Below are 72,089 nucleotides of genomic sequence, written 5' to 3' on the forward strand. Positions count from 1 at the left end.
CAAAGTGCATTGGAAGAATTCGAATAAGACATGGCGTGTAAAACATTTTGCACAGTACCAAAGTGTGTTTAAAAAGTAGCTATTCCCTGAGCACTTACAACATCCTTTCTCTTTGTGGAAAACACCACTCAGACATGTCATCAATGCTTATAGTGTTTAGCTCTCTTTCATTCAAAATACAGAGAACAGGAGATAAGGTATGAGAGAATTCCTTTAAAATGGATGTTTATCTTCCTTTTTATTTTGAAAATACTCAAGTACACAAAACCTCTAGATATGGTAAAACTTAGTGGAAAGCCAAACTATCAAATTAGGTTTGCCCATCAAACCTACTTGGTAAAAAGGAAAAATTTATTAGAAATGAGGTTGTGAAGGAAAGATGATAGTGAGAAACTGATGCTTGTTGAAGCATAACTAAGAGGGGTTTTGATCATCGCTGCAGAAAGGGATGTTTGGAGGCAGCAGGTTCTCTCTGAGTGTACCATACTATCCATGAGATTGAAACTGGTAGGAAAGGGGAACAAGATATTGGGGAGAGCTATAGTTGCAGGTTACTGAATGGGTGATAATGGACTGACTAACTGATGGATTAAATAATGGTTAAGTGCCCCAAGTATTCAAGATACCGACCAGACACATTGCCACATCATAATAAGCCTTGGGTTATCCCCACCAAAACCTGCTGAGTCTGATAATACCCTGACTCGCCTAAAAACAAAAATAACAATGAAGCTCGGAAAGGGCTTATATGTTTCCTATAGCATAAAATTAGAAAGAAGTAAAACCGATATTTAACATTCTTCAAGCATGCAAGGCAAGAGGGAAAAGTTCGTACATGACAAGCTTCTAGTTTTAAATAGGTTGTTTTTGGTGTGTGCAAGATTAAAAACAAAAATTAATAAAAAGTATAAAAAGTGAATGAATTAGTTAGATTAGATTAACTAAAAAGAAAAATTAGAGAGAAAGCACAAATATGAGTCTTCCATGATAAAATATTTCTTTTTCTTTTTTTTTCTCTTGCTTAATGGTATTTTACCTTTATAAAATAGAAGCATCAATTATAACTTAATCAGTATTTACAGAATTGCTTTAATGAGGCTATATTTTTTCCTAGAAAAGAGCGTACTTGGTTTAACAGGGTTCTCTAATTTCTATCCTACTCTTTGATCCGTACTTGAGAGCACTCACCTAATTGCTCTAAATAAAATATTTCCACATGACCAGATTCTCTGGGGGAAAAACAAAAATACCCAAAAAAAAAATTCATGGTTGGATAGATTTGGAGATCACTGTTTATCCTCTTTTTCCCTTTCTTGTAGATTCACAATGCACAGTAGCTTAGCAGGAACTACAAAAACCTGTACTAGGGTTACATGTGTTTAAATCAATATTATTCAAATATATTTGATCGTAGGATCCTTCACTCTTTTCCTCTCTTACCTGTAATGTTTATAACATCGCAGCTCTTATTCCATGAGGGAAAAAAAGTCAGAAGGGTGGGGTTAATTTACTAATCATATATTTATTATTCTAAAAATTACCACTAAGTAAATACCATGATCTCACCTGTAAGTGGAACCTAATCAACTAAACAAAGAAGCAAGCAAAATATAATCAGAGACATTGAAATTAAGAATAATCTGACAGTAACAAGAGGGGAGGTGAGAGGGGATAAGAAGGAGAAAGGGGACCTGGCTGGTGTAGCTCAGTGGATTGAGCACAGGCCTGCGAACCACACGATCGTGGTTCGATTCCCAGTCAGGGCACATATCTGGGTTGCAGGCCAGTTCCCTGCAGGCCAACTCCCAGCAGGGGATGCACAAAAGGCAACCATACATTGATATTTCTCTCCTTCTCTCCTTCCCTTCCCCTCTAAAGATAAATAAATAAAATATTAAAAAAAAAAAAAAAGAAGGGGAAAGGGGGAAGGGTTTTCAGGAACAACTATAAAGGACACATGGGCAAAACCAAGGTGGGTAGAAATTGGAGGGGGGGAGTGGGGGGAAAAGGCAGACAACTGTACTTGAACAGCAATAAAATAAAATTTTAACAAATGTTAGGAACCAAATTAACAAATTACCATTAAGCAAAGGGGTGCATAACAGCTCTGTTTTAGGGACTACCGTACCATTTCAACAGGAAAGAAGGGTCTGAGAGGTAGATTGCAAATGCACGTGGGACTCAAGGGCCTTGTTGCAGCAGTCACCATAAATGCGAGGGGGGTTCCTCCCACCAGCCCCAGCAAGCACTGATCATGCTGTCTGCAGTGCTCTGGGAAGAAATAAAGGGTACCGCCTTTGCAAATTCAGCAGTGTCATCATCACATGCCTGTCCCTCCCCACTTCCCTTTTCCTAAGAATCTATCACTTTCATGTTCTCTCACTTGGTAAGCATTCATGGAGCTTTGATTAATTGGGCAGCATTGTGCTAACCACTGGAGACACCTACACAATGGCATTCATTCCCTACCTTGTGAAAGCAATGATCTACTAGAGCAGAGAGACAAGGCCGCCAAGCCTTTCAATACAACGTGATAAATGCTGTGTAGGGTTAAGTACAGGCCCGAAAGGATTACTGGTGAAGGACATCTAATTCATCCTGCTTCAGTCAGGACAACTTTCCAAGCAGTGCATGTTGAGTGGCGAATGACAAGTCACATTTACCAAACAGATGAGAGAAAGTAGACTTTTCCAGCCATAGAAAAGCACATGAAAAAATAGTAGAGAGATAATGAAAAGGCAAAGCACACTCTGCAAAAACCTTGGTGTGACTGACCAGGACACAGGTTGGGTGTTTGTGTCCATGTGGGTTGGGAGGGATTGAGCTACATGCATGTGTGCAAGGGTATGTGCCCACATGTGTGTTTACATGACAGCTAATTGAAAACAGAATAAAGTTTGTTACATGCTCAGATTAAAAGTTATATGTCTGAAGTTATTTTGAAAGGTAGAGTCTTTGTTAATTTCATAGCACTATTTTTATTGTTATCATTTATTGATATCTTCTTATGTACCCTCACTGTTCCAGATCATGCTTGCATGTTTCAGTAGCTGCTACTAAATATAAAAGAGTGATTTTTGTGGGGGTAGAAATAATCCAGCCCTGTTTATTAAGGGAATACTTAGACCAAAATTCTTGGGCCTAAAAATAAATCTCTGATTCCCTATCTTTCTTTCATTCAATTGATAGAATGAACATTTAATTGTCTTGAAACATTTGCACATTTTTTTCTTTTGTGAAACAGTCTGATCCTTCATTTCTTCCTATTTGATATATATAATTAATGTATTTTTAGGATCCATCTTATCCCTTAATGCTGAATATTGATTAAATACCCATGAAGATCTAAGTAAAATCCTCAGTGTAAAGAAGGTAGTGGTACCTAAATTTTGGGGGGTTTTTGAGAGCGATGAACTGATGCTATACACCACAAGGGACAGACCTTATAAAAGATAAAATCAAAATAGGATGTTCATAGACAAATATCTTCAAACTGTGAGGAAAGGTTCTGTTTAGACTCATTTTCCTACTTCTGGTAAGGTTGTCACTGCTCCTTATAGGCTTCAATTGTTACGCTGGCATAAAGAAAGGTTGACTGTGGAAAACATTGTGGTAGAGGGAAAGACCTTAAGCATGTATCTTTCTACAAACTTACTTGGTTAAGCTGATATTGAAACTATCAATTATTCCTATTTCAAAGTTTTATATTGATAACTACACCAACACCAGGGACTTTTACTATTAAAAGAGAAATGAGTCTCAGTCACAACCTAAAATACAAGGTTTGACCTTAGAACTCTCTTTTTTCTTGTTAATTATACCAATATATAAATAAACTGTAGATGATCATTTCTAGAGGAAATTCTGGTAAAAAGTGTCCTGGAGTAGGACTCTTTAGAAGAGTTTGCTCATCACCATTAATGTTTAAAGAGAATTCAGGACATTTCATAACACTAGGATACTTCAGAGTTGGGAGGAAGCACTGCCTTTGCTTTCCAAGAGCCTATAATCTATTATTTAGGAATGTTTCTGAAATTTTTGTGAAGAGAAAGCCACAGGGAAGGGGGAGATATACTAAAAAGTCCGTGCACACAACTACAGACGTATTACTGTTATTCTTCCCTTTGAGTGTATTCAGCTGATGCTTTTCAGCCTACTCAAAGGATTGAGTGGGTCAGATGATGATCTAAACTTTGATTGCTCATTTTAAAGACATATGTACATAATTTTGCAAAGGAAATATAATAGTGACTTCCTATGCCTGATGTTGAATACTTCAGCCCATCAATTTTACTTATTTTACAAGTCAATTTTAGATATAGAGTAGAATACTATTACACCTTGTTAAAGAATATTGTGTCTATAAAGTCATCTGGGGGTTGGTAAATAATATAGATTTCCAGCTTCATCCATAGAGATTCTGATGCACCGGGAATGGGCTGAATGGTAGAAACATACATTCTGAACAAGTGGATCACATCCTTATGAAGCAAGTGATCCTCACTTACTCTTTCTGAATCCATCTTCTCAGCCAAGTTGACCAATGTTGACATTAATGTGACACTGGAAAGTTAGGGCTGGTAACAGGAAATTTGTCCACATGAAATTTTACATGATTATACCAATCAAAGGGGCAAGGGGCAAAAAGAAGTCAAAATCAGAATGACCCAACCATAAAGGTGATGTCAAGACAAAATGACAAACAAGGGGGAAAGCAATTCCAAGCATGTTGAATGGTTTGGGAGACAAACCAAAGCAGATGGAACTGGGAAAAGCAGGAAATCAAGGAACACCTACCATGCATGTGGAAGAGTGTTTATTTCTGTGCCGTCAGGGTGGGAATGGTTTCTTAAAGGCCTTCAGAGGGCATTCACAAGAAACACAGCTTTCACAAGAGAAAAGTTTGCTGTAGCTCAGTTGTTCTGTACCAGTGGTGCCAGCTGGCAGCTTCTGCCTGGTGGTGAATGGTAGCGGTAGTGAGGATCATGCTCCCTTTGTGTGGTAATAGAACATTAATGAACTTGCATGACAGGCAGCACTGAGCAAATGCTACTGCAGACTGAGCAATTAGGTACTCAGCACTTTCACAATATTTTAAATAGGTAGATATTTAAAATGGCATCAAATACGTTTTTAGAAAAAACATTCTAGTTAAAGTCATAACAATAACCGAGGGAAGACATATTTTCATCTATAGTCCACATTCAAGAGTTTAATGGGGCTTTGAGGAATGGACAGCAAGTATATTGTTCTCATTTGACTTAGCTTGAACTTATATTTTGTAACATTTATTAATTTATTCTCCTGAATTTGGTAAACCACTCCACGTTGTATTAGAAAAGATGTCTTTCTGGATATACATTTTTTGCAATGTATTTCTAATGCATAAATGGGCAGATGTCATATTTGTCATATTTGCCACACCCCTGCCCCACCCCTCCCTGCTTCCCACACTTGAACCTACCCTCTTTGGCTTTGTCCATGTGTCCCTTAGACATGTTCCTTTAAAATTAAATTTATTGAGGTGACATTGGCTAATAAGATTACGTAAGTTTGAAGTGTACAATTCTATAATACATCATCTATAAATGGCACTGTGTGCTCACTACCCAAAGTCTAATCTTTCTGTCTCTCTACATTTGATTCCCTTTACTTTCTTTATGCTCCCCAGCCCCCATTTTCTATAGTAAGCACCATGCTATTGTCTGAACACACCACTTTGTAAATATATTTTCATCCTCTCAGCTTTTTTATAAAAACATGCAGTTATTCTCTCTATATACTATTTTTTATTTAAGCATATTTACAAAGTGCTTATTATGTTCCAGACATTTTTCTAAGAGATTTAAAAATGCTAACACATTTCATTCTTACTACCTCCATCTGAGTTAGGCACTTTTATGAGCCCTTGTTTTATAGATGAGGAAACTCAGCACGGTGAGGTTACTTAACTTATTGAAGCTCTCAACTGTAGCTCTGAGGTTCAGTCTAAGTACTTTTGCTCCGGCATCCATACTCTCAACTAAAATAGTATCCTGTCTCTCCATCCTTGACAATGCAATATTTTTTGGAAGCTGCAAAAGTTCATTGGAAAAGGTAGAGATTGACAGATAATATTTATGCTTATAGAAGACAGTATGTGCATTAATCTTGGAGGGAGATCTTACTCCTCACACTCCTGAATGTTGGGATGGCCACATGAATAGTTTTGATTAATAATATGTAAATGGTATTAGAATATCTTACTTCTGGGCTTAAACACTGAAGAGCTTGTGCTGAATTCTACATTCTTCCTTTACTGTCCATGATGATCTAGAAAACATGTATTAATTGGAAGCACCACAGAGTTACAGAAGCTCAGAATACTGAGCCACCCTTAGAATTCTAAGGCAACTTAGAGTTCAGTTATTTTAGAAAGCTTCCCAATAGAATTTATATGATCAAAAGCTGAACACTTTTTTATTATTTTTACATCCTTACCTGAAATGTACTTATTGATTTTAGAGAGAGAGGCAGGGAGAGAGAGAAAGAGAGAAAAATATTGATCAGTTGTCTCCTATATACACCCTGACTGGGGATGGAACCAGTAATGTACTGTGCGCCCTAACCAGGAATTGAACCCACAGCCTTTTGGTTAATAGGGCCATGCACTAACAACTGAGCCACGTGGCCAGGGCAAGAATGAAGCATTTTGAATATTAAGCCAGTAAATTTGTAGTGTTATTTCTTCTTGTGGTGTAATATAGTCCAGTAATTCTATACCATGAGTGATTTTGTCCCTTAGGGGGCTATTTGGCAATGTCTAGAGATAATTTTCTTCTTCTTTTTCTTAAATAAGTACCTGTAACACTTCATGTAATAATGGTTTGGTGATGATGAACTCTTTTAGTTTTCTCTGCTCTGGGAATCTCTTTATCTGTCCTCTGATTGTAGATAATATATTTCCTGGGTACAGCAATCTTGGCTACAGGTCCCTGTTATTCATGACTTTGAATATTTCTTGCAAATACTTTCTAGTCTGAAAAGTTTTTTTGAGAAATCGTCTGGCAGTCTTGTGGGAACTCCCCTGTAGGTAACTAACTTCTTTTCTCTCACTTCTTTGAAGATTCTCTCTTTATCTTTAAGCTTTGGCATTTTAATTATGATGTGTCTTGGAGGGGCCTCTTTGCATCCATCTTGACTGGGACTCTCTGTGCTTCCTGGATGTGCACATCTATTTCCTTCACCAAATCAGGGAAGTTTTCTTTCATTATTCCTCAAATAGATTTTCAATTTCTTGCTCTTTCTCTTCTTCTGGCACCCCTATGATGCAAATGTTGGGAAGCTTGAAGTTGTCCCAGGGGCTGCTTACATTATCTTCATTGTTTTAATCCTTTTTTCTTCTTCTTGTTCTAACTGGTTAGTTTTTGCTTCCTTGTATTCCAAATCGTCGCTGATTTGATTCTCTGCTTCATTCACTGTGCAGTTGTTTCCCTGTGAACTGTTCTTTATTTTAACTAGTGAATCTTTTGTTTTTGACTGGATTTTTTCATGCTGTTGAGGTCTTCACTAAGTTCCTTGAACATTCTGATAACCAGTGTTTTGAACGCCTCATCTAATAGATTGCTTATCTCCATTTTTTAGTTCTTTTTTTCTTTTGGAGTTTTGATCTGTTTTTTTTTCCACTTGGGCCATGTTTCTTTGTCTCTTCATTTTGGCAGCCTCTCTGTGTTTGTTTCTATGTATTAGTTACAGCTGCTAAGACTCTCTGTCTTGATAGTATAGACTAATATAGCAGGTGTCCTGTGTCAGTGGCACAGCCTCCCCTATCACCCAAGTTGGGTATTCGAGTTGCACCCTTTGTGTGAGCTGAATACACCCTCTTTTTGTAGTTGAGCCTTGATCACTGTTAGCAGGTCAGTTGGAGGGATTTACTGAGGCCAGTCAACTCAAGGATTAGCTGTGATCACTGGGTCACCAACCTCCACTGTTTGTGGAAGATCAGCTGTGCAGGGGCAGGATAGTGGTAGTCTGATGTGGTCTGTTGCTCTTCACTGAGTACACAGGCTCTGGATTTTCCCTGGTGGTGCAGGCCAAGGTCAGGCCCCACCACTGTTTTGCCCAGGGCCACCCTGCCTGGGTTATAAAGCAATTTGAGATGGTTGCTACTTGTTGCTACTTGTGGTTTGGAGGTCCTCAGGCAAGGCCAAGCTGTGAAACTAGGCTGGTGGCTGCTTGTGCCAGGCCTAGATCCACTTAGCAAGAGGTTCAGGGGATGGGGGCTCACTGCAACTGGCTGCAGCTTGTTTGAGAGGATTTAGGAAGTTGTGAAGCATGAGTCAAGATCAGCCATTCATATGGAAAAGTCTCTGTTAACAGCTTGGTGGGCTGGTAAGTTGGATGGGAAGGAGTCTCAGGGGATCTCCAGGGTGAGGCAGACATGTTCACATGGTTGATGGTATTTCATTTACAGCACCCGCCTGCTGGCGCTGAAGCTCTGTTTGGACGAATGTGGTTTCTTTAATTCCGTAGTTTCAGACTTCCATTCAATTCAGTTTCTGATGGTTCTGAGTGATGTTTGTTCTATAATTTAGTTGTAATTCTGATGTGGTGGTATGAGGAGGTAAGTCATGTTTACCTATGCTGCCATCCTGACCAGAAGTTCCAGCCTAGAGATAGTTTTGATTGACATACTGGGGAGAGGATTAATTCTGGCATGTAAAGGCGAAAGATGCTACCAAGCACCCTACAATGCACAGTACAGACCCCAAACGAAGATTTATCTGGCCCCAACACTGTTTGGGTTGAGAAACAGTAATCTAGCCTATGCTAATGCACATTACGACCTCAAACTAAGCACGAGAGTGTGTGAAGCAGTTATCATAAAAACCACCTGTAATGATCAGTCACACTAGAATAATATTGTACATTAAGCTACACATTCATGTTCCATTTACCAGCTGCAACTGAGTGCAACTTACTCATATAATTTCCATAAAAAAAAATCCTTTCCTATGTGTTTCTTACTCAAAATTCTCTTGAGTTTGTTTTTTAAAAACAGTGTGGCTCCTGTAAAACCTTGCACAAATGCAAATTAGCAGTCATCAGCACAAACATACTAAGTTAAGTCAAATTGGCAGCCATGGGAGGTATATTTATCGCCTGCGACTGATTCTTATCAATTATAATTAGGCATGTAAATTGTCTGTACTTGGAAACAGATTTTTTAAAAAGAAAACCTATCCAAAGTTCTCTGGCACCTGGGGTTTGTTCTTATTTCCACTGTTTCTAAAGAGATTGCATTGTGCCCGGGTCATGGAAGCCAAGAGCTCATTTGAAACGTGGAGAGAACCTAGCCATTCTCTTTGGTATCAACCCAAGGAAAGGATCCTGAATTATCATTTATTCACTTGTACCCAGATGATGCTACAAAACTCCACTTCTGTAGTTTAGATGAGCTGAAGGTGCAGGGTTTTCCTGTACCCAGGACAGGGCCTGGCGCACTTTGTCTGTCGAGGGCCAGGCAGTGTTTTAAATCTGGGGGCTGCACAGTCTGAGCTGGAACTTCTCAGCTCTGCTGTTTTAGTGCAAAAGCATGCAGACAAGATTGGTAAAGTAATGGCTGTGCGTATGCTTCAATAAAATTTTATTTATAAAATTAGGTGGTAGGCCAGGTTTGGCCCGGGAGTGGAAGTTTGCTGACTCCTGTTCTAGGTAATACCGTCATCCCAGAGGTGACTGTCACTCTAACCGTCTCAACCACTACCGAGTCAGAGAAGAAGAATGTGGTGAAAGAAAGAGATAAGTGTTTATCTGGTGTCTGTTGCATGTTAGGAAGTGAGCCAGGGATGCTGCTCATCATCCTACACTCCATAGGAGAACCCCCATCAGGACCAAAATGTCAAGGATGCTGAGGATAAGAGACCTTGCCCCTTGCTACAGAGTTCAGCTCCAAATGCATCAACTGGAATTATGTTGAACACAGAGAATCTCAAACTCTACCCAAGGGCCCCTGAATCAGAGTCTGCATTTTCACATGACTCCCCAGGTGATGTGCTTGCATACTGAGGTTTGCAACACGTGGGCCCAGCCTGGCATGAGTAATACAAGCCCCGTGAAGACAGTAACGTTATCAGGAAAATGGGCGGGTGAAAGGTTAAAAACTTGGTGAAGTTTGCCTAATTGGTAAACGTTTTGAGAAAAAAATCTGAGGCTGATTCTTGGCTTCAGGGCATAGAGTCTATATGCCAGGCCACATTACCTCCCTGATCAAAGTCTTAAAAAATGCTATCTTTAAATTATTGAAATTTCCACTAGAGTTTAGGTAGTGTATACCTGAGATGTCAGGCATTGTTTTACATATGTATTTAGTAATTTTACACATATTAATAAATACGTGTAAAATATTTACCCCTATTACCATGTGCCTTTACCTATTCCAATAAAGAAAAAGGATAAATCTTGCTCTCATGGGTAAAATACTCTTGACCCTTCACGGAAACCATTTATTATCATTTGCTTAATGACTATATCTATAAAGCCCCAAGTGCTGTCTATTAGCAAGAAGTGGAAAGATCAGAGTCGGAGTCAGATAAATTCAAATTCAAATCCTAATTTTGTGGCGTTGAGCAATAACCCTAACTCCTCTGAGCTGGAGCTGCCCATCACGCAGTGTTATTATGAAGATATAATTACATAGCAGTGATTAGATATTACTTTCTGAATGTCCTCATTTGGACTGAATTGCCCTCTCAGGAGAAAAATAATGATTTGAAAGACTCACTCAGAGAATGGTTGCAACTTTCCCCAGAAGGAGTTTCATTTTAAAAGATAACTCTACCTTTTCCCTCTTCCTTACTATCCCATCCAGTGGAAAATACAATGGCAACACTTATATCTAAGGAATAACTTTGTCAGGCAAGGAGGATCTGTTGAAATCACCATCTATCTTGTAACAGGACTTGGGGCATTGGAGCATAGTTTACAGTGTCACAAGGTCCGGTGTAGAGAACGGGGTTTATTAGGGAACTTTTCAAAACCAGCACTGAGAAAAAGAGAAGCAGGTGATTTCCCTCTGTATGGATGGAGAAAGAAGTTTGAGGGCCACATTATTCCATGGGTTATGCTCTGAGTAAATCTTCCAGGAAAGGTAAGGAGCTCTGCTTCTCTGTTGCTCTGTCTTCTGATGGAATAAGAATAAAGGCAATTTGGTCACCAAAGAAAAAAAGACTGGCTACTTGCTCATCATTGCTGGCTGGACTAAGTAAGTCCAGAGCAAGGGGTTGGTGATGGTTGAATGAATCTGTGTGGTCATTCACAAGTTTTGCCTCTTTCCCACATCCTCCGCTTTTCCTGCTATAGGTTCTCAATATTACGTGAAGAGTCAGTGAACTTCTCTAGATATCCAGTTTTTAAAAACCTGACTTAACTTGAATCCCAGTGAAACTAGAAAAGGCATGGAAAATTGCAAAGGCTTCTCTTGCGCAACACTGGGTTTGCAGCATGGGACCGAATACAGATATGACAAATGGTTGACAGTTACAGCACCGAACACCCAGGGCATCAGCAACAAGAAAGAGCTTCAGTCATGTAAGCAAGGAATGGATTTTAAAATAAGACAGTTGTGGGGAGGAATGTTTTACTTAACATGCACATATTGACCTGAAGAAGTATTTTGTAATTTATTTCAGGCTAGATACTTAAACTGCGGTGCTGGATTTGAATGTCTCTAAGAATAAGCAAGCGCTTAGTTTATTCTTAACTTCTTAGCCTATGGACTTAAAAGGGGGACAAGCCACCTAGTTTATTCTTAACTTCTTAGCCTATGGACTTAAAAGGGGGACAAGCCACCGATATGGAGAGTCAGGTCATTCTTGTTCAAATATTTTATCAGATGTTGTTCCTTTATGCATTTTATTGAGATAATTAAATATTCAGTGGAGACACTTAGTATACTTATCTCAGATTCTGACCATCTAAAATGACAATGAAGAGATTATGCAGCTGAGATTATCTATTTATCTCTTCTAATTCTGAAGCCTTTAAAGGCTCGAGTACATGCAATATTGGAGTTCATCTCTTTGCGTCAGTTTACAGTATTCCACTCAGTGTCCTTCGAAAGTCAACTGTCCTTTTCATATGGATTTAAATGTGCATTTGGAATAGAAAATTGCATTTGTGTTCTGTGGAAACAAATAGCGTTCTGCAGTTAAATACATTTCTTTGTTACTATGCTTCTCACATAAGTACAAACATTCATTTTGTTTTAAAAATGTTTCTCCATAAATGGCTTTTTTTAAAAAACCTGTGGTATAGACACAGACAAGAATCAAAGTAAAAAGATTTCTCCACAAAATGGTCTTTATTCACAGGCACTAAGGTATATATGTAGTTATTTTGCCAAACTGTTTTATGAGAGTTATCTTTTTATTCCAACTCCATGAAACCTCATGGAAATACTTGGCTCGGTGCAAAGAAAATTCTGATTTCATGCTTGGAAGAATTTTATCAAATATTTATAAACACAAAATAGTTATGCCTGCTATACATACACGTATCACTAATACACATACACACTTCCACTCCCCACACATCTCGATCTGGATAAGCAGATGAAAGCCACTGCACATGAATTATCCAAGAGGACATTTTTGTTCAATAAATGTAACCTCTGCACTCCCCTCCTTTCAATCAAAGATGAATACCAAGTTTATAGCTACAGGCATCCCACCAAAAATTAAATAAAACGAGCGCAGTGTATCTGTCAAATATTTTCTAATTAACCACCTGGATTCAGTCACTTGGTTCATAGCTATTAATGAGAAGGCAAAGACTTTCCAGATTCATACACGTCTACAACTCACACACATGCAATTGTTGATGAAATAAATGATTGAAAGCAGGAGAAAACAGTGATCTCAAAAGTATCTGGATAGATGTGCACGTGGCCAGTGCTCCTGTGCTCTGCGCATGTCTCCTTGGTCATCGGTTCTTACATTGCCGTATTGAACCTCACTCCCTGCCCCTACTGAGCCTCAGCATCAGATAAGAATTTATGAAAACGCAAGTCCTTGGATGCCATCCCAGACCTCCTGAAGGAGAGGCTCTGGGTGATGGGGACAGCCATCTGTGCTGGATGAAGACGCTCTTCGGGTGATTCTGAAGGACCCTAAAGTCTGAAAGGCACTGCTTTCATCCTGCCCAAGAGATCAGCAGGGGTAGATTCTGCACAGGTCTGTCCTTCAGAGGAGTTCTTGCAGTCATTAGCTGAAAAACTGACCTGAACCCAAATTCCTGCATAGTGCCTGCTTTGGGATCAGCCCAAATGAAGCCAGGGCATTTACATCATGCACTCCCCAGACACACACACGTTGTGGTCCTGATAACGTGCTCTCACAGCACACTTGTGGCTTTGGGTTAAACTGTATTTTCACGTGTTTGTTTTCCTTGTTTAAAGGTGAATCCTTTAAGGTCAGAAGATTTATCTTTGTATCTCCTGGGTCTAGGGTAGTGTTTGGCAAATATTAGTTGTTCAAGCAATGTTTGTGAAATGAATGTGTAAGTATATACATTTGACGGTTTTAAAAGTATTTTTTAAAAATATTTATGATAAGTATATACTAAATGTTACAGCAAAATCAACAAAGGCTTCCTGTGGGTAGTAAGCAGCTATAGAAACCCCAGGCTAGTCAGATACAACCTAATAGTAAATATATACAATCACAGTGCCACTAAGGAACATGTAACCTGTTTCTGAGGACTGACCGTGAACTGTGTGTCTAGAGGCACTCTTATATTCTGGGTCTAAGTTATGTGTTGTTGTGTTTGACAGGTAAGGCTGTTTCGTATTCATACTGGAACATCTGTTGCTACAAATTTAAATGTTTGAGTTATTAATAAAGTCATTTTTCTTTTTAAAAATATTTTATTTATTTATTTTTAGAGAGAGGGGAAGGGAAGGAGAAATAGAGGGAGAGAAACATCAATGTGTAGTTGCCTCTCATGTGTCCCCTACCAGGGACCTGGCCTGCAACCCAGGCATGTGCCCTGAATGGGCATCGAACTGGCTACCCTTTGCTTCACAGGCTCGTGCTCAATCCACTGAGCTACGCCAGCCCGGGCAATAAAGTCATTTTTCATATAGGAACTGAGAGTTCAAAGTTAGGGTAATTTATCCCCATGGAAAAAAATATTTCTAAACTCCCAAAGTGAATGAAGTTCATGACAATGTTGCTGTATCAAATAAAGACAAAAATAATAACTTGAAATTATTTTGTCTAAATGAGAATGTCCCAATTATGAGGAGTTATTTGTTTCCGCTTGTGTGGCATATGTCTCTCTATTCATCGCATCTTAGTTTTTATTTTTATAATGTTTTAAGTGGGTATAGTAATTTATAGCTTGTTCCCAGAATATATCTCTTAGAGAGATATATCTTAAGAAGAAAAGTATTATTATCTATATTTCTTCTCTTCATTAATTTTTCTTTGGTTATTGCAAACATTAAAAGGGAATATATGAGCAGTGTAATTATCATACATGATACTTTCTAGAAATACTGTATATTGGATTTGAAATAGGCTAGGGAACTTATTAAGCAATTGCTAAAACTTGCGGAGCTCCACTAAATCTATTTTTTAAGTACATAAAATAAATTGAAACAGATTTTTTTTCCTAGTGAAACTTGGGAGGCTGTCTCATTTATTCCAAAGATAATATCTTCGGCTCTGATCTAGGACTGTTTCATGGAGAGGAGGCCAACAGGAATCACTGTCTGGGGTGGATGAAACTGAATTCCTTGCCCTTTCCCCTCCGTCTCTGCTCCTTTGCATCATCCCTCATCTCTTGTTACTCACCTTCCTTCCAGCCCAGTTAGCATTCGTGTTTCTCTACTTCTTTGAGTGCCCTTTCCCATTATTGCACCTGCAGAAAGGTTTTCCTCTTAGCCTAGATCCTGGGATATGGCCTTGACCTTGTATTTTACCCTTTGGTTTGAAAACCTGTGGAAAATTTGGTGTAAGACCTTTAACATTTTCACTCTAACAATGAGATAGTAATTAAATGAGGTAAAGAAAGCGTTAGCTAACCTCATTGTGGTACACACTATTTATTATGTATGTATTAAATCATCACATTATGTACCTTCAACTTACACTATTATATGTGAATTATTCCAACACCTGGGGGGTAAAGTCAGACTTTCAAAGATAGACAAGAAAAAAAAAAGCTATAGGGTTTCATGCCCTACTTCCTTGTTGGGGATTCTTCTAGCCCAAACCAGGATATCCTATTTGTATTTATTCTATTAGCCATAGCATATTTCTCATACTTCATAAATATTAACTACAAAGATTATTTTCATAACTCCATGGTAGGAAAGCTGAATCATGAAGGAATCTACATCAGCCCTTCCCTTTTAACAGAATAGGTCTACAGAGAGATTTTTGCAAAAAGAAAAAAGGTATGGTTTCCTTAACTTCTCACTTGCTGGGCCAGTTTCTTTGTCATCGGGGAGTATCAGGAATTCTTTACTTCGTTGATTGGAGAGTTAACGTTTTCCAACTTAGCACTTGTTGTAAAGGTTATATTTGGAGCCTAAAACCAAACTGTAGGGTCTGAAGTGCTACATGCTCTGAATTGTTTTTCTTCCCTGGCACAGAACCACTGGGGAAACTTACACCAGAGAATTGCAGTTGAATAAAACAAAGTTGTCCTTTTGATACAGGGTGCAGCCAAGGCGGGGCCCAGAAAAGATTTGGAATGGTGTCTGTTATATGCAAATTGCGAGTGAAAGGAGTCCACAGAAACTGAGAGCAACTTGATGGTATATTTATTGGCCAAGTTTTAACCTGCGCAGGGGCGAACTTCCCAAATGAGACCGCAGTCCCGCGGCTACGCAGAGCCGCCAAAATGGAAGTCGCGCCTGGCTTACAGACTGTTGGGTTTTTATAAGAGCAGGCAAGCAAGCTGGGGATACAGAAGCAGATGTAGCGGTTAGCTATTGGCTCGATTGAACAAAGGCAGAGGTTTTGATTGGTGGGGGCTCTTGTTGGCGGGCAAACCTGAGTGGTGAGCAACTGTCATTAACGCCTTAAGATTAAGCAGGCTCTTTATCTCCATTCCCCAGTTCCTCTAACCTTCCTTGGCGCCTTAGGTTATTAGGGCAGTCTGGCAGCTCTTACAGTGTCCAGAACCCAAGTGTATAGGGATATTGGAAAGAAATATTATTAAGATGTCCTCATCACCCCCCCCCCCAAAGGTGTCAGTTGGGGGAAGGGACAAATGGAGCAGGGCCATTAAGAGCTGTTTTGCATAGCAACAGTTTTGCAGCTAACCTCTGGAATGGTCATTTAACATATCTATAACCTTTAACTGGTTTCATAGTTATGTTAAATAGCTGTGGCCAAGTTTTGGGCCAGGGAGAAGTGAGTGGCTGCTACCCAGGCTGGAACTGGGGCTGCTTCTCTGAGAGAGTGCCTTCGAGAGAGGCATGTGGCTTTAGCAGAGTGAGGGACCCCCTCTTGGCCAGGTGAGGGGGAGAGCCACTGTTTTGGAAAGATGTAGACCCCTGTAGCCATTAGGAGGGAGAGCCACGTGGTTTCAGCAGAGTGCAGACCCCTTCTTGGCCAGGTGAAAGGGAAAACCACGCAGCTTTGCCAGAATGGAGATCCCTGCGGCCAGGTGAAGAAGAAAGACGAGCACCTTTGGTAGAAGAGGCCCACGCAGCTTTGGCGTGCTCCCTTTGGCTGAGTGGCCTGGAAACCAGGAGAGACTTTGACTGGAACTTGGTACAAAGAACTCTTGCCAGTGAAAGTGTTGCATTCACCAACTGCGAGAACGAGAACAAATGTCGGAGACTTTCAGGGTTCCAAAGATGTTACTTTATTGGCCAAGTTTAACCTGCGCAGGGGCAAACTCTCCAAAGTGTCCGGAGACACGGTGCCCGCAAGGGCTGCAAATGAGAGTTGCGCCAAACGCTGACAGGCTTAGGGTTTTATGGAGACGCGCAAGCAAGCTGGATACAGAAGCAGATGTGGTGGTTAGCGGTTGGCTCAGGGGCACAATAGGGTTACTGGTTATTGGTGAGTTAACTCGTGCACTGGCTCGTGCTCCTTTACCTGATTGGTCAGTTGAGCTCGTGCACAGGGGCAAAATTTCCCTCCCTAGTGACTGTCCAGATGGCTATCTGCCTGACTAACCTTGTTGCTCTTACACCACATCCTGGAACACACCCTGCTCTTCGGGTGTGTCCCGGAGCCTCTTTGCGTTAGTTAGTAAAACACCTTTTGCTGCCTTACAGCTATGTTCTGGCTAGTTCCCCTTTGCCCTCAACAAAAGGTGTCACATGACTTTGGATTAATTGGAGATCCTGCCTGGACAGGCAGGCGACACAGCTCACAGTGCTCTTTTCCTGATTTACGGTACCCGGAGTTGGGACAGTGGGAGAAGGGAGCGCTGTGTGTGGGTGTGTGTAGGTGTATACCCTTAAAGACTTTACTATTTTAAGGAAGGCATTAGGACTGAATAGCATTAAATAAACATTTTGTTTCCTTTTCACAAATCTCTGGCATTGAGAGATGTCTTTCCAATTGGTGGCGGACAGAAGAGCCCAATAGATATTAGTGTATTGTCCTTGGGAGGGGCCCCTGTTTTCTTTAGCAGTTTTTAGCATCCCTGGGTGGGCCAAGTATTGCCCCCGCCTCGGACCCTTGTTCGGTAACACTTTCTTGGAACAGAAGTAAAGTGGAAAAAACACACCTCCCCTTTGGTGGAGTAATTGCAAATTAAAGAGAAAGCTGTGGTCCATTTACACAATGAAATTCTACCTGGCCATAAAAAAAAATAAGAAAATCTTATCCTTTGTGGCAGCATGGATGAACCTGGATGGCATTATACTAAGGGAAATGTCAGCCAGAGAAAGACAAATGCCATATGATCTCACTTATGTGTGGAATCTAATAAACAAAACAAATGAACACACAAAACAGAAACAGGCTCATGGATACAGAGAACAGACTGGCAGCTGTCAAAAGGGAGGGGAGTTGGAGGGCTGAGTGACAAAGGTGAAGGGATTAAGAAAAGAAACAAAACAAAACATAGACACAGGCAACCCTGGGATGATTGCCAGAGGGAAACGGGGGAGGGGGAGAGGGAAGATGGTCGAGGGGAAATAAATGGTGATGGAAGGACAGGTGCCTTGAGGTGGTGAACATGCAGTACAATATACAGATAATGTATTATAGAAACATACACCCGAAACATATATAATTTTATTAACCAATGCAAACCCTAAAAATTCAGTAAAAACTGCAATGTGCAGTTGGTGATGTTTTGCTGCAAACAAACAAACGAAAAACCCCACAGAACGTTATCAGGCCTCTTGGCTCAGGAAAAGAACAAACAGAACAAGAAAGCGTGTGGAAGTTTACAAAGCACATTTGGAAGCTGGAGACCAGGCATTTTACGTGGTAGAAAATAGCCCTGGCTGGTGTAGCTCAGTGGATTGAGCACGGGCCTGCGAACCACACAAAAAGTGGTAGAGAATAAACCTCAGTGGACCGAATGGTGAGCTTCATGAAGTGACAACAGAGTATGAATCAGTATGAATAACTGATAAATGTATCAATTTATTAGTTAATGAACATTATGATTAAGAGACCAGAGGAAGTAACATGTCAGACAGACATGTCAAGCTTAGAGCAGTGGAAATAGCAAGATCAGAAGAAAAGTTCTCCATCAACTGCAAAGCAACCATCAGGAACAGGCCACTTTGTGACGGGCTTTGGACACTCTCACACTATTTATGTAGGGACTAGTGGTCCCTAGTATAATATAATTGTTTCATTTTATTTTCAACCCTTTCTCTGGCAAAGACATTGACATGGTGCAAATTGTTAATTTCAGCTTTTTTTGTGCATGGGGGCAGTGGGTTTTTTTTTGTCCTTCTCGTCTTTTGGGGGTGAGTGTGTCCAATTTCTGGAGAAAGTAAAAAGGGCAACTAGAATTGTATTCAGGTTCCATCTAAAAGAAAATCAAGAGAACTTCTAAATGACTTGTGACCAGGTATGACTGTGCTCAGAAACTGAGTTTGTTCATGCCTTTTTTTAAAATATAATTTTTATTTAATTCTTGTTCAAGTACAAGTTTCTGTCTTATATTCCCAACCCTGCCCGCCGCCCACCCCATGCTCCCCACCTGCCTCCCCTTTCTGCCCCCCACCCTTAGTTATTGTCCATGTGTCCTTTATACTTGTTCATGTGAGTCCTTCCCCTTTTCCCCTGTGATTCTCTCCCCTCTCCCCTCTGGACCCTGCCAGCACGTTCTGTATTTCAGTGTCTTTGGTTACATTTTGCTTGCTTGTTTGTTTTGTTGTTTAGATTCCTGTTAAAGGTGATATCATATGGTATTTGTCTTTCACCGCCTGGCTTATTTCGCTCAGCATAATGCTTAGAAGCTTTATAGTACTACTAGCAGGCACAAGCTATATAAAGTGTTGAACGACTTAAATGAGTCAATCAAAACAGTCCAAATAATTTAGAACTGAAAGTCCACTTATACAATAACAGAGTAATTGTCTTGATAATATTTGCTTCATCAAAATTATTCACTATGTAATCACTGTTTACTGAAGTTTCACTTGTGTATGCAGTACAAGACGAGGTCTCCATAACATGGAAGTGAACAAAGACTGCAAGTATCTGGAAGGATCTGGTCATCGCAAAACTTAAACAAGAGGCTTTCAGAGCTTTAGAAATAGTCTCACTAATGTTCAATTGGTTATTCTCACTCGTGACTAGATCTCATATTTAGAAAAACCTTGACTGCCAAAGTGCATTGTTCAGGGAATACTTATTTTGTTTCTTTTTTATTAATAGAAGACTTACAAGGCAAATAGACAGCCAGTTTTCCCACAGTGAAAGGGATAATTCTACCCCAAAGCAAAGGAACTGTGTTGTAATTAGGCTGCTCAGTCTGGTCTGGACTAGAGGAGCAATTTTGATTAGCATTCGGGGCACTTTCAAAATTTCTTCAAACCCTACGTCCAATTACTATGTTCTAGGAAATTTAGGATCTCGGATACCCCCGACCATAAAGAGATCTCTGGACCCCAGATAGCAATTAATAAGTAACAGTAGTTGCAACCACAGTGAAGCCCAGCCAAAATCAACCTTAATTAGGTTTTTATTGAACTCCAGAATACAATTTATTTTTCTAATAAACAGAGTACATTTTAATATGTTTGGCATTTTATTGTTCTACTTACCTTTCAGTTGTACAATTTTATTTTATTAAGCTGTGATATTTTTAGCCTACAGAACAGTTCCTTCCTCACCTAGGGCACATCCCCAGAAGCAATTACTTCTTTAATTAGCTTTGACTCATTAATCTCTGCCTATTCTTCTTTGCTATCAAGTGGAGAAGGACTTCCCACCCACTCGTACAGAACGATACAAATATTACAATAACTTTCTCTTGATCTCTTCACCTTACTTAAATTTTAAAAACAATTCTTTTTTTTTTTTTAAGATTTTATTTATTTATTTATCTTTAGAGGGGAAGGAGAGAGGGAGAGAAACATCAATGTATGGTTGCCTTTTGTGCGTCCCCTGCTGGTAGTTAGCCTGCAAGGAACCGGCTTGCAACCCAGGCATGTGCCCTGACTGGGAATCGAACCGCGATCGTCTGGTTCGCAGGCCCATGCTCAATCCACTGAGCTACACCAGCCAGGGGATTGAGCTGGGGATTGTTCTAAAAACAATTCTTAATAGATTACTTTTAAAAGAGTTTAGCTTCATAGCAAAGTAAAGCACAGAGTACAAAGATTCGCCATGTAACTGCTACCCCTACACAGGCGAAGCTCTTCCTCTTATCAACACACCCTATCAGCATAGCGAGTTTGTCACAACTGCTGAACCTACAATGACATTATCATGCAGAGCCCATTGTTTACACAATGTTCACTGTTCACTAAACCACATGCTGTGGATTTAGATACAGATAGATTGGCACGTATCCATCATTATAGCATCACACAGGAGAGTTTCATGGCCCTCAAAAGTGTTGATGCTGCACCTATTCACCCCCCTTTCCCCATAACTCCTGGCAATTATTGATTTTTAGAAGCATATACATAGATTGTCTTACCCAGATTTGGAATTGTATACTCCTTTCAGATTTCTTTCTTTCACTTAGTAGTATGTGTTTCATTTCCTCCATAATATCACATGGCTGGATTGCTATTTTTTTAATTGCTGGATAATATATTCCATTGTCTGAATGTACCACATTTACCTTCTATAGGATATTTTTGTGGCTTCTAAATTTGGTGATTATGAAGAAAGCTGCTATAAATATCAGTATGCAGGTTTATGTATGGATGTAAGTTTTCAGTTCCTTTGGGTGAATACCACAGAATGTGGCTTCTGAATTTCTGGATCATATTGTAAGAATGTGTTTGATTTTCTAGGAAGGCATCAAACTCTCCTCCAGAGTGTCAATAACATTTTGCTTTCCCAGCAGGAATGGATAGAAGTTTCTGTTGCTCCACATCCTATTTGATGTTATTGGGGCAGAGACAGGGGGTTAGCCATTCTTAGGAGAATGTAGTAGTATCCCGTGATTATTTTAATTTGCATTTCCTGGTGACATGTAACATGAACATGTTTTCACATGCTTCTTTCCATCTGAGTATCTTTGTGTGTGTGTGTGACGTGTCTGTTATGGTTCACTTTTAAATTGGGTTGTTTTCTTACCATTGAGCATTAAGATTCCTTATGTATCTTGGAACACAGTCCTTTTATCAGATGTGGGTTTGCAAACACATTCTCCCAGCGTGTGGCTTGTTTTTTCACTCCCTTGACAGTATCTTTCACAGAGCAGCAAGTTTTCATTCTCTTCAAGTCCAGCTTATCAATTCTTTCATGTCATGAATTATGCCTTTGGTGTTGAATTTAGAAAGTCATTACCATACCAAAGATCACATATATATTGTCCTATGTTAACATCTAGGAGTTTTATAGTTTTACATTTTATATCCAGGTATAGGATCCATTTGGGATTAATTTTTTTGGACTACTTTCAATTTTTTTTCTTGGCATGTGGATGACAACTTGTTCCAGCATCAGTTATGAGAAGGACTATCTTTTTCTCTTGTATTGCCTCAGCTGCTTTGTCAAAGATCAGTTGAGTATACTTATGTGGCTCCATTTCTGGGCCCTCCATTTTGTTCCATTGATCTATTTGTTTATTCTTTCACCAATATCACATTTCTTGAGTATTCAAACTTTATGGTAAAGCTTTTTAAAAGTTTTTTTGTTGTTCAAGTACAGTCTTCTGCCTTTTCTCCCCACCACTCCCCCCACCCTGGCCATCCCCACCTCCCTCCCCTGATTGTATTCCCCCTTGGTTTTATCCGTGTGTCCTTTATAGTTGTTCTAGAAAACCTTTCACCTCTCCCCCCACCTCCACCCATTACCCCCTCCCATTTTCCCTCTGGTTACTGTCTTTTTGTTCTTAATTTCAATGTCTCTGGTTATATTTTGCTTGCTTCTTTGTTTTGTTGATTAAATTCCACTTAAAGGTGAGATCATATGGTATTTGTCTTTTACCACCTGGCTTATTTCACTTAGCATAATGCTCTCCAGTTCCATCCATGCTGTCACAAAGGGTACGAGCTCCTTCTTTCTTTCTGCTGCATAGTATTCCACTGTGTAAATGTACCATAAGTTTTGTATCCACTCATTTACTAATGGGCACTTAGGTTGCTCCCAGCACTTGGCTATTGCAAAGTGTACTGCTATGAACATTGGAGTACATAGGTTCTTTTAAATTGGCGTTTCAGTGTTCTTAGGCTATAATCCTAGCAGTAGAATTGCCAGGTCACAAGGCAGTTCCATTTTCAGTTTTCTGAGAAAATTCCATACAGTTTTCCACAGTGGATGCACGAGTCTGCAATCCCACCAACAGTGCACTAGGGTTCCCTTTTCTCCACAACCTCTCCAACACTTGTTTTTTATTGCTTTGTTTTTATGGTAAATCTTGAAGTTGGTTAGCATTAGTTCTCCAGCTTAATGCTCTTTCAATATATTGTTGGGTATTCTGGGCCTATTGTCTTTCCATTTAAGCTTAAAAATCAGTTTGTTGGCCTCTACAAGATAACTTGCTAGGATTTTGATTGGGACTGCATTGGATCTATGGAACAAGTTAAAAAATGACAGCTTGACAAAAATTAACTTTAATCTTATTGGATACAGAGTATCTCTTGATTTCTTTTCCAACTTCATTGAGATGATTCACACATAGCTTTGTGTAAGTTTAAGATGGACAATGGACAACAGGGTGGGGATTGACTGTGGGAGTGGGAGTTGGGTGGGGGGAGAATAATGGGGGAAATTGGGATCACTGTAATTGAACAACAGTAATGAATAAAATAAAAAATGTACAATGTGATAACTTGATACACATACATGTATATATTAAATAATTTTCACAGTAGAGTTAATTAACATTTTCATCACCTTACATAATTATCATTTTTTAGTGAAAACATTTAAGGTCTACTCTTAGCAATTTTTAAGTATGTAACACAGCACTGGTTACTATAATCACCAGAATCATGCTGTGTAATAGGCACTCAGAACTCAGGAGGATTTATATTATAATGGGAAGTTTGTACCCTTTGAACACCTTCCCATTTCCCTCACTCCTCAGCCCCTGGGAACTATGGTTCGACTCTCTGTTTCCAAGCATTCACTCTTTTTTAGAATCTACATTTAAGTCATATCATGCAACATTTGTCTTTCCCTTTCAGACTTAGTTCACATAGCACGATGCCCTGGAGATCCATCTATGTTATCATATGTGTGTGTGCATGTGTGATGTTATTGGTATTTCTGTGCAGACCTTCCTGTCCTCAACCCCACACTGCTGATGAAACTCTGTGCTAACACTCACAATTTCACAAGTTTGCATAACATTTCACACCTCTGAAACACTCACAGTCTCCCCAGGCCCGCAGCTACCAATCTCCTAGCCAGGGTAAATTCTCTTGATCATCTCCAGAGCGGCTGCTTTCCCTGAGTGGAGGCAGCTTGCTGCTCTCCTCAGAGCCCTGTTATCCACAGAGTTGTTTCCAGATCTCTATTATTGCTCTTATCAAGAGAATTAGGTTGCATGATATATTGAAAGGGGCATGCACACGTGTGTGCATGTGTATGGGTGCACATGACTTGCAGGAATCAAACAGCAAATCAGAAAGATACTGACTGCCAGAAAGTCAACATCAATAACTGAAACTAAAAGTGGGTAATCTGGCATCAAAGAAACCTCACTTACCAGGTACCAGGTCTGGCTTTTACATCCCCGCCATCACTTCCCGAATCTTCTCACCCTGTTGTCAGCATTCTGTTGACTTCCTATTGCCATTTTACTCTAAAGTAAAATGTGTGGGGAAAAAACGGGAAGCCATTGTTACAAGTTCAATTGCTGATATTTTTTATCTTCGACAAGTCTCAATTTGTTTTCTAATACTGTCACATAAGTTCTCGTTTGTTTTTTTTCTGTCCATCCTCTCACTTTAAAATGAGCTATAGTCTTTTTTTCACCAGAGTATTGATTTTGCTTTTTAAAAGGACTCTCTACTCCATTATTCCTCCTGATCAATTCAGACCATTTTTGCATGAGAATTTTCACCTTTTTTCTAACCACACAAAATATCTTTGCTTTTATTTCCCTCTCTTTTCTGTCATTTGCAGACTATTTAACTATATACCTAGAGTTTATTCAGAAAGGTATTGGTTTGTTAAAAGAAAATCAGGCCATTAGTAATTTCAATATTTTTTGATCTGTGTTTTTGGTTATTTATTGGATACCTTCTTATTGTAGTGGGCATCATAGACAGTGTGAGGTGAAAGTAATATTCATTATTATTTAAAATGCTATAAAATAATTAATATTATTATAAGTAATCTATATTGAGTTGTCACCAAGTGTCAGGCAGTAAATAAAAGGGCTTTAAAACTCTTAAAGATATAATAAACATTTATTGAATGCTTATGCCCTGCGGGATTTCTATGTGATTTATATGAAGAACATACAGCATTCTCGGAAACACCCTATGAGGCAGGTACCGCAATTATTCCCCTTTTCAGATGAGAAGCTAAGGCAAAGAAGAGACTAGTTGACTTGATCACAGCTGGTAAGCAACAGAACCAGGGTTCAAGTCTCTTAACCAGTGCGTTTTTCTGTAGGTATCGATATCATTGCCATCGTGTATGTTTCTCTTTATTATCTGCAAAGCAAGTAACAGATCGAAGTCCACCAAAGGAGAGCACTTAAATTCCCATGTATCTACAAAGTCACATGGACGATTCAGTTCCCCTTGCCCAGGATCGACTTGGTTAGTTATGAACAATAACAAAAAACCCCTCAAAGGCATTCATTTATCATTGCTCGGCACTTACCTCATCATTGTTTTAAGATCCACAGCCACCACTTTTGGGATAGGCTGCTGTACTGAAGGACTCAGACAGGAGTAAGAGCCTCTGTTGTTACCTATATATTGTTTTCTAATTTGCCTTGAAGCGATATCATATTTGCTGTTTATTAGTGCTCTCTTTAACAAGGTTCTCCTGCCCCTTAGCTCAGCTGCAAGGATACTATGATGATTAGGACTTGGTCACCTGCCCTAGCTAACATTTTAATATGTTTTATATTGCCTTTGAAATAGTTCTGTCTGGAGTCTTTCTAACTGTATTAGACAGTTATTTGATGATTGGGAATTTTCTTTGGTCTTTGACTCATCAATATACTTCAGCGTCTTTTTGAGAGTGGGAATTCAGTCAGTGTTTGTTGAAATGCATTAAAAGAAATTGACCTCCAATATGGCTAACAGCTCACTGTACATAGTGACTGATTAGATTAAGTCAACATTAAAACATGTTAACATCAAAAGCCCGCGCACAGCCCTAGATTGGAACCATTCCTTTTCATCTCGGAGAGGACAGTGATTGTTTCTCCTTGGGACCGACCCCTCCTCTCCAGGTACGGACTTGCCTTCTCTACTCACAGCAATTCTGCGGACATCGTCATGTGTGGATTTTCAGAAGGCATTATGCATCACAGTAAAAGATTGCTGACCACCAGTGCACTCATTTGATGGCGACTGACATGGAGCAAAAGAGCCAAACACACAGAAGTCACCGATATCCCATGTACCTCACAATACAAAAAGGGCCGGCTTCCTCAAATAGTAAAATGGTCTGCTCAATGCTTGATCGGGGTACCATCTTGGAGGCAATACTTTGTGAGACTGGAGTGCTATCCTACAGGATGGGATGTAGGTTTCTAATGAAGAGTAATCGTATGGAAACATGGAAACCTGAATGTTTAATTCAGGAATCCTCTGCTGTAGGTGACATTGACACTATCCACACTTCACCTACAAGCCAACAAAATTGCTGTCTATCTCAATAAAGTTGGCTTGGGTGGGCTAGAAATCTTAGTTTCAAGATAAAAATGCTTACATGTCACTACATAGTTCTGCTAAATTAGAGGCTAAAGACTGGCCTTTGGGCTCTTTTCTGGCCTTTTCAGACTCCTCAAACAACAGAGATGCTGGAGTCAGGTGATTTATATGAGTACCTAGGAGAATTTGGGTTACCTTCATAAAATGAGAGCAAAGACTATGCCTGAAACCTTAGGGAAACACTGGATTGTCTCTTACTCTCTTGTCCATTAGTATTAGAGAATGGAAAATTACAGCAATCTGTATTCCTAGAACCAGGGGCCTAGACTCCAAAGCTGCTATGGCATGAATGTGTATGTCTTCAAAATTCATAATTGGGACCTAATATACTTTCCCATGTATAATGCACACCACGTTTTGTGTGCATTATATACACGGTTATTATACCCGTTATTGTACCCAGGGTATGTAATCATTATACCCTTGTATAGTGTACATCCTTATTTTTTTCCTCAAAATTTGGGCAACAGAATGGAAGGCAGAACACTCAGGAGTGAGATTATTGCCCTTATAAAAGAGATATGAGAGAGAATCTCTGGTCCCTTGCACCCTGTGAGGACACAGCAGGAAGTCACCCTCTGTGAACCAGGAAGTCGGTCCTCAGCAGACGCAAACTCTGCCAGAAACTTGATCTTGGACTTCTCAGCCTCCAGAATTATGAGAAATAAGTCTCTATTATTTATAAGCCACCAAGTCCCTGGCATTTTTCTAGCAGCCTGAACAGACTAGGACAACAGTATTGAAAGTTTGGTAAAGAGTTTACCAGGTGAAGAGCCCACTTAGCATGGATGGTTTCTGAAGCTTAGAAGGCGTAGAATGACTGGTTATTGAAGGAAGACTTATTACCAAATTATGTCCTGGGAAATAGTATAGGACAGATGTGAAAATAAGGACTGTTACACCCATAGTTTAAGTTAATGTTTGTTTTTGTTTCCTGGTTCAATTTTTAAAAGGCAGTAATGATGAAAATACTTCATTGGAAGTATGAATCGGTGCCATTTTGTGATGATACAGTAAATTCTGAAACTTTGGGTGCCCTTATAACTCAAGAAAAGACTAGAGTGGATGCTGAAGGTCAAAGGGGTGGATTGTGCTAGACATTTCCTGTTTGCTCCCACCCCTGCCCCAGACCCAATCTTCTCCACCCACTCTGATCCTGGCTGGCCCATTTGTCTGATCAGCATCCATGAACTTCCTTGCCTCAGCCTGCATGTTAGGCTCAGCCGATGGAAGACAGTAGCAGATTCTCAAGGGAAGTAGAAGAGTGAGAATAGGGCCTGGTTCCCCTGGTTCCCTGCCCCTTCAGGTCTAGATATGGTCATTTCCTCCCCTTCTCTTCCTCCTCCTCATGGCTGCCCCAAGTCCGGTTGTTTTCCTCAACTCTGCCCACAACTTTATAAATAATGCCTTTATTAAACTCTTTTCAGTGACCTCCATTTTACCATGCCTTCTGTTGCCTGCCAGGATCCCCCACAGATACACCATGCAAGCTATCAAAGACCTGAAATCTCACCTTCCCTTTCCGTTCACTTTGCATTTAGTTTCTATCATGATCTATCTAGGAGGAAGAATGTGTGCATTTGTGTTATGTTTCCATGGCAAACAGCATATTTATGATCCATTCATACTTGAAAGTGCTTATGTTCCATAGGATACTGAAAGTACAGATAAGGAACAGGGGAGTGGTTTTTAGAATAAATCCCATTGACCAATGTTTATTAGCCAGGGACATGTAGATATGCAGTGCTAGAATCCTATTCAATATGCAGGAATAACAGAAATCACTGTCAGAATTCCTGGTTTGCAATCATAAAAGTTTCCTCTTTTTAGCAGAAGAAACCAGAGGCTGCCTTGGGCAAATAGAGTTGAAAATCATGTTCTCACATAGCTGCAGGAAGGAGATCAATGTCCAATTCCCACATTTTATTCTGGGGCCACCCAGATATTTTCTTGTAGTTTGGGAGGGCTTGTACAGACACAGCCAGCTCTCTCCCATCCATTCCCTAAGTTAACTCATGGCTTCCGTGCTGCTTGTGTGAGTCCCGGGTCTCCTGTGAACGACGCATCCTGTGCTCAACACCGTTCATCCTGTCTTTGCTTCCCTGGGCTTTAGTTTAACAGTATTACTAGATACACGGAGGCAAATTAAAAATTGAAGAGTTTGTTTGAACGAAAAATTAATTTGAACTGGGCAGCATCCGGTCTCACAGGCAGAAAGGAGCTCTGAAGAGCTGTACAAATGAAAGGGTTTTACAGGCAGAAGGGAGTGGGAACAAGAAAGTCACACTAGACAACTTTGATTGTTGTAAGGTGAGTTGTCAGCAGGGAATGGCTGGGGATCTGTGAGGCAGAGGACCTGACTGGCCCTGATGGGGGGATTCCCATGTGACCGGTTTAAGATTTCATTTCTCGGAGAGCCAAAACTATAATTAACTCACATCTCAGTTTGGTGATGTGAGTCTGTTTTGGGCCTGTTGTCTCCCTGTTTTTTCTAAATTGAATTCATTAGGGGGGATTCACTGACTAATAGAATTATAGAGGTTTCAGTTCTACAATGCATCCTATGTATATTATATTGTGTGTTCACATTAGATAGCATTATATTTTTCTGGATTTCATTCACATTCAAGTTTTACTTCTAACAATTTACTGTTGGCATTCGTCGTGAGTAAAACCACTGTATCCTCCATGCCAGTTACAGTACCTGACAAGGAGTAGGGACCCTGGGAATGTTTATGAAATTTCAGAGCCTTTTTTAATGGTCAATACATGCTGCATTTTTAAAGTTGTATTTCTTTATTCTACATTAAACTTGAAATGGGAAGAGTTTTCATCAAGAAGCAAGTACCAAGTCTAGGCAGACTGCTTAGAACCAAAGCCAGGTTTCACTGCATAAACTTCCAGAATCAAAACATAAGTAGGCTTATCAGGAATGTCTTTGTAAATGCATAAATCCTAAAATAAAGGAGATTTGCATTTAGATCTCCCCCCCTCTCTGGGTGTGTGGCTATGAGCTCTGCTCTGGAAGGCAGACAACCGATACTCTGATTGCTTTTCAAATTGAAAGTCTCACCTGCTGCTTGCAAACGTGTTCTTTTCTTTTGCCCTGTTGTTGAACAAACAGGCATTGATTTCTATCTCCATTTTTTTAAGCAATAGCATCTCACAGATATTTGATACAGCCCTACCCGCTTAGTGAAGGATTTAACTGAGAGTCATATTTAAAAACAACAACACTGTAATTCTTGCACAGTCTATCAGTAGATTCCTGTTGTAAAAATAATGAATCTGATGTGACAGATGGAATAGGGGAAACTCACTAATTATGAATACGCAGCTTCTCGGGGAGAAAAGTGTCTTGGGAAGTATTTATGACAGTGTTATAGCTGAAAGCAATTGGGCGAACAGACGCATCAAAGGTGGCCGATGACAGCCATGCTTAGTAAGCAGAGCTGACCTCTTTTTTTGGATAAAGATCAGCACTTCCATCTGAAATGAGTTAAAGGAAGGGGAAAGAAACTTTAGATCACTGTCCAAAACAATAGAGCAGATCCTGCTTTTGCTGCTGAACACCAAGTGAGCTGAATATTAAATAGCATCTATTTTGTTATCCCTACCCAATGATATCTTTATATCTTTATTGATTTTAGAGACAAGAGGAATGGAGAGAGAGAAACATCAACAGGTTTTCTCTAGTATACACACCAACCAGGGTTCGAACCCATAAACTTTTGGTATATGGGACAGTGCTCCAACAAACTGAGCCACCTGGCCACGCTCTGATATCTATTTTAAAATATATGTATTACTGAATTGTTTGTCAATGTACTACACCAATGTTTGTTTATTTTAAAATACCTTTTACAGATGGCTTTGGAAATAAACGTGTGGGAAGAGAATTTAAAAGATAGAGAGAGACAAAGGGAGAGAAAAAGAGAGAGAGAGAAACGATTGATTTATGAGGAGAAGACTCACGTTATCTCCAAATTCTCTGTATTTACTTAATATTTATTGATTCATTTTCAACTCAGTGATACATTAAATCAATGACATATTTATTGATTATTAATACCTTGTACTCTTCCTTCAGTATTATATCTATAGTCTTGCTGTGCAAGAATCTCTAAGTTAACAGACATGACTAAATCATTACAGAAGTGTATTCATACACATGTCAATGTGCAAAAAAATTATGTATCTATTGTTAAAGAAAATATCAGTCAAAATCAGCAGACATGTGGTTGATTTTATTTTAATGCCATTGCTAACAAAAGGGGAAAGAACATAGACCAAGTCTAAATACCCAGCCCCAGAGGGAATGATAGACCATCTGCTAATGGTCTATCGTGTCTGCTAATTAACCTTACCCAAAGGAAAAGTAAATTCCTCATTTTTCTCGTATCTTCATGATAGAAGGTTGTTTAACAACTTGGAGTAAGTTAGGCTTCTCCCCTCTCACCAAGCTGGGAGCCAGGGGCACTAACGTCCTTGACAATTACATTTTAAAGAAATGGTCTGCAGGTCCTTGAGAAAGACCTTCCTGTGTTGTAAAACTGGCAAGAAACTTTCTAAAAAGATTTCTACCTCAAGGGGGAAGAGGGATGGATTTGTAATCACAAGTTTCAAAAGTCAGTGCTCTAGGGAAAAAAAAACTGAAAAAGGAAGGTTAGGGGCTAAAAGGCAGGAATAAGTTTGTCTTCTAAAGTTTAGTCAACCTGAGGGAAACCTCAGGTCGGTCTGTCTTAGTCACCAGACAGCCTATGAAGCTTCGATTCCACAACACCAAGTGTTGTATTTGATCCAAAATGCAACATGAGACATGATTTTAGGATAATTCAAAATCTACACTGACCAAATCNTATTATATCTATAGTCTTGCTGTGCAAGAATCTCTAAGTTAACAGACATGACTAAATCATTACAGAAGTGTATTCATACACATGTCAATGTGCAAAAAAATTATGTATCTATTGTTAAAGAAAATATCAGTCAAAATCAGCAGACATGTGGTTGATTTTATTTTAATGCCATTGCTAACAAAAGGGGAAAGAACATAGACCAAGTCTAAATACCCAGCCCCAGAGGGAATGATAGACCATCTGCTAATGGTCTATCATGTCTGCTAATTAACCTTACCCAAAGGAAAAGTAAATTCCTCATTTTTCTCGTATCTTCATGATAGAAGGTTGTTTAACAACTTGGAGTAAGTTAGGCTTCTCCCCTCTCACCAAGCTGGGAGCCAGGGGCACTAACGTCCTTGACAATTACATTTTAAAGAAATGGTCTGCAGGTCCTTGAGAAAGACCTTCCTATGTTGTAAAACTGGCAAGAAACTTTCTAAAAAGATTTCTACCTCAAGGGGGAAGAGGGATGGATTTGCAATCACAAGTTTCAAAAGTCAGTGCTCTAGGGGAAAAAAAAAACCAAAAAAGGAAGGTTAGGGGCTAAAAGGCAGGAATAAGTTTGTCTTCTAAAGTTTAGTCAACCTGAGGGAAACCTCAGGTCAGTCTGTCTTAGTCACCAGACAGCCTATGAAGCTTCGATTCCACAACACCAAGTGTTCTATTTGATCCAAAATGCAACATGAGACATGATTTTAAGATAATTCAAAGTCTACACTGACCAAATCAATGGGAGTACAGCAGCACAGCCGCTGACAAATACACAGTCTTTTGCAAAAATAAGTAAAATGAAAGTGAAGCAGAAGGAGATAGCATTTGATAAGGGTTTTTTTTGTGTGTGTGTGTGTCTCAGGTCCTGCGCTGTGTGCTATTTATGAGCTAACACTAAACTTGGAACATCAGTAATTATGTCCACTTAACAGTTTGGGAAAGTGAGGCTCTGTGCTATGACTTGCCTGATATGTTGGCAGGGCTGCTATTTGGATTTAACTTTGTCTGGTTTCCCAAGACCACAGTCAAAGCACTTAAGAATGCTGGGTTCTATAGGCACAGAGTTATAAGCCGAACAATGGACACTTCAGTTGAGTAGATTCACCGACTCTTGAGAAAGGATGAAATAAGGAAGCCTTGTCCTCTGTCCCTTTCGAATGATCTGATGGCTGACATTTCTATTCTACCTCACGTTCAATTTTTCTAGGAAATTAGGTTGTCCCTGTCTCTACTGTATCTAATTAAGCATCAGAGATAAGGACACTTTCATATTTATTTATTTATTTATTTATTTTTTATGATTTTATTTATTTATTAGAGGGGAAGGGAAAGACAGGAGAGAAATATCAATGTATGGTTGCCTCTTGTGCGTCCCCTGCTGGGAACTGGCCTGCAACCCAGGCATGTGCCGTGACTGGGAATCGAACCTGGATACTCTGACTCGCAGGCCTGCGCTCAGTCCACTGAGCTACACCAGCCAGGGCCATTTTTTATTTTTTTAACAGGAACTTCCAATAGCTTTATTTTTTTTTCTTCTTAAAATTTACTTATTGTTGTTTAGTTACAGTTGTCCCAACTTTTCTCTCATTGCTCATTCCTTCCCTCCCCAACTCCCAGAGTCAGTTCCCCCTGCATTGTCCGTGCCCATCAGTCCTCTATTCATGTTCCTTTCTTTGTCCCCCACTTCTACCTGTTATCCCCCTTCCCTCTCCCCTCTGGTCACTGTCAGTTTGTTCTTTATTTCCAAGTCTCTGGTTCTATTTTGCTCATTTGTTTGTTTTGATGATTAGATTCCACTTATAGGTGAGATCATGTGGTATTTGTCTTTCACTGCCTGCCTCATTTCACTTAGCATAATGCTCTCTAGTTCCATCCATGCTGTCATGAAGGGTAGGAGTTCCCCCTTTCTTTTTGCTGCATAATATTGCATTGTGTAAACGCACCACAGTTTTTTGATACACTTATTTGCTTATGGGCACTTAGGCTATTTCTAGTGCTTGGCTATTGTAAAAAAATATTGCTGTGAACATTGGGGTGCATAGGTTCTTTTGAATTGGTGATTCAAGATTCTTAGGGTATAGTCCCAGCGGCGGGATTGCTGGATTGAAAGGCAGTTCCACCTTTAGTTTTCTGAGGAAATTCCATACTGTTTTCCACAGTGGCTGCACCAGTCTGCATTCCCACAAAGAGTGCACTAGGGTTACTTTTTCTCCACAACCTCGCCAGCACTTGTTCTTTGTTGATTTATTAATGATGGCCATTCTGACTGATGTGAAGTGGTATCTCATTGTGGTTAAAAAAAAGATAAGCTCATGATATTGTTGTATTTCAGAAACCTTGGCAAGAAGATTTCACATTAATGGATTGTGCTCAATATATTCCTAAACAATTGGGTATACACATGTGAGGTGACCTTCTAGGAGGAAGCCAGGCCATAAAGAAATCTTTCCAGATGAAGGTACTTGCGGCCTAGGCATCTTCCTGAAAATGGAATCATTTCAAGGCACAAGGGAGCTGGTTTACAGGGGATTCTTCCCTTCTTCTCTCCCTTTTCCTCTCCCTGTCTTCCTTCCTTCTTCACGTCTGGCCGCCGTGTATACGTTCATGAATTCTCTGCCTTCTTCTTTGCCGTCAGTGAATGCTTTTACTCCACATCATCAGAACTTTGGGGAAGAAGCAAAAACCTCAGTCCAGTACTGCACGGTCGTGGGTATTCAGAATATATCCTGATTATTTATTTACCGTGAGTGTCTTTGCATCTGAAAGATTGGTACTGCAGAGTATACATATGTAAAATAACATATATGAGTCTGTCCAGAAAATATCCAGCCACAAACTATGCAAAAGTGAGACATTTATTGAAGAAGATAAAAAATTGCAAGAAATATTGTACACAGAACAATGATGCCTCAGTCCCCTCGAAGTAGGCATCTCAGACCTTCACACAGTTCTCCCAATTGCCATCAGCTCTTTGTGTTATATTTTCCTGAATCTTATCAATGGTCTGAAACCTGTTCCCTTCCAAAAGTGATTTTAGTTTTGGGAAAAGCCAGAAGTCACAGGGTACCAAATCTGTAGGGTACCTGGGCTGTAGGGGCACTGAGTCACCTGGGTGATTTGATGTTTTGCCAAGAATTCGGCATGATCCATGATGCATGAGCAGCCTGTTGTGACGAAGCTGCCAGTCACCAGTTGCCCACAGTGGCAACCCTCTGAATCACCTGAATAGTTTCCACAAAATAGTTAATGCAAAATGTGATGCAGATGTGTTGTTCCACTCGCTCAGTCATTTTGAAGGCAATGGCGCCACAGTCCACATGCTCACTCAATGGTGTCTACTGACCCCACTGACTAGTACAGTGAAGTCATCGTTGTCAGGCTCACTTCAGCCCACTCCCCTTGGCTGTCAGGTTATATTAACATTGCACAAACTGTCCTCCGTATGTTAACAATGGCATGGCGTTTCCCAGCCAGACTGTATAAAACCTAGGATGCTTTTATAGAATAAGCTCTTTTTCTGCTTCACTGACAGGCTGGACCAAAAGGGAAATCCTTTTTTTGTTGCAGAAGAAGGTGAGTGGGTAAGAACTATCCTCATTCCTTACTGCTCTATCTGCTCTACAGAGCCCTATATGTCTACGATGTCTCCCATGTAAACACCAGAAAGAAACAGAACAGAGCTTATGGGGAAACCCAGGGCCTTGTTTCAGCCATGTGTGCCTCCACTCTAACAGAGAGGAGCCCCAGCACTCCAGGGAACTTGATTTCACTTCCATATGTCTCTATCAAAGCTGAAGTGCAGGACTCATGTGCTCTCATTCACTTTTCCTCTCTTATTGCTTCTTGGTGTCCATACGCCCATTCTATTACTAATAATAACCCCTATGAACTCTATTTTCAAGCACAGATAAAATAGTGGCAATGGCACAGCCTAGTGGATGAGCATGAAGGATGCTCGGCATCAGAGCCTGGTTAAGATATTGCTCCACCCTTCAGTAGCTATGTGACCTTGGGGATATTAATTTCCCTTTCTAAGCTTCAGGTTTATCATCTAGAAAATAATGGGAAGTAATTGCAACTACACCACAGAGTTTATGTGAACATTAAATGAGCTAATGGGCATAAAACACTTAGTATAGAGTATGGAAACAGTAATTCTCAACACAGGATAAACATTGTAGTTGGAAGCCTGGTACATCAGAAGGAGATGAACCTTTCTTGATTTGAATCTGAGTGACATGATTGCCTTTATTTTTCAGATCTGTTAAGTTGGAAAGGCAAAGCTCACGCAGGATTGTTATGTGAACCATTTAGTCTGACATCTCAAAATCATAAAATTCATAGGGTTAGCAATGGAAAGAATAAGACATAACGAAATGTTTTTCTTTTGCCATAACAATAATTTGACGTGCATTATTCTTTCAAAAATATAATTAATTTTATTTTGTGGTGACCCTGGAATTAAAATCTGCCCAGCAAATTTGTTTCTCAATGTTCAATAGCTAAATTTGGTAATTGTTCATTGGATTAAGAGAAAGCTGCACATTATAATTTAGGCACTGCTCAGAGAAATTTAACAGATTTCCACTGGGGACAGAGGCAGTTGATAAAACTGCTCCATGTGTTCTTCTCAACTGAGCTGGCTGTTTAATTGATTCCAAAATCAATTTTCAATTAGTGGTGGTTGGGCATTTCATATAGGCTGTTAAAATCGTGAGGAATGGTAAAAAGAAAAGCATGTGGTTTAGCAATTGCTTTTACCCACATCAAAAGCACAATGGAAGCGAAAAATTGAGACACAGTGACTCTTTTATGAAAAAATATTTTTATCTGATTTATTGGGGTGACATTTGTCGACTACAATCACATAGATTTTTTTTTAAGTATACAATTCTATAACGCATCATCTGCACACTGCATGGTGTGTTCACCACCCACAGTCTAGTCTCCTTCCATCACCGTTTATCCCCATTTACCCTATTCCACCTGCAAGACACCGTGACGCTTAAAATGATGCAATGCTTTGAAAAACCATAAGGGACTATGGCAGATTCCATCACAGGTGGTATGGATGTTAGCTGGCAGCCCTTATGGTTATTCTTTTTTGCGTGTTCATTATCTTCTCTCCTTAACATTTGAATCCACGACAGTCTCCTGTTTTTACTCTAAAAACCTTGGGAAAAGAGGAAAAAAGAACTAAGAAAAAAAAAAAAGCTAAGTAAAGAGAAACAAAAAACCCACAATACTTAGTTTGTAAGATATAATAGGATTGGCTTGTCTTTCAAGACTTCCTTCCTAGTCTGAGCCTGAGTATTCCCACCTACATGTCCCCAAACATGCCCCGAAAGCAGAATAAATTACCACCTCTCTTTCAAAAGAAGAGCTACCCGTGTTCGTGCACCAGATTGTTTTCAGTGTTAGCAGTTCTGCAACCCTCCCAACAGAGCTGTGGTTTGTGTGCTGGGTCTGAATCAAACAGATGTCCTTCAGACCAGCGGGAGTACCTGGTGCTTGAGGGAATCGCTTGACAATAGTATATGCAGCCCAGATTATCGAACTGTTCCTCATGGAATCTTTATTCATATGTAGATAGATAGGCTCAGTCCTGACTGGCTGGTGAAAAGCACGACAAAAACCAACAACAACAACAAAAAACTCTACTAATACAAATGTCTATCATCTGTCTATGTAATATATATTCTTAGTGGAGGAATTCTAGGAAATTGCTTCTTATATTCTTCTTAATCTGCTGTTTTCAGTCTTTCTTTTCTGTGCAGCTAGGCAGGTAAAATTGTGTTTGGGCCAAGCAAAATTCTCGTAAAACATTTGGAGTCATTAGGCAAATTATAAGTAAGTAAAGACAATCATCTTTTTGAAAGGAGAGTTAATTCTTTATTCTATGTCACTAAGGAAGCCCTATACAGTGTCTGGCACTTAGTATGTGCTGGTTGTTGCCAATGAGTGAGTAAATAAGTGGACATAAGAAAGTGATCCATTCATCTGCTGTTGAGCACTTGGGCTACTTCCAAATCTTGGCTATTCACAATGGAATACTACTCAGCTGCTAAAAAGAAACAAATCTTACCTTTTGAAACAGCATGGATGGACCTAGAGGGTATTATGCTAAGTGAAATAAGTCAGTCAGAGAACGACAGAGAGATTTCACTTATATGTGGAATCTAATGAACACAATAGCTAGCAAACAAAGTAGAAACAGATTCATAACTATCAGAAGGGATGGGGTAGGAGGGCTTGGTGAAGAAGGTTAAGGGATTAAGTAGGAAACAAAAAAACCCTCATAGACAGACAGTAGTCTGGTCATTGCCAGGGAGAAATGTTTGCAGGGGCAGCAGGAAAGGGAAAAGGGGATAAGTGGTGATGAAGAGAAATATGATCTGGGGTGTGAACACACATTGCAATATACAGGTGATGTACATTTGAAACCTATATAACTCCAGTTATTAACCAATGTAACCCCAATAAATTCAATTAAAAAGAGAAAAATTAGATAATAAAAGAATTTGAAAAGTGATCTTTGAAAAATGTTTGGGTCCAGGGGTCTGCCCTTCACAACTCTGCCCCCTTAAACACATTCTGTTTCCCACTTCTGGGAGGAGCACTGACGTGCAACTCTCCACATCAGGTGTCATGGGCTAGGTGGCTGTCACGTTGATGTACATTCTCACTGCACGCAGAGCAGCATGAGAACTTCAGCGAGGCCCTATCAAACAAGCTCACACTCATGAATTATCACAAAGAGAAATGTGCTTCATGGCTTACGGTCAACCATTGGTTTTATCCTTTGGCAGGTAGTGCTGACCACTCAGGACATTAGATGGAATGGTATAAGAGCTCATGTGTGTTCTGTTGAAACGCTATGGAAATCCATCCCCGCGAAAGTTCATAGTCCATCCTGATCTTGAGAACCAAGCAGGATTTAATAGGCACATATGTGTGTGTGTGGGGGGGTTGCCTGACGGGTTTGTCTCCATATGTTTGCAATTTAATTTCCTGTCACGAAACTAAATCCATATAAACAGAAAGTTATTGAGTTAAATAAGAGAAAGTCAGTGCAATGGAAATATCAATCAAAGGTTTTGCCTCGGGCAGTGCTGTTATATGCCACTGTAAGATTTGTTTAGTGAACATATTAAGGAATGTCCAATCTCAACCACTAATGTAATGGCTGATTGAGAAGCCTTCTCAGGAGATATACGGAACTGGAAAGCAAAATCATGGTCTTATGTTAACACCACATACAATAGCTTTAAAGTCATGAGACCGTCTCCCCACATGGTACAAAGGGAAAAGAGTCTCACGTGTTTACATACACATGTATAGGATGCAGCTGGACCCCAAGAGCCTCCTGTGTTGTTATCAAAAACAACACAGTATATATATATGGTTTCAGACTTTCTGAAAAATACCATTAACATGAGATCTACCATGATAAAATATAATAGAAAACCTGGTGCTTTGAACCTTTTAATTGTTAACCTTCACAAAATTCTGCAAATGCAGAACCAGTATGCTTGTGGATTTTCAGATGAGAAGACCGAGGGTCAGAGAGTTCCCTTGGCCAGACTGCTGTGGTCCCCTCGCTTGGCTGCACAGCCAGCAGTCAAGCAGTGAGATGCTGCCCTCGTGGATTCTTCTTTGAACTATTTTATTCTCTATACCGTAGGCAACTGAATGGTGGGGAGAAGTTACGCTGTTCCCTTTGGGGAGACAGAATGCTATTTACACTACCTGGATTCCATTGTAAAAGGGTTGCACCACATCTTTGAATGGGAACCCAGAGACCTAAGATCAGAATTCCCCAATTGAGCTTTTCTGCCCAGTGGCTGCTTTCAGTGCTCTCGTTCTGTTTACTTAGGGAAAGCATTTTTCAGTGTATCTGCTGACTGCTCTTTCTAAGAGCAGACACTTAACAAGGAAATAATGGCCCCCTGGGTGAAAAATCATAAGATGAAATGCCCCAAGGCATGTACATTTTATTACATTAAATTAAAAACACATCATCTATTATCATCCAACTGGTAAACAAAGAATAGGCAAGCAAGAAGAATCCTAAGCAAATATTTTTATTAGGGAAATAGCTTTTATTGTTTCTATAATATGCCTAAAATTAATAAATGTTCATTATATAAATTTGCATAATAAAGAAAATGCACACAATTGCATGAAACTCACCTAAAATATTAGCTAGAAATAAGCAATATTTTAACATTTCTAATGTCTTCAAATAATGTTTCAAAAACCTGTGATTATATAATATGTGCTATTTTGTTTGTATTTTATTTTTTGATTCAAACATACATTGAGAATTTTTCTTTTATTCCACATTCTATAGAATTATTTCTAACATTTGCCTATCAATGCATATGTGTAATGTAATTGAGTCTATTCCTTATTAGTCCTTTTGATGACAAATATCTCATAAAATTAATGCTGTGATAATTAATTTTCTACAAACATGTTAGAAGAGGAATTCTTTGTCTAATGTCTGAGGACTTTTGCCTTTAACAGGTGTGACACATACTATGAGATACATGATGTCGTCTTGACCCAGGTCTACTGCACACATGAGCACATTCACCCGCAGTCTTCCTGTCTCTAGATAGTTCCCTTAAGAAGAATAATCTGGGGGTGACCACTGAATATTCCATCTAATGTCTTAATGCATACTTAAGAGTGAACTTAATTATTATGTATATTTGTCTATATACACATGCATTTTTATTGGACATTTAAAAATGATCCTTTTGAAATTATTATTTTTCCCTCGTAGAACTGTTTATTATTTTATGTCAATTCTAAGAGCTATTTACATATTAGAACTAAGTTTTTAGGTTGTCATTTTATTGCAAACATTTTCTCCATTTTTTTTGCATTTTACTTACCTTTCTGCGTATTAAAACATGGTTTTCTCCTTTGCTTAAAATCTTCGCAAGTCTTTACTTTGATACACATACACACATGAGCACACAAATATCCAGAGAAGTGGAAAAACATTACGGTATGTTAGTGTCGATATTATTAGTTATCCATGATACTCTCTTATTGTCCTTTTGCTGTGTGTGTATCTGCAGTGATGCCACCTCTCTTGTTCCTATCGTTGATAACTTGTACTCTTTCTTTTCTTGTCGTCAGTCTGTCTTTGAGATTTCATCAGTTTTACTGATCATGTCAAAGATAAGCTTTGGTTTGAAAAGCAAGCACAAGAAAAATATTAATGGGTTAATAATATATATGTAATGTAGTGCTCAGAAAGAACCAACCGCACCATATGCAAAGTAACAGAGGCCTGTAAAAATTATCGGGCTTGTTTTTAAAATAAATAATTCATTGACAGTGTTAAGATTGTTAAATAGAAGTGGGTATACTGTTTTGTTTTGATTTTTGAAGTAACTCTGCATTAGGTAAAGGCATGGGAAAAGAGTTTGGGGTAAGAATAATTGAAGAGTTCAGTGGAAGGACATTTGAATTACAAGGCCACTATTCATGTAGCCTTAGGTGGATTATTCAGGTAGAATAACTGTTCCAAAAGATATTCACAGCTTAGTTATCTCTACTCTCTGGGGAAAAAAATCAGTAAGTCCGTATTACCTCCAATACTCATTAAAGAGATTCTGTAGAAGAGTTTTGAATATATTTCCCTTAAAATAATAATGAAAGAGAATATCAACATGTTGGGAAAGTGTGAATTAGGACAACTCCTTTGAAATAAACATTTTGGCAGCGTGCGATTCAAACCAGTATTAATACTTTGATCTGGCAATTCTCAGTTTGGGAAAGTTTGCCAAGGAAATAAACTGAAATGAAGAAAAACCTTTATGCCAAAGATATGTTTATTTTAGCAATATTGTTTTTTAATTGTGAAAATTCGATGGCGACTCTTTGACAATTATAGCAACAGTTAGACTTGTTGGCTTATTCAGTCATTGTGAGAATATTCTAATCAGTGAAATGTTTATAAGGCTGTGTAATAACTTTGAAAATGCTTATAAAATAATGTTAAGAAGGATCACAATAGCCAAATGCAATTCTTAGCAACCAAACGCAGATACAGATGAACAGTAGGTCACCATATTAATGTATCCTTGTTTGAAGGAGTTTGGAATGGCAGAAAACCAAACAGTGTTATGAAGACCGAAATCTAAATCGGTCAGCAAGTGATATCTGTGACTCATTATGTTATATTTAACTTCCTAAACGAAGTTACATGATGCCTCTTTTCCTCGATTTTCTCAATTTTGAACAGTAAGGGGTTATATCATGAGAATAATTTATTAAATGAGTTAATGCATTTGAAGCATTTAGAACAATGCTCGCTCGAAACAACATAAACACTCTAAAGAGTATTTATTGCTACCTATAACTTGGATCACAGATGCTGTATATTTCTGTAGTGTGTTTTCTATATCTTTAATTAGTAACAGTTTATAATGGAATCATAAAAAGGAACTGGTAGACACTCACTTATCAAAAATAAGTGAGCCTTTATAAAAAATTCCTGCATCTTGTTTTTTACTTTCAAATCAGTGTGTGTGAAGAAAACCTAGAGATTTTCGTTTTCCAAATTTGGTTCTGAGGGTTAAAGGAGATTTTATAATTTTTATGCACACCTTGACAGAATCGGTGAAGGATCCTCTGTACTGGTATGCTTCTCTCTCCGTCAGCAACTGCTGCATTACCAAGCAAAACAGAATCAAGCTCTCATAGACTGGCTTAGGTCAATTATTGATTTTCCTGATTATAAACATCAAAATGATAGTGAAAATAAGCCAGCAAACCAAATTTAAATTTCTCAAATTAACTATATTTTATCGCAACAATTTGAACCTATTTAATAACTCTAAGGTCAAGTTTGCTTATAGAGTGAAATGCACTATAATCCAACAATGTCTCTTGCCTAAATCCTAAAATGATATTTAGCAATAGTCATACATAGATATGTATGAGTGACTGTTCATATGAATGGTAGTGAAGAGGAATATAGAAGACAGCTTATGAGGGCTAGATAAAAGAATGGGGTGCCCATTTAATTGGAATGAACTTTTCCTGATTGATCAGCCCCCCTTCTCCTAAAATTTCAGCTGTAACCATTACTTAAGAGTCTTTCTTGACAACCAGGGTCCATGTTCACTGGAAAATCCTCAACTAGTGTTTTCCTCCGTGTAAGCACTTCCAGTATCTTGTACGTATGAACTTGCTGGTAGAGTATGAGTAATGAAAATTCTGCAGTTGTGAGTGTTTCTAACAGCTTATCCTTTCAATGATTTCATGTTTGCTATGTGTTTATGGGAGTGGTGTTTATGTAGTTCATTAGCTTCGTGTTACTTTTTATCTACTAGTCGGAAAACTTAGTAGCAGTAAGCCTAATATATGATTGATGGAACTTTTGTAGGAAATCCCTTGTCTTGCAACTAAAATTGATATGTAGTCCTTAGTGTTCTTATATATTTTTATCTATTCATGAAGAACAGTGGTAAACGAAGACCACCCCCCTCCAACCCATGACAAAAAGAGACATGCCTTGCTTATCTCTAGCCTGGTTAGAGCCAAAGCAGGAAAGTATTGGCTCTATGAAATAAATTATATTTTTCCATTTGAGAGGAACAGCAGCTGAGAACTACCCTGCTCCACATAATTCAGAGCAAACCCCCAACATAACCCGTCTCCTCAGAAATTTGTCCACAGTGCCCCTAACTGAGCAAAGGCCGGGCTCCCCAGGCAAACCACACTCTGGCAGGCTATACAGTCACAGTGCCAGGGGATGTGAAGAAGTCCAAGGGGATGGTCTTCATCTGGGAGGGAGGTGGCAACACTGCTGTCCCAGTAAAGATCTGTCGGTCTCAGCACAGCCAAGCCATAGCTTCCTCTCCTATAGGCTTGGGATTTCAGAGGTTGCTGTATATCCACACTGACTATGTTCCTCTTCACTGTACTTGTTAATGGCTCAATTGTGAAGCAGAGGGGATTCTAATTTCCTCTGTTTTTTCTTTTGTGTGAAGCATCCGTTCCACACAGATTAAAAAATCCATTGCCGTTTTTCACTTCTGGGTTTATATTGCGGCCTATGCTACAGTTGCTGTTGGACTTCTCCAGTTGAGTTTTTTTCTCAGCACTCTTTGGGACTGTCCTATACATGGGTCATTGTTTTCTCTGCTGGAAGGTGGTGTGGCTCTGTGGGAAACATGGGAAAATGCTAGACCTTAATGGTGTCCTTCAAGCCATGGACACAGATAAATATGACTGTAAGTGTATGGATAATAATTAGAATAAGAGGGAGCTCGTTGTTAGGAAAAACGGAAGTGGAGAAGGAATGATTGTGTGCGTGTACTGCAGATTGGGAGCAAAGGAAGGAGTCAAAAGAAATGTTTGGTGGATTCAACAGCCATGCTCCTAAATTAGTGATGGAGAAAGAGCTGAGCTGGGTGAGTGTGGGTGGAAACAGAAGGAAGTAAGAGATGAGTTGAAGTTGCTGAGAGAATCAAAGTAAACAACCTGCCAGAGTAACCCGATGTCTCATGGGGAGACTTTATTGTGGTTACCACTAAGGTTGTAAGGCAAAGTGAATGTGGGTAGGAGTGTGAGAAATACCACTGAAGTGCACGTGGGACTTTTCCTAGAACTCCGTAGTGATGACCCAGTAAAACATCTTTAAGTCTTTGTAAAACAACATATAAAACTCCAATGTAGTCAATGTATTCATGACTATAGTGGCAACTTGAATATGGTGGAATTGAATAACGTTCCTAGTTGTGGTCTCAAGGGCTTTTGAAGGCATACTATTATTTTTAAATCTTTGAGCGGGTGTCTCTAAAATATACATGTATATATTTATAAATTATGCATATATGCTATTAAACTGTTATATTAGTAATATTCTAAAATATACAGTGACCAGAGGGGAGGGGGGAGGGAATTTCAGGGGAAAGGGAGAAGGGTTTACAGGAACCAGTATAAAGGACACATGGACAAAAACAAGGGGGAAGGGTGAAAATGGGAGGGAGGTGGGGAGGGCTGGGGGGCGGTGATCTGGGATGGGAGCAAAAGGCAGAAAACTGTACTTGAACAACAATTAAAATAAAAAAATAAAATATGCAAATTGTACATATTAAAGGATGAAATATGTATATAAATATTCATGCATATATTTTAATTTTTTCTTAAAAACAATGGCATCATCCCTGATACCACACTTTGAAGACCACTAAATGTGTTTTTTCTTGATTTCAATTGAAATCACGTTCGAATCCATTATCCCCAATGGCCCCTGGAGTAGGTAAGGCCATTAATTTTATTTCTCTGTTACCAGTGAGACAGCAGAGATGCAGGCAGCTTCCAAGTGATCTAGCCTAGTTTCTATAAATAGATTTAGCTTGCCGGTTCAGATTAGCACCAGGAATTTACAGATCCCATGACAGAAGTCAGTATGCCACTTCTGCAGTGTCCACAAAATATCTCACGTTTGCCATTTCATTGGTTCCCCCTCTGTCACACTTTCTGGGACGCTCTCACTCCACCGTTAGCTCTAGATTGAAGGCACCTGCATATTGCCCATTCAAGCTAACTCCAGCTCTCTGTCCTCGGGTTTCCCACATAGTATGAAAAGGCTGTTCCTTTTTGGCCCAGTGAAAAAGAGTAGGTACAATGGACACCTCTCCGATTCCCTATCACTCAGAAGAGGATATCCACCAAACACGCTGGCCCAGGATTCCACTGTCACGTGTTGGCAGAACCCTTTTTCTCGGTAGTTGTTTGGGGGGGTGTCGAGGCTGTGCACACCTCCTCACACTTTGTCCCCAAAGAAGTGTTGTGTCTAATCCCTGCCACCCAAAGCGAATCAAGCTGCTTTTGATTTTCTCGAAGCTTTTCTTTACTTTTGTCTTATTTTATTTTTTTTTCTTTTAAAAATATTTTATTGATTGTGCCCTTTGCCCCTCCAAGCAGCAACCCCCCACTCCTCTCAGACAATCCCTCCACCTTTGTTCATGTTCATGGGTCATGTGTGTGAGTTTTTCGGCTACTCCATTTCCTACACTGTACTTTATATCCCCATAGCTATTCTGTGACTACCAAATTATATCTCTTAATCCCCTCCCCCCTTTGCCCATTCCTCCAAATGCCCTCCCATCTGGCAACCATCAAAATGCTTTCCGTATCCATGATTCTGTCTTTGTTTTTGTTTGCTTCATGTGTTTTTTAGATCCAATTGTTGATAAGTATGTGTTTATGGCCATTTTATTAGTTGTAGTTTTGATCTTCTTTTTCTTAAGTAAATCCCTTTAACGTTTCATACAATAATGATTTGGTGGTGATGAACTTCTTTGGTTTTTTGATTCGCCACGTGCTGCATTTGACGTATATCTCGTTTCCCCAGAAATATCCTCACTCGCCTAACAGCCATGGAAAATTTGTTTGCCTCTGTGTTCTCACAATGGTTGGCACAGGGCTGTGCATGAAGTAGACTGTCATCAAATATGCATTGAGTGGCTGAACTGAATTTTAGTAGTATTTTTGGAAAGCTGAGTGGACAGCGTTTTCAGAGCATACTGCCAATAACTAATTATGAGATCACAGACGAATCATCTCTTCTAGGCTGAATTTTACTTGTAAAATTCATGTGTTACAAAACACTTTGAAAGGATGTATCTAGCTAGGCTGACCATATAATGTATGGTGCAAGCTGAACCATTTTTAAGAGTAAAAGTGAGTGCCCATAGAAATTACACACACACACAAAAAAAAAAACAGGCCCCAAATCGGAAGTACTGTCATATACAGACAAAGCATCTGGTCATACTTCGAGCTCATAAATTCTGAAGTTTTATAATTTGACATTCTNGAGTGGCTGAACTGAATTTTAGTAGTATTTTTGGAAAGCTGAGTGGACAGCGTTTTCAGAGCATACTGCCAATAACTAATTATGAGATCACAGACGAATCATCTCTTCTAGGCTGAATTTTACTTGTAAAATTCATGTGTTACAAAACGCTTTGAAAGGATGTATCTAGCTAGGCTGACCATATAATGTATGGTGCAAGCTGAACCATTTTTTAAGAGTAAAAGTGAGTGCCCATAGAAATTACACACACACACACACAAAAAAAAAACAGGCCCCAAATCAGAAGTACTGTCATATACAGACAAAGCATCTGGTCAAACTTCGAGCTCATAAATTCTGAAGTTTTATCATTTGACATTCTGTTTATTTTTAGTTTGCATTGTTAGCAATTAAGAATGTAGAATTTGCCTTTCTCTGCCTGCCTTGTTTCACTTAGTATAATGTTCTCACATACTGTGTGATCTTACTCATACGTGAAATCTAAAAAAAAACCAAAGGTCAAACTCAGAAAAACAGAGAAGAGGAGAGTGGTGGCTATCAGGTTGCTGGCCACGGGGAAGTGTTGGTTAAAAGGTACCAACTTTCATTTACAAGGTGGGTGAGTTTCGGGGGTCCCCTGGACCGCACAATGATTATAGCTCACCATACTGTACGGTAGAGTTGAAATCTGCTAAAAGAGTAAACCTCAAGCATTCTCTCTACTCACGCACACACACACCATCGAAACAGTAACTATGTGAGGTGCTAGATGTGTTAATTCATGGTGGTAATAGTTCGACAAGGTGTGTGTCTATCAAATCATCATGCTAGGCACTTTAACTCTCACAATGTTATTTATTAATTATATTTCAAAAGCAATAAAACTGGGGGAAAGTGTATAGAATCTGTAATCAGAAGTCCTGGGTACAAGCTCCATCTTTGCAGCGTACTGTCTCTGTGAGCTCAGGAAAAATTTTTTTTTATCTTTCTTGAGTCTCTATTTCTTCCACTTATGAGAAAAATGAATAGCATTGTATTTTTTCATATGGTTATAATAAGAATGCGATAAAATTTGGCATTTAGAAAGACTTAACATGGTGGCTGGCACCTAATAACCCAAAAGAACGGTGCTATCCATTCATCAAAATAATATTACTATTACTATTATTGTTATAATTGCTGCTATCATGATTAACACTATTTTTTTTGGACGACCGATGCCATTGGTCTTTGCATTTCGTTATTGGCTGAACAGGTTACCTAATGTGATCTACACGCCACAAATTCACATATTGATTGGAAACAGAACAACCTCTTGGATGAATGTTGTTCATCCGAAGGCATTGTGTTCAACGTCTCACTATCCATCTAAATCATGCACCGTAGTGTTGGCCTAGGGTGACCACTGTTTTCACAGTCCACTTTGAAATGTTTTTTCCTTGTGAAGCACACTTCTTTTTCACTCATTTCAACTTTCCTTTGTGGCAGAACTCCACCAATCCATCTGGGGAGGCTAATTGTCTGGATTAAAGTAGTTACAAGGAAATACAATCTAGGTAATCAAAGGAGAGCAGAGAGGAGGGAGATAAATACCTTGTAAAATGCCTCATCTTATATCAAAGAGGTAACTTCTGGGGACCAGCCTGTGTGTGGAACAGTCTTCAAAGAGAACTTTGTGACAAGATTTCATGAAAGAAGGATCCCCAAACACTGACTGTAACGAGTGCTGTGTATTTTTTATTGAATTTCCTAATGCATTAACTTTATTCTTTACTATTACTCTAAGAATGCTGAACTCCCAAGTGTTGGTGCTATAAATCTTCGATAGCAAGAACGAGTATCAGTCAATAAATACTTAACAACAGTATAAATTATGTACAATAGAATAAGTGAGTATCGCAGGGAAGAACATAGACTAATGGGTTTCTTACAAAATGCTATAAAGACTAAACATCCTGAATCTTTAAAGTAGGGCTACCTTGCCTAAGAGAAATAATCCTTATAATATCACCATCTTACATCTTGGAAAAGATTTTCTCAAAAGACAAGGGGTAAGATATGTGAAAATCTGCTAATTAAAAATAATTGTTCACTATAATCAAAATGTCCTTAGGTATACAACTTGTAATATACTCTTTAATCAAAATTTGGTTTGTAAATTGTAAATCATTTTGGATAAACGGCACAAGACTATTAATGAGAGTTTATCTCTTATTTGCTCTTTGAAATATCTTTATTGAGTTTTACTATACTATAATTTATTCATTTATCTTTTCATACTTAGATCTAATTTACTGAACAAACAATTACTAATTGTTTCCTAGAACAATTATTTTCAGTGGTTTGTTTGAATAACCAAAACCACACATAGATAAAATTATAGTTCAGTAATGGATTTCATAGGAAGTAATGCTATAGTATCCAGTTATGCCTATTAAATATGGGTTTATGTTTCTTCTGTACTTGCCTCTGATATCTGACAAATTAAAACTCTGGCAGAAACATTGGGCACTTCGGCTCAGTGTCCTCATGTGGCAAAGTCCCCACAGAGTAGTCTAAAAGCACTTCGTCCTGGCAGTTTCTTCCAGAAGTCTTGTGCAAAAGCCAGGAGGAAATAAGCATGGAAAAGACGAGGAACTAAACACTAAAATGACACATTGTCTTTGAACTGAAGCACCCCCACCCTTTCCATCATTCATTTTAAGTGTCGTGACATAACTTGCTTTTGAAGAACACTGAATTGGGAAACTGGCTGCATGCCTTGACCTTATTTTACAGATGCGTATTCAACTTGCACTTGACTGTGGATCCTCAAAGGGAGGCACTGTGTGTAACTGAAGTTATAACCTACGAGAGGGACCAGACTGCCAGTTTCTCCATACCATCTCTTCCCTATGCAGTGATGGAGTATCAACCTGGCAAGATGAAATAAAACCTCAGAAATGCCTTCAGTAAGGAGATTGCTAGAGTAGTTAGGGATAGATAAACAAGAATAGCACACTTTGGTTCTTTACCAGCTCCCATTGTTTGTGAGTTTATTTTCATTAGCCACTTTATTCAAGTTTATGTCTATATCCAATTTTGACCTATTACTTGATAGAAGACTAATCACATGTGCATATATGCTGGGAATTAGCCAACTAATGCCCAATGGCCAAATCTAGCCTGTAGCCTGTTTGGCAAACACCATGTTACTGGAGCAAAGTCATGCCCATTTGCTGAGGTATTATCTGTGGTTTCTTTCATTCAACAACACTGGGGTTGAGTTGTTGACTCTACGGCCTGTGCAAGATTACCTCCCTGAAACTTGACAAAAATGTTTGGTCACTCTTGATATGTCCTCATCAAATCCTAGATTATCAGCGGGGAGAAGAACCTAAGTGGTTATGCTACCCAAAAAACCAGATCTGACCAAAGAGAAAACTGAGGCTCAGGAATATGCTAATTTGTTCAAAATCACAAAAGTGATCTCAAACCTACCAGGGACAATAACGTGGACGAGGAGCCAGTTCCTACTACTTGACCCATCAGCCCTTGCACTCAGACAGTACACAGTGTGCCGGGCTTCTCACCTACCAGCAAGGGAGGGTTTGGACAGTATGGTTAGCAATCGCTTGAAAGCTTTTGGAAACAAATGTTCTTACAAAGTATCAACCCTCAGCATAGCAATGGAACAGTTAGTATATAACAGCTGCAGTAATGATCTCAGGGCTTCTTAAACTTTTCCCTCTTTCTTCTCAATAGTCACTCCCTTTGTCTTTGTTTTACTCTGTGTATATACAGGGTCCGCCACAAATAACACCCCTTTTTTATTACACAAAAATATTTTATTATAAAATCATAAGCATATAATTCTGTAACATAACAATATGCACTCAAGCACATCATATGACATTTTAGGTGAAATGTTCACATTTCACGGGACACATTCACATACCCTGCCCACCCCACTCAATGGTGTTACTTCTGCTGGACCCTGTATTTTATCATAGAATTTTCTAATGCATACTTTTGGGGGACATTTTGTGAGGCATATATTATCATCGTCAGTGTAGATCAAATAATAAAGGATGGTTTCTTAGAAATTTAGAAGCTGTGAGTGCCAAGATTTTCCTGCCACCCTCAGAAATATTTAAATGAAAAAGTGTCTTTAACTTACTGTTGGAAAGAACTACAGCCAGTGCCTTGCGATTTCATAGCTCGCAGTTTTGCCTTTTCGCATGGGTATGCCGGTTTCTTTGAACTCCCAGTATAAGTTTCAGGAATTCCTTTGTAAGACATTTTAAAAATCATCATTGATCTATTCAGCTGTTATCTTTGTGACTGCAATATATTTACAAATTTTGAAAAAAATGTATGCTCTTGGATTAATCTCCAGAATGCATTAGATCTGTGTTAGAAGCTGATGAAACAGGTGGAGAGAAAGTGGTACAGGTTGCTTAATTTGACTTTGTAATGGTCAAAACAGCAAACGTGGCAGAAATGGAGTGAGAATCCCCAATCCTTGGTTGGAATTTACACTCCTTGGTTACACCTATTTAAGGAGCAAGAAAAACATTGTGTTCACACATCTTTAAATTGTTCTCTACATCTGATCATCTCATAAAAATTATGAAAATATTGAGTAGGTGATAATAGGCTTCTTCAAACTGATAACATTAGTGAAAAGAAAAAATGTGTATTTGCGTAGAACTTATAACTCAAAGTAATTTCAACATGTATTAACAATTGAATTAATTTAAACTTTTTATTAATTTAACTATTTTCTCCATATAGCTTATATACAGAGAAATCACACACACACACACACACACACACACACACACACACACACACACACAGTAATACCTGCAATGCAGTGACAGTAATACCTGCAATGCAGTGACTTATTATAGTCTATAACCAGATAGGTCAAGATAAAGGATGTTTCTAGGACCCTGGAGCCTCCCTATTACCCTTTCTCTCACTAGACCCTTCCTTCCCTTGAAGGGCAGACCTAGACCTGGTCTATATGGAAATCATTTTCATGCATTGGTTTGGTTTTCCCACATAATCATGGGTCACTAAACATACATGTTTTCTAAATGTTATATAAATGAGATCAGGCATCAGTTTTTGTGCCTGGCTTCTGTCACTTACATTTGCAAAATGCATGTACTTTGTTCGTTGGTGTTGCAATATAGCATTTAGTTATATGAACACAGCAGAATACATATAAATTCTACTGTGGAAAGATATGCAGGTAATCTGCAGTTTGGCGATATTGTGAATAATGCTCCTCTGAACATTTTTCTCCAATTGTTAGGCCCATGTGTGTGCTTTTATATTAGGCAGCTATTGAATAATGGAAGCCGTTTGTCTGTGGGTATGATAGGAGTTTATTCAGTATTGGTAGATAATAAAAAAGATTTTCCAAAGCAACTGTATAAATTTACACTCCTTCCGTAATTGCAAGGGGTTATCATTAGTCCATACTATCACCAATGCCTGCTATTGTTGTCTTATTTTCAGTCATTCTGATGTGTGTGAAGTGGTATCTCATTGTGCCTTAGTTTCCAATTGTCTCGTTTCTGGAGAGATTGACCAATTACATTTATTGGTCATTTGTATACCTCTCTTGTATTTGAGTATTTAGTGTGTTTACTATGAGGTTATTTGTCTTTTTCTTGTTATGCAGGAGATCTATTTATATTCCAGAAGCAAGTAATTTCTGGATCTATAACACACATACCTGCCATCACTGTAGTGCCAGCTATGTCTCCTAAAGCCAACTTTTTTTCCCATAAAGAAAACTTTAAAAATATCTGGAAAGCAGATATCATGGAGATAGAGTGTGGCAGATGGATTGCCTTCACTCCTAAGATAAACCCTGTTGCTGGTGTTGAACTCCCGAGTTTCCACCAAAAGCTGGGCGCGTTATTACCCAGTTTCTCCTCCCCCGGTTTGCTGGGGATCTCCAACTTTGTCTCCCAAGCACAATAAGAATCCAAATATTTCATCTTCGCTCTTCAGCTGCTTAGTGAGTTATGTCTTGGTCTCATCCCACGTACGCACAGGGAACGCTTGGTTGACTACCTCTAAGGGAAATTGTTGGGCGTTTTTCTTCACTCGAGGATCTTGGCTTAGCAGCTCTGAACTCTCATGTCTGCGTGCTCAACTTGGTGAGGGTATGATGTGAGCTTACACTGGGAACCCGTAAATGCCCATCTTAGCCTTGCCTCTCATATCCTGGCTCTTTTGGTTGCCCTTTTAAGTCTTTAAATATTTTTTTTCTTATTTTGAGCTTTTGAATCTCTTTTCAGTTTTGAAGAGCAGGGTATATAGACTTACCCATCAAGATCAGAAGTTGAACCCTCTCACCTATAATCTAGATCATATCTCCCCCATTCTAAGCACTTCACTCATGGGAATAATCCTTTTATTTTTGTATTCTTTTGACTTCTTCCCATTCTGCATTGCAATTCCAGGATGCTCAGGTTTTAAACGCATATCCTTCCCTAAACCCTCCAGTACCAACCAGCACCTTTCGACTCTTCTTTCTATTTCCCCCCCTTCCATTCATTCTTCAAACAAATTCTCTCTGGCTTGCCATCTCCTTACCCTCCTGAATTTATACTCTAGTTCACATCGCCAATTGCCTCTTCAGCACTAACCGAATAGCTTTCTGACTTATTTTTCGTACCAGGTTTTTGACAATTGACTACTCCTTCATCTCAAAGTATTACCATTCTTTGGACATTGGTCCCCCTAATTGCGTTCTCCAACTATTTGTCTTACGGCTTTGGTAGCTCTTTTTTGATTGCTTTCGTAAGCGCTAACTTATCTTCCCACTTCCTTTTGTTTTAATTTAAAATTTTAATTCACAAAGAGGGAACTTCAGTTTCTTGGTCTCATTCGTTTTTGACATTTTTTGTTAAGTTTATTTTGTGATATTAGTCAATAAAATTATATAGGTTTCAAATGTGCAATTCTATAATACATCATCAGTGTATTGTGCTGTGTGCCCACCACCCAAAGTCAAATCCTCCTTTGTCACAAAGGAGGATTTATATCCCACATATGAGTGAAACCCTATGTTTTTTTACTTTTTCTGTCTGACTTATTTCACTCACCATAGGTTCTTAAGATGCATCTATGTTGTCACAGATGGCAGTATTTTATGTTTTTTTTTATGGCTAAGTAGTATGACATTGTATATATGTATTGCATCTTCTGTAACAATCAACTACCGAAGGACACTTTCATTGTTCTTCTGTCCTAGCCACCAAGAATGATGCTGCAATAAACATATGAGGGCATATATCTTTGGGAAGAAATATTTTCAATTTTTGGATACTTATTGGAAAGCTTTGTCCAGCAGAGCACACCCCCCTCTTCCCATCATGGATGAGAATAAGTCTACCAAGACGTGATCTGTTTGGGTAGGAAAGGTGGCTATTTTCTTAAAGGAGAAGGGTCTTGAGTCTGTTCCTCAATGGGCTTTTGTTGGGTTTAATTTGCACAGGAATGCAGATAAGGCTCATCAATCATTGTCAGGCAGTAATGATCAAACAATAGACAACATTCAAAGAACTATCAGGGCTTATTCTGAGTCAGAGTCAAATAGTCAGAGGGCCATAAAACTTTGGAAACAAACTCATTTTATGCTTGGATCCTTATCATTTAAATTGAAGGCATTCTTAGCAAAGCAGGTTTCACAGGATTTTATGTATTCTTTCTTAGGCCTGATCACCCTGGAGAACCTGCCCTTTCTAGCACAGGGCCACACCTGCCTCCAGCATTGTTTCAGGCTTAAGTCAGGCAGGGGAAGTAAGGCAGCCAAGAGATTAGGAAACTTTTTACAGGTTGAATGAGGACTCAGGCTATGACAAAGCTGAGGGGTGAGGGTCTATCAGCCCTTTTCTATAGTCTCCTAAGTCCTTCCCTGGTGGCTCCTTCAAGACCATGCCTATCCTAGGTCGTCCCTCCCTTGAGAAATCTTACCCATCATTGGCTAACCAGTCATCCACCTGGGGCCAAGCAGGGTAAAGTAAAGGGGGCAGAGGCTGTGTCCCTGCTGGTAGGGTAAGCTTTGTCTTTTTAATGGCTTGTTGTCCCAAGGCCTTTTTACTCAGCTTTGACCATGGTGGGGGGGGGGGGGCAGGTTACAGCTTCTGAAACCAGGCAGGGTGGTTCCCAACAGGTACCCAAAAGAGGAGTTACTGCATTGAAAACTCTGTTCTTAATTTTTTTAAGAAACTTCATATATCTTTGCATGGATACATGAAATGATACTCAATTTTACTACACAGCAGGGAAATGAAAATCAACACTGCAGTGAGATACCACTTCACACCTGTTAGAATGATATGAATGGTGTTATCAAAAAGACAAGGAATATCAAGTGTTGGAGAGGTTGTAAGAAAAAGGAACGGTGGGAATGTGAACTGGTACAGCTTTTCATTTTCTAGAAAAAATTCTTTCTATTTTCAAATGTTTCATCCACATGAAAGAATATGTTCTTTACTTATATTTTTCTCTTTCCTAGAAAGGAGATCTGATTTTTGTGATTGTTATCCTTTTTAAAATGATAATGTTTCTATATATGTGTGTATCCCTATCAACATTTTGAGAGTTTTACATGCTTTCAACTGTTTATTGATGGCTGCGTATTATATGTATTCTTCTCTTTTTACCCCTCTCAATATGTAGGGTGCAGCAAAAGTAGGTTTATAGTTGTTCACAAGGAAAATAGTAATAGGAATAACTAATAAATAGTAACATAAAGTTCAGCTGTTTTTGCATACTCACAATTATAAATCTATTAATACTTTTGCTACAACCTATAATTTGAGTTTCATTCATGTTGAAACTATAATAATTTTCACTATTATATGTTATCAAAATTTTATACATTATTATTTTTTGTAGATAAGTTCTTGGCTTTTCCACTTTTTTTCTTTTACAAACAATGTTGTTATGAATACTTTTATATATGCCATCTGATATACATTTATTTAGGCATATACTTAAAGCTACAATTGTGAAATCATGTGATGTGAATTTCAACTTTTCACTTTCAACTTCACAAAAGAATTCTAAATTGCATGTTTAAATTACTTGTATCATTTTGTACTTCCACCAACATTATGGAAGAGTTGTACCATTGTTCTGCATCCTTACCAACACTTAGTGTTCTCTAAATTTTTAATCTTTGTGAATCTTTTATTGCTTTTCCCATGTCTTAAATGCTCATATTTTTATTGGTCACTTTGTAAAATCACCCTCACATCATTCATAGGCGATAAAATACTCTCCCACTGCCACACTTATCACTTATGTTTTTAAGGCTATAAATGCATATTTTCAGCTCAGACTTTCTTGCTCTAAGTTGTATATCCATTTCTAATTATTTTCTTGATACCTTAATGAGACATTTCACAATCAATGAAGTTTCATTTTGTCCAAAAGTAAAATCATTTATCTCATCAGAGCTATTCTTTTTCCTCTGATCCCTAACTCAATAAATCAAACCTTCAAGTATCAAGATGGCTGAGAGCAACTGAACTATGATGGAGTCAGTCCTGTCAACTAAGACGGTATCAAAGAAGCTATGTATAGAGCATGTGCAGTAGAGCAGTGACTCAGAGGGATGATGTAGCCCCTCGAACACATGCAGTACAACATGATAAGCAACATGGGCTCACTGGAAGGGTAACACTACCCTCTCAGAGCATGCCCAGTAGAGTGACATAAACCACATGTGCCTATCAATGTTGCACAAAAAACATTTATTAATCAGAAGCTGATGCAACATTGCATTATACAAGGATATATAAGCAGAGGACTTCAGACCACTGANTAAATAGTAACATAAAGTTCAGCTGTTTTTGCATACTCACAATTATAAATCTATTAATACTTTTGCTACAACCTATAATTTGAGTTTCATTCATGTTGAAACTATAATAATTTTCACTATTATATGTTATCAAAATTTTATACATTATTATTTTTTGTAGATAAGTTCTTGGCTTTTCCACTTTTTTTCTTTTACAAACAATGTTGTTATGAATACTTTTATATATGCCATCTGATATACATTTATTTAGGCATATACTTAAAGCTACAATTGTGAAATCATGTGATGTGAATTTCAACTTTTCACTTTCAACTTCACAAAAGAATTCTAAATTGCATGTTTAAATTACTTGTATCATTTTGTACTTCCACCAACATTATGGAAGAGTTGTACCATTGTTCTGCATCGTTACCAACACTTAGTGTTCTCTGAATTTTTAATCTTCATGAATCTTTTATTGCTTTTCCCATGTCTTAAATGCTCATATTTTTACTGGCCACTTTGTAAAATCACCCTCACATCATTCATAGGCGATAAAATACTCTCCCACTGCCACACTTATCACTTATGTTTTTAAGGCTATAAATGCATCTTTTCAGCTCAGACTTTCTTGCTCTAAGTTGTATATCCATTTCTAATTATTTTCTTGATACCTTAATGAGACATTTCACAATCAATGGAGTTTCATTTTGTCCAAAAGTAAAATCATTTACCTCATCAGAGCTATTCTTTTTCCTCTGATCCCTAACTCAATAAATCAAACCTTCAAGCATCAAGATGGCTGAGAGCAACTGAACTATGATGGAGTCAGTCCTGTCAACTAAGACGGTACCAAAGAAGCTATGTGTAGAGCATGTGCAGTAGAGCAGTGACTCAGAGGGATGATGTACCCCCTCAAACACATGCAGTACAACATGGTAAGCAACATGGGCTCACTGGAAGGGTAACACTACCCTCTCAGAGCATGCCCAGTAGAGTGACATAAACCACATGTGACCATCAATGTTGCACAAAAAACACTTATTAATAAGAAGCTGATGCAACATTGCATTATACAAGGGTAGATAAGCAGAGGACTTCAGACCACTGAGGACATATCAGAGAGTCCTTTGAGACATGCTTCGTGCTCCGCCTGGAGAGAAATAGTTTGGCCAAAATCTGTCCCTCTAACTCTGCCTTACAAGATGTTGACCTCCTGGTTGCCTGTCAGACGAGGACCTGATCTAGACTGTTGGGAGTTGGGTTTTTATCCCTCAATTCCCTTGTGCAATATTGTTACTGATCGTTTCTGAGGGTTATCACTATTGATTGTTTGTTATTGATTGAGATTGAGCCTGCATCAATAAAAACTGAGTGAATAGCATAGCCACCTGTGTCGACTCGACTCACCATTGATGAGTCGACTCACTCCTTGGTGCTGGCATTACCTGTAGGGCTGGTGGCTGTATAGGTGGCCTGGCACTTGCAGTTCCTAAGGCCCAGGTCAGAAGACCTGAGTGAGGGTAGAGGGTGGACATGTAGGAAAGACTACATCACAAGACATTTGCTCGTGATGAAGACACTCAATTCAAAATTCCAGAGATCATCTTGAATCCCTTCTCTCCTTGACCAGCTACATAGGAGGACACTCAATCACCAAGTTCTGTTTGACTTATCTCGAACTGATTTCTCTGAACCACTTACTTCTCACGTCCCTGTTGAAAATGCTTTATGTCGAGGCACAAATAACTTCTAGACATCAGACGGTCGTAATCAAAACAGTGCAGCCGGACATTTTGGTGCAGACAAGTGTCCGATTGACATCCTAGTGGGGAAAATGTTTTATTATCATTATAAACATGAAAGAACGAAGCATAATTATAGAAATTATCTATGTAAGTGAACTTAAAAATAGCTTTATTAACTTTGTGACACTTGAACAGATTAATAAAAATAACATAACTGAAGTATAGAACAGCCCTGCTGATCCAGGTGCAGCATACAGGGTGATAGCACTTTAATTGTAGCATCTCCACCCCCTCGTTTCCTGCCTTTTTGCCCTCTCTATCTTGTTTATATGATAGATGCTTACACAGTTTTGCAAACTTGAGTATATGTATTCCTTACTCTACTTTGATCGTTCAATATTTTGGTGGTTTTTACTTTTTTTTTGTTTAGTAAAATATGATTAATTATAATTTATTTCAAAACAAAAGTCTCTTTCCTTAAATCTTTCTGGCGTGCTCTCAGTAATTATGCTTCTGCAACAGCCTGAAACCAGTGGTTATCTGTCTTCCTGTTCCTTTACTTCTTTCACTCCCTCTCATTCTTAATCCATATTCTCCAAAGAAGCATTTGAATACAATTTATCTTCCCACATAAGTCTATTTTCAGGGAGAAAATGCACTCATCATACAAGAATATTCCTGTCTTCACATAAATGAATAATTTATAGTGGGTTCTCTCAATGCATTATTCATTGATATTTGATTTCTACATTAGTCTTGTTGAGCTGTTTTATATATTCATATATAAACCAATATATATGAGTTAATGTAAACAATACATACAAATAGGCAACTATAGATGAACTCACAGACACACACACATAGTCAGGAGAAACTGATGGGCCCATTTATGCACTCTTGTTTTGCTAACTAGATAACTTAGGGCATATGACACTTGCTATTTGAATCATCAAATCCCCAAATATTAGTGATTTAATCCAACTGAAGTTCATTTCTTGATTATGGGAAATTCCATGGGGTATTCAACAGGTGGCACTGCCTTCTTCTACCTGGTTCTGATAAACCAAGGGCTTCAGTGACTGCCACTGTATCAACTCAATTCATTGGGAAGATAAGGGGTATGGGAGTATGAATGACTGCAAATGATAGTTTTGATTTTTTTCAATTTTAAGAAATAATTTTTATTATTTTTTAAATTTGGATTTGAAATTGTTTAAATTTGAAAGGTAGAGAAATAATAATGAAAATATGTATCAACACTTTAGGGTGAATTGTACACTTACAAAACTTGTGGGCGAGAAATGTGTAATATTAATTGCTCACATTAGCAAGAAAAAAGGCATGAATGAGCTAATCAGCTAAGAAGTTAGGAACATAGCAATTAAAATAATTCCAATAAATAAGAAGGAAGGAATTAAAAAAACACAGGTGAAATTAATTTTAATGGTATATTTTAGTTAATCCAATATGTTCCATATAGTATGAAATCAAATTATAAAAATGAGCTCCTTTCCATTTTTCTGTTTTTTTTTTAAATTTTAATTTGTTGTTTATAGGCCAAGGACTGAAATGACAGGCATTAACTCCACCACCATTTTGACAAAAACTGTATGAGAAGCTGGCAAATGTTTTCCAAGGCGTATCAAGGAAAAGAGGGGAATGAATTTGGGGTATAAGTAGCCAGTCTCTGCCACAATGGAAAAACAATGGGCTAGACTCTTAACTGTGTTAAATCATCCATCCCATCCATCCCATACTTTCTTAGATCACAATTTCCACTTAAACCTCAATGTATGAATGATTCCTGGCATTTGGGTACTATCTTTATAAACCCAGTGAATACATGAATAAGTGGAACAACAAACTGATCTCTCTCTCTCTCTCTCTCTCTTTCTCTCTCTAAAAAATCAATAGAAAATTTTAGAAGAGGGAGAGGATGTTACTCAGTAGATTTTTATTCTGCTTCCTATAAATCTTTTATATCATTGGGCTGGAGAGTAGTCACTAATTGTTTGGTAAGTTATATTTTAAAGATTACATTATGAACTGTATTATTTTCTGAGTTATTTATTTTAAATATTTTTGATCTTTTTTATTATTATTCTGTTACAGTTGTCCCAATTTTCCCCTTTTCCCTCCTCTGTTCATCTCATGCCCCACTTTCACAGTCAATTTCCACACTGTCGTCCATGTCCATGGGTCATTCGTACATGTCCTTTTTCTGGTCCCTTCTTTTTCTTTCCATCGTTATCCCACCCACTCTGGTCACATTCAGTCTGTTCCATGTTTCTATGCCTGTGGTTCTATTTTGTTAGTTTATTTTGTTCATTAGATTCCTCTTGTAGGTGAGATCATATGGTATTTGTCTTTCAGTGACTGACTTATTTCACTTAGCATAATGTTCTCCAATTCCATCCTTGCTGTCATGAAAGGTAGGCATTCCTTTGTTCTTTCTGCTTTGTAGTATTTTATTATGTAAATATACCACAGTTTTTTGATCCACTCATTTAATGATAGGCACTTAACCTGTTTCCAGCACTTGGTTATAGTAAATAGCACCACTATGAACATAGGGATGCATAAGTTCTTCTCAATTAGTGTTTCTTGATTCCTAGACTGTATTTCCAGCAGCAGAATCAGAATAGAGTGAACATACCTCAAACATAATAAAAACCATATCTGAGAAACCTATAGCCAACATTATATTCAACAGGCAAGAACTAAAATCTTTCCTTTTAAGATCAGGAAGAAGACAAGGGCATCTGCTTTTACCACTCTTACTCAGCATAGTACTGGAAGTTGTAGCTACAGCAATCAGACAAGAAAAAGAAATAAAATGCACCCAAATTGTAAAGGAGAAAGTATAACTGTCATGAAAGTAAAACAAGATGATAGTGTACATAGAAAACTCTGTAGTCTCCACTAAAAAACTACTCAACCTAATAAGTGAATTTGGCAAAATAGTGGGATACAAAGTCAATATTCAGAAATTGATGGCATTTTTGTATACCAAAAATGAAATATCATAAAGAGAAACTAGGAAAAAATTCCATGTACTATAGCAACAAGAAAAATAAAGTACCTAGGAATAAATTTAACCAAGGAGGTAAAAGACCTATACTTGGAAAACTATAGAATACTAAAGAAAGAAATTGAGGAAAATACAAATAAATGGAAGCATATACTGTGTTAATGGATTAGAAGAATTAACACCATTAAAATGTCCATATGACACAAAGCAATATATAGATTCAACACAATCCCTATTAAAATACCAATGGCATATTTTATAGATTTAGAACAAATATTTCAAAGATTTATATGGAACCAAGAAAGACCCTGAATAGCCCCAGAAATTCTGAGGCAAAAGAACAAAGTTAGAGGGGTCATAATGCCTGATGTCAGACTAAAATACAAGGCTGCATAATTAAAACAGTCTGGTACTGGCATAAGAATAGATACATAGATCAATGGAACAGAATATAGAACCCAGAAATAAACCCAAGTCTCTGTGGTCAATTAATATTTGACAAAGAGAGCAGGAACATACAATGGTAGAAAAGATAGCCTCTCCAACAAATTGTGTTGGGACAACTGGACTGGTTCACGCAAACAAATGAAACTAGACCAACAACTTACACCATATATCAGAATAAATTCAAGTTGGATAAAAGACTTAAATATAAATCATGGCACCATAAAAATCCTAGAGGAAAACATAGGAAAATTTCACATGTCCTATGTAACAATATTTTTGCTGATATATCTCCTAGGGCAAGGGAAATAAAGAAAAAAAATAAACAAATGGGGCTACATCAAACTAAAGAGCTTCTGCATGGTAAAGAAACCAACATCAAAGTGAAAACAGAACTGACTGTATGAAAGAATATACTATTTGCCAATGATATATTGGACAAAGGTTTGATCTCCAAAATATACAGGGCCTGGCACAAGTAATGCCCTTTTTAATTACAAAATCATAAACATGTAATTCTGTAACATCACAATATCACATGCCAGCATGCCATATGACGTTTTAGGTGAAGTGTTCAAATGAAAACTGTAAATTATTACACTCATATCATTATCCTACCAGCTACACTCAAACAGGCATTACTTCTGCTGGGGTAACTCTTTTGGAGAAAAGGGTTTAGTCTCCAAAATATATAAAGAACTCACACAGCTCCACACCAGGAAGGCAAACAATCCAATTAAAAAATGGGTAAAGGATCTGAATAGACACTTCTCCAAGGAGGACATACAGAGGGACCATGGATGACACATAAAAAGACGTTCAACATCACTAGCCATCAGAAGGATGTGTTGGGAACCGCTCTGCCTAGTTTCAGGAGTTGTAACTGCCCTCCATAGCTAAGGCTGAGTGAGCACCTCTGGAATGTGAGCCACTAAGGAGACAAAGCTTCTCCCCAGCCCCCAATGCTTGGTTGGTTAGTCAGAGACGGGTTTGACCCCTTAGAGGAGGGGCAACCTAAGCCAGACATGATCACTTGGGAGGCCATCATGGAAGGACTGGTGGCGGGGGGGCTGTGACAAAAAGGGAGTGATGGGCCCTCACCCCCTGGCTATTCTGACATAGCCTGAGTCCCCATTTCCATGTGGGAGAAGTGCTTCCTGGCTCTAATCCACTTAAACCTAAAAATCTATGATGGGGAAGGTGGTGCAGCCCTTTGCCAGCTAGAGCGGGATCCAGGGTGATCAGGCCTAAGAAAGAATATGTAAAATCCTGTGAAACCTGCTTTGTTAAGCATGCTCTCATTTAAATGATAGTTTAAATGAGAGCAAAAAGTTTGTTCCTCAAAGTTTTATGGCTCTTTAGCTATCTGACCCTGACTGAGAATATGCCCTCAGAGTTCTTTGAATGCTATCTATTGTTTAATCCTTACCTGTATTCTTGTGCAAACGAACCCAATAAAAGCCCCTTGAGGGATCAGCCACCTCTTCTCCCCAAGCAGATCATGTCTTGGTAGTTTCACTTTCATCCATGGCAGATGGGGGCACTTTGTGGGCAGAGTTGCCCCCACAGGGATGCAAATTAAAATCACAATGAGATATTACCTCATGCCTATCAGAATGGCCATCATTAATAAATCAACAAAAAATAAGTGTTGGCAAAGAAGGAAAGAAAAGGGAACCCTGGTGCACTGTTGAGGGGAATGTAGACTGGTGCAGCCACAGTAGAAAACAGTAGAAGCTTTCCTTAGCCATGCAGAAGCTTTTTACTTTGACGAAGCCCCATTTGTTTATTCTTTCCTTTATGTCCCTTGCTCTAGGGGACATATCTTTGAAAATATTGCTCCATGAAATATCTGAGATTTTCCTGCCTCTGTTCTCCCATAGGACTTCTATGGTATCATGACTTATATTTAAGTCTTTTATTTATCTTGAGTTTATTTTTGCATATGGTGTAAGTTGGTAGTCGAATTTCATTTTTTTTTTTTGCATGTAGCTGCCCAGATGTCCCGACACAGTTTATTGAAGAGGCTATTTTTATCCCATTTTGGACGTCTGCCCTCTTTGTCAAATATTAATGGACCATAGAGATCTGGGTTAATTTCTGGGTTCTCTATTCTGTTCCGTTGACCTATGTATCAGTTCCTATGCCAGTACCGGACTATTTTGATTACTGTGGACTTGTAACAGTAAAAGACAAATACCATATGATCTCACCTATAAGTGAAACCTGATCTACAAAACAAACAAGCAAGCAAAATATAACCCAAGATATTCAAATAAGGAACAAACTGACATTGACCAGAGGGGAGGGAGAAAGGGATAACGGGGAAAGAAAGGAAAGTGTCATCAAGGAATATGTATACAGGACCCATGGACAAAGCCAAAGCGGGGAAGAATTGAGGGTGGGAGGTGGGGGTGGGGGTGGGGGAAGTGGTGGCAGGAAAGTGGAGACCACTGTACATGAACAACAATAAAAAAAACTATGTGGAATTTCTTTATTTTTTATTTATTTATTTTTTAAAAGATTTTTATTTATTTATCTTTAGAGGGGAAGGGAAGGAGAAAGGGATAGAAACATCAATGTACGGTTGCCTCTCATGAGTCCCCCACTGGGAACTGGCCTGCAACCCAGGCATGTGCCCTGACTGGGAATCGAACCGCGATCGTGTGGCTCGCAGGTCCGCGCTCAACCACTGAGCTACACCAGCCAGGGCTTGGAATTTCTTTATTGAGAAAATGTTTTTATTTGTTTGTATTTGTGTCCAGATTGTAGTATCTAGCTAGAAAAGTAGAAAAGGATTAATAATTCAATTCTAAAAAAAAAAAAAGAAGTAGGAAAACACTGTGGTAGAAGACTGAATTATTCAGCTTGGTTTTGACAATGACTAGATTCACAGGATTTTGCTATTTCACTTTTTATATATTGACATTGTTTAACTCTCTCATCAATTTTGGCTCACAAAGTGTTCACATATGTATTGAAAAACACTTGATAGGTTATTAGAACTTAAAGTAATTGAGATAATTTGTGTTGATTATTATTATAATGTTTACCCAGTGAATCTGTGCAGAGAATAATACATAATTTCAGTTAACTCACAAAACACACCTCAATGTGTATAAATAAATCAATGGATGTTTTTAGTGTTTCACAAAGTTTTTTTTCTCTCTCCAAACATTTTCTTAAGAAGTATACCTTCCAAAATTTTTTTATACTGACACAAGAGAGATCTATCTAATATATAAATCAGTGGTTCCATATCATTATAAAATAATAGACTTTTATAATCCTGTCTCCTGATAGTCTGTACCTTGCACGTCATAATCCAATATATTGAATTACTTAGCATCTGGAATAAGACATTAGGTTGAATATTGCCCCTATTATTTATACTCTTCTTTGTTTAAAAGTCCTTTTCGCCTTCCAACTCCTACCAATCTTTCACAGCATAGGTGCCACTTTCTCAAGGAAGCTTTCTCTTATCCCCGTCTTCCCATGGGCTGAATGAGATTTTCTCATGTATGTTCCCCGTGCAATGTATCATTTCCTTTTGGAATTGTTTTATTTTCCTTGGAACTATTTTCTAATGTGTCTCACTGTCCTGCTAGATTATAATCTCTTAGAATAGCATTAATTTCTTATATGTTATCTGTAGTGATCTTCCTGATACAGAGTAGACGCTCAGTGAATATTATTTATTGAATTGAACTGAACTAATAAAACCTAGTGTAGCTACAGGACATAAAAGCACTGTCAAATATTACAAAGATTATTGAAATCTGTGTTTGATATATAAATAATATAGAGATCCATATATCTATTACTTAAAAGACATCGACAACCATAATTTGGATTCTGATTTCTAATAATCAACAACAATTCTTAGGCAAAAATAATTGTTGTACCAGGTTCACCTGGAACAAATGTGCTTCAGGTTTAAAACTGCAATAATTAAAATTTCTCCTCTCTAATCTATGTTACAAGTACCACACGATGAGCTGACCTGGTCTTTTATTTTAGAATGTCAGAAGGAAAAATAAGATCTGTTATAGCCAAGGCTCATTGCTTAAAAGAGGCAGAAATGTAGATGCCTGACATCTCTCATTCTTTGGAAATGGGCCTATATATATATATAAAATAATACTTCAGTGATACATTGCTTTTAGAAGCTGTCATTTTTTAAGCAATTACTACACTTTTAGCCACGATAGTCTAGGTTGTGCTGTGGCAACAAATTAACTCCCAGATGTCTGTGACTTCACCTATAAAGTGTATTGCTTATTCATGCTAAGTGTCCAACTCACAGTTGCTGAATGTTTGCTTCACATATTCTCTCAGGAACCCAGGCTGATGGATAGTTCACCAAGGTAGATGTTCTGACTACTGAAGCAAGAGAGGAGATCATACATGGAATTCTCCTACTACTTTCCTATTCTTTGACATGGAAATGATATACCATGTTTCCATTCAGAGCCATTGGCCAGAACTAGTGAGAGAGAGTTAGGGAATCTGGGACAATATATGAAGTAAATTGGTATCATTACTAAAGCTGCCACAGCTACCAAGTAAGATGTCTAGAGTGATAACCCTCTTTAGGCAGTGAGGGTCCTTAATGTATCCTGTTCTGCTACCATAAATAATCAATACACATCTACTGAGAGATTGGATATAATAAAAAGAGGCACACTGGACTTAGAGTTGCAACAACTTTGTGAATCAAAATTTAAGTCATTAAAAATGCTTAATAAGTCCAAGCGGTGGTAGGAAACTCGAGACAACTGTACATGAACAACAATAAAAAAAAAGTGAAATAAATCTGTGAAATATGGAAGGAGAAAGTTGTTAGGAATCAGATCTGGGTTCAAACATAGCATATTTAAGTGACTTGGGACAAATAGTTTGATCATTCAAGGCTTTAGCATTTTCACCAATAAAATGTGCTTACTTGCACTCATTTTGTCAGAATCAAAGGAGAGAACATGAAGTATCCATGATGGTATGGTAGAAATGCAACAGATAAAAGTTATGTGGACTCTTCCCATACACACCTTTACTCTTGTCTCCTTTAGTGCTCAATAATATCATCAACCAAAGATGACAGTGTCCAGACAAGGAGCAAGACGGACAATATACTCTGCCTACCTGGGTATATTACGATGTGCCGCGTGCCCCGATGGGGGTACATGTATGCTGCTTTTCGAATCCGAAGGGAAGAGTCGTTATTTGGGAAGAGTGAGACCTGGAGAACCTGGAGGTTCCAGAGGGAAAGCCAGGAATACTTCAATGCGGACTATAAGTAGAGCAAGTAGGAAAAACCATAGCCATAGTAGTTCATAACATACCAGGTTGGTATAATATTAAAGGTGAAAATGAATATGAAATGCCCAGGAGAGGGCCACACAGTGCTAGCATTTGATACGTGATATTAATACTCCATGGGGGGTGTTCCCTGTGTAACCCGTGCATAAAATCTCCGTGATTGGTTGATTGATTGATTCATTGATTGATTTAGCAATCTGCTTCAGCTTCCATCTCAAGGAAAATCCTCTACAAGCTTTTCAGAATATAATGCTAATGAAAAGGGCATAGTAGCCATAATTCCAGACCAATTCAGCATATATCAGACTCCTTTGCTTAAATGTAAAAAAAGATCCATTATAAATCTGAATAGCTAAAAGATATGTCAGCTACTTATTACTGGAGAAAGCAATAGGGTAGTTAGTTGGAAAGTTAGCATCACTTACTGAGATGGAAGGGTTGACCTAACAGATATATATTCATGGTCCAGAAGAAGTGCTTGGTATTCTTATTTTTCTGAATAATGGAATTTGGCAATGTAGAAAATGTGGCTGAATTGGTAAAGGTCATAAAATGCACACACTTCAGGGTATCTCCTGCCAGTGTCTGGATGTATTATTTTCTGACTCTGCCTCTTAACAAATGTAAAGAGGTACCTAAGCAATCTGTCCTAATCCACTTGTCCAAACAAGATTTCTACTCTATAGTTGTAAGTGTTCAGTGAAAAAGGTAAATCTTGGTAGCTGTTTCCATTGTTATTCTTGGTCATATTGTATTATTATCAACCCAGCATAGATCCAATTACAGAGATTGGGAGTTAAAAAGGGGAAGAAAAATTAATGTGGAGAAACAGCATGCAACATTAATATTCAGACATGTTTCACAAATATAACTACAAAAACCTTTCTTCCAAGAAAAATTACAGTGAAATTCAATATGTAAGAGTGATAACTAGATACCCACCTAAGTTGAACTACTTGGAAGAGGAGTCCTGTCTGACTGGTCCTTGAAAGTCTTGTTGCCTTGAGGTAACTCCATGAGACAACTAGAACTTGACATTCTGAAAACGGCTCAGTCAAAGGCTCTGATTTATTACCTTAGTGGAAATATCTTTTTAATCAAGTAAGAGTCAGTGGAATACTTAATTTCATCTTTTTCTAAAATTAAAACAGACATTCTTAATCACTTGTTTTGATTATACAGTTGGACAGAGTTTATATGTTTCTTTTCTGTTATTTTTTAATGTACTGTGTTTGAAAATAGTTTTTTTTTGCTTTCTGCTTTCCTAATTATTTAAGGTTTCTTTTTTTGGTGCATTACGCAATTGTCACACAGAGTTTCCCGGTGTGAGTTTATGATTAATTTTATTGCTTAGAAATTGGTGTCTTTCTCCCATCCAAGAACTTTTGTCTTTCTCGGTTAATGAAAATTCTCAGACAATATCTCTTCAAATAGCAGCTCTTTCTGTTAAAAATATTTTCTCCTTTAGTTGTTATGAAGCTCAGTTCAAATTAGGTTGGATCATTTAGTACCTTCCAAGATTTCTTCACCTCTTTTTCAAGTTTTCGTATCTATCTCTTTGTACTCTATCCTCTGCGGGAGCTGACCAGCAGCCGTCCCTTGACACAGTTGGGACGGATGCGATGCATCTGCACAGCAGAGGCAACTGTGGCTGGATTTCCTGTCTATCTCTCCTTGCATGTTTGTTTTTGCAATTAATAGGTGGTGGGATTTTCAGACACCTGTATTTCAGGGTCAATGATCTGCATAATTCCAATGAGTTGTACAAAATAATCTCTTGGCCAGAGAACAAATTTCCCCCTAATGAGGTAGGCCCTAAACATCTAAAAGTTGATGAAGTAACAGCCCCTCCTCTACCTTGGACAGGAATAGAATTAGACAGATAAGAAAAGCAGGACGTCAAAAGCTCTATTCATACAGCTAGCTCTGATTGTCTGATTTACGACTCTCCTGGTCAAAATAGCCTTTGTTTAACATAACTTCATGCCCTGCACCTGCTTCTTTAATGTTATGCAACAATCTCTATAAAAATAAAGCTTAAATCAAACTGCGAGTTTGGTCAGACCCACAGAGGCTGGCTGTTCTCCGGCATCCAACCGGGTGTCTGACTCTTCATTCATCTCCTGCGCCATCCATCCTTTGGGGACTCTGAACCCTGCCGAGGCTGGACCTGGGCAATCCTCCTAATTTCCTGCTTCTAATCTTCTACTTCAGTAGTTACATCATCAACTCTGTTAATCTGCCTATGAACTTTCTTTTATGTCAATGATTATATTTTTACATTTAGAAATTCATTGTGTATCTACGTAAAATGTAATTACACTTACTGTATAGTATTTTATTCTTTTGATTTGGTTTCTGGTCTTTCAAATTATACCCGTCAACATTTTAAGCATACTTAAGGTAGTAGTAGTCACTTTTAGATTATTTAGTTATTTTCAGTTCTTGTGCTATTTCTATGTGTGGACTCTTACTTATAATAGTTTATTGCCTCATATAGTCTGTAATAATTTTGTGTGGGTATGCTCCTCTTGGGTTTTATATTCTGCATTGTTTCTACATATCCTGAATTGTCCATGCGTTTAGACACAGTGGGGTTTGTTTGGTTTTTGTTAGGAATCCCTGTAATTTCAATGGCTCTATCAAATTCTGTTTATTTCTTATTTTGTGGTTCTTGTACCATGTGGATATTATAAATTAAGATTCCATACTTACATATACAAATGCTTGGGGTTTTTATAGTGATTTCCCTAGCCAAAGCCCAGAAAGAAAAAAAGGTTTTATAACTTTTCTTTGCTGGGATATTGGATATTTTTTTTCTTTTTAGATCGTGAAGGTAGGTAATATTTTATGGCCCAAGGGCTTGTTCTAGTTTTCTGTCTAACTTGTTTTTAAAGTTAGATCCTTAGGATCAGTTTATATTTCATAGATCCCTATTTTATCAGCCTTGCTTACCATTCAGATTTTATTTCTTTATTTCAAGCACCAGGGGTATGGGTCTTGAGCTGACTTGGCTGTGTGTTTAAAATACGTTGTCAAGCAGCTTGTTTTTTTGTGTGTTTGTGTGTTTTGTGTGTTTGATTGATAGGGTGGACCGTTTGAGGATAGTTTGTCATGTTGCCTGACCTAAAATATTTTCTTAAAGAAGAAGCAATTTCATTATGAGCAGTAATGAGTATATACAGTGTATAAATTTGGGTGACAAAAAGCTACCTCTTTCTATTTCCAAATAAACAAAATATGTACCTTGTTTTGAGTGGTTTATGTGATTATATGCTATAAAGACTCTTCTGCTTTCCTGGGTTTGTAACTGGAGACCTTATTGTAAAGTCCTGCAGGTTGATGCAAAGCTTCTGGGAAGGACCTTTGGCATTATCACTCTGAAATTCGGAGAGCAATTGCACTTACTGGGTGGAAAGTAAGATTCATCTAAATAAATGTCTCTAAATGAATTACTTTCCATTCTCATCTTGCTAAACTTTACAGCTGTTGTGGTAAAACAGTTTTTTATTTTTAGAATTTTTTCAGCAAACAAGCTGCTGCAGGGAAAAATCTAAACTTTCTTGAGTCTGTGAGTACACGCCTACTTTGAAGCTTCCTATAGCATAAGGTAAAAATGCATGTGCTGTGACAGAGTGATTAGCCTGATCTGTAATAAGTATACAATACTAAATATATGTATGTATTTTGCCATGTATAATGCATACTTTTTTCCCAAATGTTTTGAGAGAAAAAATAAGGATACATACTAGAAATACCTTACATCTGTTCTGGTGTCTTGTAATTATTTTTTACCTAATTTTTTTGTACCATAATATGCTCAAAAACAAATGCTAAAATTCTTTTATAATACAAACCCCCAAATATCTAAATATAAATAAATGATTGAATTAAACATTAAAATGAAAGTTTTTTTCCTGAAAGTCTGGGCCAAAAATGGAATATACACCGCAAAGTACAGTATACTACAAATGAATTCTTTCATGTGCGCCAGATAATCGATTTATTTAGAGGTTTTGCCTCTAATAAATGCAGAACGCAAGCTACTGCCATTTCCCCGTCCCTTTCTTCACAGTGTTGCTGGAAGAAACAACCCTAGACGGTTTCGGTTATGAGAGGCCTATAGATTCTATAGAAGCCCCCCGAATAATTAACCTCCTTTTTTCACCCCTTGGCCTCCCAAAGAATGAATCCTACAGGCTCATTCTCCTTCGTTTCCTTACCCCCTTCCGGGGCCCATCATGATTCCTGCTAGCAGGTGTCTTTTCATTACCGGGCACCCACTGGTTCTTCTGCCCCCTCCATGGTCTGGGAATGGGCTTGCTAGGCCAGTCTCTGTTGCCTGCAGTGAGGCATGATGTTTTCGGTTTTCCCACAGATTCTTTGTTTGATAGGGAAAGCGCTTGTTTCCTCCTTTCCTTTTTGCACTATGCTAAAAAATGATGTAATGGCAAACCAGAGATGCTCATTATCGAATGTTTTACACAGTCATGGACAACTACCATTAAAGTTTTGTTCCTCGTTCTCCTTACTTCAACATGATTCATACACTTGCCAGTTGGGAATTGGGTCAAAAGAAACCAAATTCCCTTAGTTTTTCTTTCAAAGCTATTCCTGTGAGTTCAGTTCAGTCCCATGGCTTTGGCACACATGTCAGTGACCACGAAACAGATTGAAGATGGGACTTGTGTCTTTTACTCCGAAGGTATTTTTGAAGGTGTCAACTACATTGGTTGACTCACTTGTTCCAAACAGAGTATAGGAAGGAAAAATTGTTAAGTTTCTCAAGTGGAGAAACTTGACAGAGGCCACTTTTTTTTTAAACAAAGTGATCAACGTTAGCATCATTAGTAATAGTGATGACAGATTCCCCAATATGGTATACTTTCCCAAAGCAATACACCAAGTGCAGTCCTGAGACAGCATTACACAAACTCAAAGTGAGGGTCACCTTATAAAATAACTGACCAGTACTCTTGGAGTAATCGAGGCTGTGAAAAACAAGCAAATACACAAACTGTCACAGATGGAGGAGACATGATGATGAAATGCAGCACAGTGTTCTAGGTCAGATCCTGGACAGAAAAAGACCATTAGTGACACAACTCATAAAAATCCAATAAGATAGTTTCTATATATTAGGATTGTCTCAGCATTAAGACATTCTTGGCATCAGTAAATATGGAACAGTTTTATAGGATGTAAAGATTAAGATTAGCTGTAGGAAGGTACTAATACAATATAGCCTTTACAACTCTCCCATAAACCTAAAATTACTTCAAATAAAGTACTTTTCTTTTTTTTTTTAAAGATTTTATTTATTTATTTATCTTTAGAGGGGAAGGAGAGAGGGAGAGAAACATCAATGTATGGTTGCCTTTCGTGTATCCCCTGCTGGGAGTTGGCCTGCAGGGAACCGGCCTGCAACCCAGGCATGTGCCCTGACTGAGAATCGAACCGCTATCCTCTGGTTCGCAGGCCCACGCTCAATCCACTGAG

The sequence above is a fragment of the Sturnira hondurensis genome, unplaced genomic scaffold (genome assembly GCF_014824575.4).
Source record: "Sturnira hondurensis isolate 20B ecotype Veracruz unplaced genomic scaffold, ASM1482457v3 Scaffold0009182, whole genome shotgun sequence".
Taxonomy (NCBI): Eukaryota; Metazoa; Chordata; class Mammalia; order Chiroptera; family Phyllostomidae; genus Sturnira; species Sturnira hondurensis.